General features: G+C 33.8%; 2 protein-coding genes across 2 annotated transcripts; one reads left to right on the forward strand and one right to left on the reverse strand.

The window, feature by feature from the left end:
* Positions 1-14,120: 14,120 nt before the first annotated feature.
* LOC143231785 (PP2C-like domain-containing protein CG9801) lies at positions 14,121-33,245 on the reverse strand. Its single transcript, XM_076466436.1, has 6 exons — positions 32,950-33,245; positions 28,553-28,821; positions 27,469-27,642; positions 21,686-21,867; positions 21,108-21,309; positions 14,121-16,808 (listed from the first exon to the last, which is right to left on the reverse strand). The coding sequence occupies exons 1-6, from the start codon at positions 33,087-33,089 to the stop codon at positions 16,105-16,107; spliced, it is 1,671 nt and encodes a 556-aa protein (XP_076322551.1). The 5' UTR covers positions 33,090-33,245; the 3' UTR covers positions 14,121-16,104.
* Positions 33,246-36,350: 3,105 nt separating this feature from the next.
* Positions 36,351-63,563, forward strand: LOC143233800 (RNA 3'-terminal phosphate cyclase-like). The gene is made up of 12 exons (XM_076470484.1): positions 36,351-36,404; positions 37,287-37,353; positions 39,163-39,187; positions 39,888-40,031; positions 40,321-40,444; positions 42,664-42,722; positions 45,776-45,920; positions 49,993-50,117; positions 51,045-51,103; positions 54,819-54,913; positions 60,499-60,603; positions 63,239-63,563. The coding sequence occupies exons 1-12, from the start codon at positions 36,351-36,353 to the stop codon at positions 63,323-63,325; spliced, it is 1,089 nt and encodes a 362-aa protein (XP_076326599.1). The 3' UTR covers positions 63,326-63,563.
* Positions 63,564-72,089: the final 8,526 nt, after the last annotated feature.

The raw sequence follows: 72,089 nt of genomic DNA on the forward strand, positions 1-72,089 counted from the left end.
TGGTAATATACTAATGAGGATGAAGTCTTCAGAGTGGTACACAAGTGCCTAAAGTTTGGAAACACTTCGTTACGTCAACGAGGGCGTCACGTAATCAGTTTGTTTTTTGCGCAAAAATACTAAAGAGCTTAACTCTACTGTACTCACTACGAGTGTCGAATTTTGTATTTAGGTTTATAAGCCACTGAGTTAGCACTGAGCCACTGGGTAGGGTACAAGGGTAGGTAGGTAGGGTAGTAGCACTGAGCCACTGGGAAGGGTACAAGGGTAGGTAGGTAAGGTAGCGGGTAGATAACTTTAAGAATGTTATTGGGTGTATGTAGTGCGTGGTTTTAATAACATATATTAAACATTAATAAAAAAGAAGGCTCGGTATGGCCAGGTGGGTTAAGGCGTGCGACTCGTAATAAGAGGGTCGCGGGTTCGAATCCCGTTGCACCAAAATGCTCGCCCTTTCAGGCGTGGGGGCTTTATAACGTATGGGTCAATCCCAATATTCGCTGGTAAAAGAGTAGCCTAGGAGTTGGCGGTGGGTGGTGATGACTAGCTGCCTTCCCTCTAGTCTTACACTGCTAAATTAGAGACGACTAGCGCAAATAGCCCTCGAGTAGCTTTGCGCGAAATTTAAAAAAAACAACAAAAAAATGAATAATGCAGAGTTTAAAATGTTATTTCGGAATATTAATTTTCGTCACTTTATGGATAGATCTCGTAGAATGTTCATCAAAGCTTGATAATTGTTGAGGGACGTTGTTGTTGAGGGACATTCCTAAATTTTGTATTATATTTAAAAATACAGAAAAACTACCACTAAAGTTACTTCCTCAATTACTTCCTGGTCCATCCCTGAACCAGCGATAAGTCTGAGAAAATATAATGTAAAATGTGAATTTTAATATTCGCGTTGGGAATATCTGTGGAACCTAAGTGTGTAGAGTTTTTACATATAAACTTTGGCTGGTGGTAGTCCGAAGTTGAAAATCTGGTTTCGATACTCGCGGTTGGCACAGCGCAGAGAGCTCATTCGATAGCTTTGTTCTCAATAATAATAAAAAAATCTTACGTATAACTACAGTTTTTTTTTGTCACAAATAAATCACGGATTTGGTATACAGCCAAGAACCGAACCCTAGCTTTACAAATAACGAAAGCTAAGAATCAAAATTTGAATCGATAAAATACAATATATGAACAATTTTCATGTGAGGCTGATAGTTGGGGAATTGACAATGAAGAAATTCGGTTGGTTGGTAGGAATAATGGCAGGATGCCTTCTGACGCTGTTACCATGGCAATGATCATCCCTTCGTGGCTGGGAAACAGATGGCAGGTACTTTGTCTTCCATTTGTCCCACAAACACTTTCCTTACTCATCAGAGCGAGTAACATTGTCACTCTTTGGGTCTATTCTGTTTTCGTGATTTTACAGATCGAACAACACTGCACAGCAGAAATTTTAAAAAGGTATTTATAATGTGTGATTCTAGTGATTATAAATCAACAGATGTCGCTTTAAGCCTGGAAAGAGTGGAAAAGTTCTTTCAGTTTAACCTTTTAGAGTTTATTTAGGGTAAAAATTATTTAAATCTGTGGGACAGCCTATTGTGTGATTAGACTAACTGTCATGTGATTAGTTGTTAGTATACAAAGAGGTTCGAGTGCAGTTTACGTAAACCTACTAGCACACTTTGTTTGCTATGCCTTTTGTTGCAGCATCAGAAACCTGTAACAATTAAACAATTTTCTTTATATATTTAATAATTGCCATCACGGGTGCTTTATATGCTATCAGTTACTTTTATAATGGTGACCAGGTGGGTTAAGGTGATCGACTCGTGATCTGAGTTGGTAAACTGTACAGTGTAGACTGGTGCACAGAAGTAGATTGGGAGAATGTACAATGTACACTGATGTACAGAAGTAGATTGGTAAACTGTACAGTGTAGACTGGTGCACAGAAGTAGATTGGTAAACTGTACATTGTAGACTGGTGTACAGAAAGAATTTGGAAGAATGTACAGTGTAGACAGGTGCACAGAAGTAGATTGGTGGACTGTACAGTGTAGACTGGTGTACAGAAATAGGTTGAGAGAATGTACTCTGTAGTCTGGTGAACAGAAGTAGATTTGTAGAATGTACAGTGTAGACTGGAGTAAAGAAATAGGTTGGTAAACTATACAGCGTACACAGGTGCACAGAGGTAGATTGGTAATCTGTACAGTGTAGACTGGTGTACAGAAATAGGTTGAGAGAATGTACTCTGTAGTCTGGTGAAGAGAAGTAGATTTGTAGAATGTACAGTGTAGACTGGAGTAAAGAAATAGGTTGGTAAACTATACAGCGTACACAGGTGCACAGAGGTAGATTGGTAATCTGTACAGTGTAGACTGGTGTACAGAAGTAGAATGGTAAATTGTACAGTGTAGAGAGGTGTACAGAAGTAATTTGGTAGAATGTACAGTGTAGACTGGTGAACAGAAGTAGATTGGTAAACAGTACAGTGTAGACTGGTGTACATAAGTAGATTGGTAGAATGTATAGTATAGACTGGTGTACAGAAGTAGATTGGTAGATGGTATAGTATAGACTGGTGTACAAAAGTAGATTGGTAGAATGTTCAGTGTAGACTGGAGTACAGAAATAGGTTGGAAGAAAGTACAATGTAGACTGGTGTACAGAAGTAGATTGGTAGAATGTACAGTGTAGACAGGTGAACAGAGGTAGATTGGTAAACTATCCAGTGTAGACTGGTGTACAGAAGTATATTGATGGACTGTGCAGTGTAGACTGATGTACACAAGTAGATTGGTGGACGAAACAGTGTAGACTGGTGTACACAAGTAGATTGGTGGACGAAACAGTGTAGACTGGTGTACAGAAGTAGATTGATGGACTGTGCAGTGTAGACTGGTGTACAGAAGTAGATTAGTAGACTGTTCAGTGTAGACTGGTGTACAGAAGTAGATTGGTGGGCTGTTCAGTGTAGACTGGTGTGCAGAAATAGATTAGTAGACTGTTCAGTGTAGACTGGAATACAGAAATAGATTGGTGGACTGTGCAATGTAGACTGGTGTACAGAAGTAGTTTGGTGGACTATACAGTGTAGATTGGTGTGCAGAAGTAGATTTTTAGAATGTATAGTGTAGACTGGTGTACAGAAGTAGATTGGTGGACTGTTCAGTGTAGACTGGTGTACAGAAGTAGATAGGTGGACTATACAGTGTAGATTGGTGTACAGAAGTAGATTGGTGGATTATACAGTGTAGATTGGTGTACAGAAGTAGATTTTTAGAATGTATAGTGTAGACTGGTGTACAGAAGTAGATTGGTGGACTGTTCAGTGTAGACTGGTGTACAGAAGTAGATTAGTAGACTGTTCAGTGTAGACTGGAATATAGAAATAGATTGGTGGACTGTGCAATGTAGACAGGTGTACAGAAGTAGTTTGGTGGACTATACAATGTAGATTGGTGTACAGAAGTAGATTGGTAAACTGTACAGTGTAGACTGGTGTATAGAAATAGATTGGTGGACTATACATTGTAGACTGGTGTACAGAAGTAAATTTTTAGAATGTATAGTGTAGACTGGTGTACAGAAGTAGATTGGTGGACTGTTCAGTGTAGACTGGTGTACAGAAGTATATTGATGGACTGTGCAGTGTAGACTGGTGTACAGAAGTAGATTAGTAGACTGTTCAGTGTAGACTGGAATACAGAAATAGATTGGTGGACTGTGCAATGTAGACTGGTGTACAGAAGTAGATTGGTGGACTGTTCAGTGTAGACTGGTGTACAGAAGTAGAATGGTATACTGTACAGTGTAGACTGGTGTACAGAAGTAGAATGGTATACTGTACAGTGTAGATAGGTGTACAGAAGTAGATTGGTGGACAATACAGTGTAGACTGGTGTACAGAAGTAGATTGGTGGAATGTACAGTGTAGTCTGGGGTACACAAATAGGTTTGGAGAATGTACATTGTAGTCTGGTGTGTAGAAGTGGATTGGTAGAATGTATAGTGTAGACTGGTGAACAGAGGTAGATTGGTAAACTGTACAGTGTAGACTGGTGTAGAGAAATATTTTTAAGAATGTACAGTGTAGAGAGGTTCACAGAAGTAGATTGGTAGAATGTATAGTATAGAGTGGTGTTCAGAAGTGGATCGGTGGACTGTAGAGTGCAGACTGGTGTACAGAAGTAGATTAGCAGACTGTGCAGTGTAAACTGGAATACAGAAAAAGATTGGTGGATTATACAGTGTAGACTGGTGTACAGAAAGAATTTGGAAGAATGTACAGTGTAGACAGGTGCACAGAAGTAGAATGGTATACTGTACAGTGTAGACTGGTGTACAGAAATAGGTTGAGAGAATGTACTCTGTAGTCTGGTGAAGAGAAGTAGATTTGTAGAATGTACAGTGTAGACTGGAGTAAAGAAATAGGTTGGTAAACTATACAGTGTACACAGGTGCACAGAGGTAGATTGGTAATCTGTACAGTGTAGACTGGTGTACAGAAGTAGAATGGTAAATTGTACAGTGTAGAGAGGTGTACAGAAGTAATTTGGTAGAATTTACAGTGCAGACTGGTGAACAGAAGTAGATTGGTAAACAGTACAGTGTAGACTGGTGTACATAAGTAGATTGGTAGAATGTATAGTATAGACTGGTGTACAGAAGTAGATTGGTAGAATGTACAGTGTAGACAGGTGAACAGAGGTAGATTGGTAAACTGTACAGTGTAGACTGGTGTACAGAAGTAGATTGGTGGACTGTTCAGTGTAGACTGGTGTACAGAAGTAGATTGGTACACTGTACAGTGTAGACTGGTGTACATTAGTAGATTGATGGACTGTGCAGTGTAGACTTCCTACTTGGTGAACTGTGACACTACAAAAGATTAACACATTCCTACTTGGTGAACTGTGACACTTCAAAAGATTAACATATTCCTACTTGGTGAACTGTGACACTACAAAAGATTAACTGTGATGTTAAAGGCTGTGAATTTTCTTGTGAATTTCAGAGTCTTTTCTTTGTAATGTCTTCCTGGTTCTTAAAGAATGAACTGTGTCATTAACCAATAACATCCATGTGGTAACCACACCTTCTGTAAGAGTGAACTGAATCATTAACCATTAACAATCAGGTGGTAACCACACCTTCTGTAAGAGTGAACTGAATCATTAACCATTAACAATCAGGTGGTAACCACACCTTCTGTAAGAGTGAACTGTATCATTAACCATTAACAATCAGGTGGTAACCACACCTTCTGTAAGAGTGAACTGAATCATTAACCATTAACAACCAGGTGGTAACCACACCTTCTGTAAGAGTGAACTGAATCATTAATCATTAACAATCAGGTGGTAACCACACCTTCTGTAAGAATGAACTATATCACAAACACATCTCAATCCATAAGCTGGCTAGTAAGAGAAAAATACTTGATACAAGAAAGAAGTGTCAACTTCTTAAAGATATTTAACAAACATAATATGAAATCCTTTCAACAAACTGAAAGAAGAGGTCTAGTTTCTCCTTAGTTATGTGGGTTTGTTCATCTCCTATAGCTAGATAGAAGAGGGCTAGTTTCTCCTTAGTTATGTGGGTTTGTTCATCTTCTATAGCTAGATAGAAGAGGGCTAGTTTCTCCTTAGTTATGTGGGCGTGTTCATCTCCTATAGCTAGATAGAAGAGGGCTAGTTTCTCCTTAGTTATGTGGGTTTCTTCATCTCTTACAGCTAGATAGAAGAGGGCTAGTTTCTCCTCAGTTATGTGGGTTTGTTCATCTTCTATAGCTAGAAAGAAGAGAGCTAGTTTCTCCTTAGTTATGTGGGCGTGTTCATCTTCTATAGCTAGAAAGAAGAGGTCTAGTTTGTCGCTAGTTATGTGGGTTTGTTCATCTTCTATAGCTAGAAAGAAAAGGACCAGTTTCTCGTTAGTTATGTGGGTTTGTTCATCTTCTATAGCTAGAAAGAAAAGGACCAGTTTCTCGTTAGTTATGTGGGTTTGTTCATCTTCTATAGCTAGATAGAAGAGGTCTAGTTTCTCGTTAGTTATGTGGGTGTGTTCATCTTCTATAGCTAGAAAGAAAAGGACCAGTTTCTCCTTAGTTATGTGGGTTTGTTCATCTTCTATAGCTAGAAAGAAAAGGACCAGTTTCTCGTTAGTTATGTGGGTTTGTTCATCTTCTATAGCTAGAAAGAAAAGGACCAGTTTCTCGTTAGTTATGTGGGTTTGTTCATCTTCTATAGCTAGAAAGAAAAGGACCAGTTTCTCGTTAGTTATGTGGGTTTGTTCATCTTCTATAGCTAGAAAGAAGAGGTCTAGTTTCTCCTTTGTTATGTGGGTTTGTTCATCTTCTATAGCTAGAAAGAAAAGGACCAGTTTCTCCTTAGTTATGTGGGTTTGTTCATCTTCTATAGCTAGAAAGAAAAGGACCAGTTTCTCGTTAGTTATGTGGGTTTGTTCATCTTCTATAGCTAGAAAGAAAAGGACCAGTTTCTCGTTAGTTATGTGGGTTTGTTCATCTTCTATAGCTAGAAAGAAAAGGACCAGTTTCTCGTTAGTTATGTGGGTTTGTTCATCTTCTATAGCTAGAAAGAAAAGGACCAGTTTCTCGTTAGTTATGTGGGTTTGTTCATCTTCTATAGCTAGAAAGAAAAGGACCAGTTTCTCGTTAGTTATGTGGGTTTGTTCATCTTCTATAGCTAGAAAGAAAAGGACCAGTTTCTCGTTAGTTATGTGGGTTTGTTCATCTTCTATAGCTAGAAAGAAAAGGTCCAGTTTCTCGTTAGTTATGTGGGTTTGTTCATCTTCTATAGCTAGAAAGAAGAGGTCTAGTTTCTCGTTAGTTATGTGGGTTTGTTCATCTTCTATAGCTAGAAAGAAAAGGACCAGTTTCTCGTTAGTTATGTGGGTTTGTTCATCTTCTATAGCTAGAAAGAAAAGGACCAGTTTCTCGTTAGTTATGTGGGTTTGTTCATCTTCTATAGCTAGAAAGAAAGGGACCAGTTTCTCGTTAGTTATGTGGGTTTGTTCATCTTCTATAGCTAGAAAGAAAAGGACCAGTTTCTCGTTAGTTATGTGGGTTTGTTCATCTTCTATAGCTAGAAAGAAGAGGACCAGTTTCTCCTTAGTTATGTGGGTTTGTTCATCTTCTATAGCTAGAAAGAAAAGGACCAGTTTCTCGTTAGTTATGTGGGTTTGTTCATCTTCTATAGCTAGAAAGAAAAGGACCAGTTTCTCGTTAGTTATGTGGGTTTGTTCATCTTCTATAGCTAGAAAGAAAAGGACCAGTTTCTCGTTAGTTATGTGGGTGTGTTCATCTTCTATAGCTAGAAAGAAAAGGACCAGTTTCTCGTTAGTTATGTGGGTTTGTTCATCTTCTATAGCTAGAAAGAAAAGGACCAGTTTCTCGTTAGTTATGTGGGTTTGTTCATCTTCTATAGCTAGAAAGAAAAGGACCAGTTTCTCGTTAGTTATGTGGGTTTGTTCATCTTCTATAGCTAGAAAGAAAAGGACCAGTTTCTCGTTAGTTATGTGGGTTTGTTCATCTTCTATAGCTAGAAAGAAAAGGTCCAGTTTCTCGTTAGTTATGTGGGTGTGTTCATCTTCTATAGCTAGAAAGAAAAGGTCCAGTTTCTCGTTAGTTATGTGGGTGTGTTCATCTTCTATAGCTAGAAAGAAAAGGACCAGTTTCTCGTTAGTTATGTGGGTGTGTTCATCTTCTATAGCTAGAAAGAAAAGGACCAGTTTCTCGTTAGTTATGTGGGTTTGTTCATCTTCTATAGCTAGAAAGAAGAGGTCTAGTTTCTCGTTAGTTATGTGGGTGTGTTCATCTTCTATAGCTAGAAAGAAAAGGACCAGTTTCTCGTTAGTTATGTGGGTTTGTTCATCTTCTATAGCTAGAAAGAAGAGGTCCAGTTTCTCGTTAGTTATGTGGGTTTGTTCATCTTCTATAGCTAGAAAGAAAAGGACCAGTTTCTCGTTAGTTATGTGGGTGTGTTCATCTTCTATAGCTAGAAAGAAAAGGATCAGTTTCTCGTTAGTTATGTGGGTTTGTTCATCTTCTATAGCTAGAAAGAAGAGGTCTAGTTTCTCGTTAGTTATGTGGGTTTGTTCATCTTCTATAGCTAGAAAGAAGAGGTCCAGTTTCTCGTTAGTTATGTGGGTTTGTTCATCTTCTATAGCTAGAAAGAAGAGGTCTAGTTTCTCGTTAGTTATGTGGGTTTGTTCATCTTCTATAGCTAGAAAGAAAAGGACCAGTTTCTCGTTAGTTATGTGGGTTTGTTCATCTTCTATAGCTAGAAAGAAGAGGTCCAGTTTCTCGTTAGTTATGTGGGTTTGTTCATCTTCTATAGCTAGAAAGAAAGGACCAGTTTCTCGTTAGTTATGTGGGTTTGTTCATCTTCTATAGCTAGAAAGAAGAGGTCTAGTTTCTCGTTAGTTATGTGGGTTTGTTCATCTTCTATAGCTAGAAAGAAGAGGTCTAGTTTCTCGTTAGTTATGTGGGTGTGTTCATCTTCTATAGCTAGAAAGAAAAGGACCAGTTTCTCGTTAGTTATGTGGGTTTGTTCATCTTCTATAGCTAGAAAGAAGAGGACCAGTTTCTCGTTAGTTATGTGGGTGTGTTCATCTTCTATAGCTAGAAAGAAAAGGACCAGTTTCTCGTTAGTTATGTGGGTTTGTTCATCTTCTATAGTTTGTTCAGTTATGTGGGTGTGTTCATCTCTATAGCTAGAAAGAAAAGGACCAGTTTCTCGTTAGTTATGTGGGTGTGTTCATCTTCTATAGCTAGAAAGAAGAGGATCAGTTTCTCGTTAGTTATGTGGGTTTGTTCATCTTCTATAGCTAGATAGAAGAGGGCTAGTTTCTCCTTAGTTATGTGGGTTTGTTCATCTTCTATAGCTAGAAAGAAGAGGTCCAGTTTCTTGTTAGTTATGTGGGTTTGTTCATCTTCTATAGCTAGAAAGAAGAGGTCTAGTTTCTCGTTAGTTATGTGGGTTTGTTCATCTTCTATAGCTAGAAAGAAAAGGACCAGTTTCTCGTTAGTTATGTGGGTTTGTTCATCTTCTATAGCTAGAAAGAAAAGGACCAGTTTCTCGTTAGTTATGTGGGTTTGTTCATCTTCTATAGCTAGAAAGAAGAGGTCTAGTTTCTCGTTAGTTATGTGGGTGTGTTCATCTTCTATAGCTAGATAGAAGAGGACTAGTTTCTCGTTAGTTATGTGGGTTTGTTCATCTTCTATAGCTAGAAAGAAAAGGTCCAGTTTCTCGTTAGTTATGTGGGTTTGTTCATCTTCTATAGCTAGAAAGAAAAGGACCAGTTTCTCGTTAGTTATGTGGGTTTGTTCATCTTCTATAGCTAGAAAGAAAAGGATCAGTTTCTCGTTAGTTATGTGGGTTTGTTCATCTTCTATAGCTAGAAAGAAAAGGACCAGTTTCTCGTTAGTTATGTGGGTGTGTTCATCTTCTATAGCGAGAAAGAAAAGGACCAGTTTCTCGTTAATTATGTGGGTTTGTTCATCTTCTATAGCTAGAAAGAAAAGGATCAGTTTCTCGTTAGTTATGTGGGTTTGTTCATCTTCTATAGCTAGAAAGAAAAGGATCAGTTTCTCGTTAGTTATGTGGGTTTGTTCATCTTCTATAGGTAAAAGAAAAGGACCAGTTTCTCGTTAGTTATGTGGGTTTGTTCATCTTCTATAGCTAGAAAGAAGAGGTCTAGTTTCTCGTTAGTTATGTGGGTGTGTTCATCTTCTATAGGTAAAAAGAAAAGGACCAGTTTCTCGTTAGTTATGTGGGTTTGTTCATCTTCTATAGCTAGAAAGAAGAGGTCTAGTTTCTCGTTAGTTATGTGGGTGTGTTCATCTTCTATAGCTAGAAAGAAGAGGACCAGTTTCTCGTTAGTTATGTGGGTTTGTTCATCTTCTATAGGTAAAAAGAAAAGGACCAGTTTCTCGTTAGTTATGTGGGTTTGTTCATCTTCTATAGCTAGAAAGAAGAGGTCTAGTTTCTCGTTAGTTATGTGGGTGTGTTCATCTTCTATAGGTAAAAAGAAAAGGACCAGTTTCTCCTTAGTTATGTGGGTTTGTTCATCTTCTATAGCTAGAAAGAAGAGGTCCAGTTTCTCGTTAGTTATGTGGGTTTGTTCATCTTCTATAGCTAGAAAGAAGAGGTCCAGTTTCTCGTTAGTTATGTGGGTTTGTTCATCTTCTATAGCTAGAAAGGTCTAGTTTCTCGTTAGTTGTTATGTGGGTTTGTTCATCTTCTATAGCTAGAAAGGTCTAGTTACTGTTCTACTTATGAGGGTTTTTTGGTTTTGGACAAGTAGAAAGTGCTTTTTTTTTTCTTCCCTAATTTTGAGTATGTGTGAAAATGGGATGTGTGGATATTATTGGTTAGCAATTAAACTTTAACCTTAAGTTCTTGTTATAAATCTTTTGTCTTGACAATCACTTCTATATCACTGTGTCATCTACGTGCCAGAAACAGGAAACCTATCTGATATTCAGATCCACTGAGTATTTCACTTTCAAAATGCTCCATAAAGATGTTGAGTAGAAATGGTTCCTCATGTCCATACCATATATTTGTGTAATATTGTTTTATACATTTCAACACATATTTCAAATAGTGAGATAAAAGTATTTTAGGTTCTCTATCCTACAGTTTTTTTGTTGTTGTTGGCAAAATCTGATAATGATGTGAAACAAAGTCAGGCTTAGTAATTAAGTATCCTTATTGTTTTAATATTCTTAAAGCTCCTATGAAACAATGTCAGGTTTAGTAATTAAATATCATTATTGTTTTAATTTTCTTAAGGCTGCTGTAAAACAAAGTCAGGTTTAGTAATTAAATACCCTTATTGTTTTAATTTTCTTAAGGCTGCTGTAAAACAAAGTCAGGTTTAGTAATTAAATACCCTTATTGTTTTAATTTTCTTAAGGCTGCTGTAAAACAAAGTCAGGTTTAGTAATTAAATATCATTATTATGTTTTAATTTTCTTAAGGCTGCTGTGAAACAGTCAGGTTTAGTAATTAAATACCCTTATTGTTTTAATTTTCTTAAGGCTGCTGTAAAACAAAGTCAGGTTTAGTAATTAAATACCCTTATTGTTTTAATTTTCTTAAGGCTGCTGTAAAACAAAGTCAGGTTTAGTAATTAAATACCCTTATTGTTTTAATTTTCTTAAGGCTGCTGTAAAACAAAGTCAGGTTTAGTAATTAAATATCATTATTATGTTTTAATTTTCTTAAGGCTGCTGTGAAACAAAGTCAGGTTTGGTAATTAAATATCCTTATTGTTTTAATTTTCTTAAGGCTGCTGTGAAACAAAAGGGAATTTGTGAAGTCTTAATTTCCATGGTAAAAGAATACAGAGGGTAAGAGAGTTAAAATAAACAGTCATCTTTAGCCAATACAAGAACATCTGCTATCTGGTGAACTCACAGTTTTTAATTTGATGTAACCTTTTCTATGTCTCTAAGGATATGTGACAAAAATTTAAAATGTCTCCACCTGGTTAGGAAGCTTTATGCCATACACTTTTTCTAAACAGTTGACCATGTTTTTGTTGTAGTTTTCTCACTTCAATTTCCTTAAACAAAAAGTGATATTTTGAAGAAGTGTTCTCTTTTGGCTGTAGAAGTGCAGTAGTAGCCTTTCAGTAGTTTATTTTTTCAATCTTCTTGTTAAAACTGATTTTTTTTAAACCAACAGCATCAATAAAACAATTATTCTGACGTAACATGAAGCACAGACCTCATACCTTAAAGCATAACATCCTAATAAAGCAGTCACCCAACATACAACACATTAGCCTACTTTTTACTATGGTTGTGAACCATACACTGTGTTTTATGAACAAAATTAACAACTCTTTTAGAAGCTGACTTGTTTTATTTAGTTTTTCTGTTCCCATGAGTACAAAAATCAACAAATAATCATAAAATAAAAACTGAGCAAAGTTCATATTAGAAATGAAAACATGAACTATAAATAATTAAATCAAAAACAAACAAAATGTTTGATATATAAATAACATCATACCAAGTAACATAAGTATAAAAATATGAAAAGCAAAATGAACAAACCACAAAAAAGTCTTCATCTGTATATAACAAGTTTTTACCTTTAAATATGTCTACTGAATCTACCCACATTCATTCTAAAACTACATACATGTACTGAACTGCTTCTATGTTCATACTTTCCAAGTAGTAAGTGATTTATATTAGTTTTATCCTAAAACTACATAAGCTGGACTTCATGCTTTCCATGACAACTGTTTTTGGACTAGTGTTAAATTTTTGTACAAACTTAATAATAAATTAAGTTTCAGTAAAGTAACTGAGTTAATTATAGAAATTTTTGTTTCTTACAGCATAAAGATAAGCAGAAAGTAGCCTTCTTACAGTATTATCATCATGGAAAACACAAGAACGAATATTTGATTAAATCCTAATTCTGTGTAGTTTTCAAAAGGTTCTTGAATGTAGTTCCTTCACGAAAATGGAGGAAATCATGATAAGTTATAGAAAACAATTTTCAATACAGAATATCTTGTTGTCTTATTGAAAGATTCCTATTTTACTGAGACAACTTTTAGTACAGAAACAAAACAAGACAACCATAGGATGTTAACATTATTTACTTTTAACCTTAAAAAGATGGTTTCATGTTTGTTTTAGAAAATGTTTGAAATGTTAGAAGAGAGAACATTTCAGATGTTTAGAGCTCTCCACCAGTTGTTTCAAAATAGGTTCACATCATACATTACTAGATTAGTAAGAATAGAAAAACTTTTGAAATAAAAAAACTGACTTCATTAGAGATTAACCACCTTTGAATTAACAAAATACAAAACGTGGCTGTTAAAAAAGTTTGAACTGAATTTAATGCAACAAAATTTATTAATTGGAACCAATTTCAACACTGCTGTGTTTCACTTAAATGCCATGTATACATGTTTTCCTTTCAATACAAGCTTATGGATACACTGTGCAGTCTCAAATATGTCTGCTATATTTAATTTCAACTTAATAAGACTCAGTGTTATTTTTGGTGTGCAGAAAACAAGTGTAAACAAAACATGAAAAACATCTAATTAAGTCAAACAGATACACCAGGAATGTGAAAGTCTGGAAAAATAATAACTTACACTTGACTGACTTACACTGAAAATGAGTCTTAAAAGAAACCTAACATATATATATATATAATTAAAATATGTTAATTAGCTTATAAAAACAAACAGTGAGATTGAGCTATGACCATTTCTAGTAATCCTGTACTCATAAAGTCCATGAAAACTGGAGATTAGCTTATAAAACAAACAGTGAGATTAAGCTATGACCATTTCTAGTAATCCTGTACTCAAAGTCCATGAAAAACTGGAGATTAGCTTATAAAAACAAATGCTAAGACAATTTATGGCAAACCTTTACTCATTAAAAATGGGATTCTTTTGTTTGAAAACAAAATATTAACATAAATTTTGTAGCACAAGCTCAACCATACTCAAGAAAACAAAACAATTACAAGAATTGTACAATATTCAAAACATCTACAGAATTCACATAAAATATGGGTAAGTGAAGCTTGATATTAGAAATAAACTACAGGTTAGTGAAGCTGGACATTAGAAATAATAATGTAAAGATTGGTTAATGTTAAGAAAAATTGTTAAAAAAAGTGGTACTGTTCTCTGTCGTACATTAAATAATGCTGAGTGGTACTGTTCTCTGTTAATGAAGCTGGATATTAGAAATAATAATGTAAAGATTGGTTAACGTTAAGAAAAATTGTTAAAAAAAGTGGTACTGTTCTCTGTCGTACATTAAATAATGCTGAGTGGTACTGTTCTCTGTCGTACATTAAATAATGCTGAGTGGTACTGTTCTCTGTTAATGACATTAAATAATGCCGAATAATGGTAAAGATTGTTCTCTGTTAATGAAGCTGGATATTAGAAATAATAATGTAAAGATTGGTTAACGTTAAGAAAAATTGTTAAAAAAAGTGGTACTGTTCTCTGTCGTACATTAAATAAAGGTAAGTGGTACTGTTCCCTGTCGTACATTAAATAAAGGTAAGTGGTACTGTTCCCTGTCGTACATTAAATAATGCTGAGTGGTACTGTTCTCTGTCGTACATTAAATAAAGGTAAGTGGTACTGTTCCCTGTCGTACATTAAATAAAGGTAAGTGGTACTGTTCCTGTCGTACATTAAATAAAGGTAAGTGGTACTGTTCCCTGTTGTACATTTAATAACAGTAAGTGGTACTGTTCTCCTTCATATATTTAATGTTTGTTAAACAAACATAAGTGCAAGAATGAATCTGGGTTATTTTAGTAAAGAAAACAACAAAAATGAAAGCCAGGTTCTGTCTGGGTGCATGAAACAACAGAAGTATAAACTTGTGAGTTAGAGTTCTCTTCTATTTCCATCACAAGACCTCTAGCATAATAAAAACTCTTGTTGAAAGACTGATATATATATGCATGTGTATGTAATAAACCATGGAAATTCTGTTGATAATTGAGGATCTAACTACAAGCATGGGAGACTGTCAAGTGACATATATATTCCTCACATGGACATTTAGTTAACTCAAAAATGGAAACAATGAAATTTTATATTGTCTCTTATAAGAGAAACATTATGTTAAAAAAATAATTTATAACACAGGGAAGGAATTGTGGGAAGTAATTAAAAACAAGATTGGAATCTTCGTGAATCTTTGCAAAAAAATATTTAATTTGAAATGGACATGAAATTAAGTTAATCCAACACCTCACTCTATCATAGACGAATTAGGCCTAACTCCTCTGTCTTTAGATGCAGAGTGAAACAGACTGGGAAGGTAAGTTAGCACAAACAAAGATGATTAACTGGTGGAAAGAATCAGCCTGGTAGTCAAGAACACCTTGGACATTATCAGATGTATACATAACAATACAAACTTACTGTTGACAAACATCACTTATTTAAACAACTAACTTTAAAGATATAATTGTTTACTTCCTTACATTGAAAGCTCCAACAATTTACATAATATGAATTGTTCCAAACTTACTTTAACTTAAGAATATTACATAATTGTTATGGCTTTAACGCATTTTACTAGTTGGTGAGGCATGATTGTAGTAGTTTTACTTATTACAAAATGATAGTATAAGACCTGGTATATTTTTAAATAATCACATTGTTGTTCTAGTCCCTTAACGATTTTTAATAATTACAAGAATATATAATAATAGTATTTTTATTATACCTGTTCTGTCAACAACTGATAAAACAAATACTGGAATACTGTTACTGTGCACTCTTCTAATTCTTAAAAATTATTAAAGTACTAGAAAAAAAGAATATAATACTTAAAAAACATACTAGGTCTAATACCAACATCTTATAACAAGATTTGATTATTCATTATAATAAATAAATCCATAATTTTTAAACAGAAGTTTAACAACTAGCATTATTTGTTAGATGGTTTACACAATGAAAATAACTGAAGAACAAACACAACTCTTTCACCAAGTAACTTAAAAGTTTGAAGACATTGAGATACAGTTATAAAATTTTGTATTTCACACTAGTTAACTACTTTACCTGCAGTCTCACCTTTCATTCAATTTACTAAGAGAATTAACACAGCAACAAATCCCTTTGACATCTACCACACTTGTCATTGTTATTCTGCTAATTTAAACTATGGTAAACAGTGTTTAGATGTCAGAGATTCATTTCAACAATTGTTTACTTAATATCTGTATAAGCACAGAGTGATAAGTGCTTACGTTTCTTACTGGAAGAATTAAATGTTTAACTATATTTACCTTGAAGGATTCTACAATATTATATAAAAGCAACATTGCATAGATACAAAACATAGAAAAAATCCATAAATAATTAAATCTCCCTAATATTACAAATATAAAGTAAAATATTAATATAAAGTTACCAAACATGCTGGGTCTACATGTTTGATAATTTATTACTAATGTTTCCTGTTCTGGTCCTAATTTTGAATGAAGTAACCAACATACACAACTGTAGACAATGGAATCAAAACATAAATTACTGAAGCGTCTATACTCTAGATTCATACTTTCCGAGATGTTCCAACTCTGTAGATGCAGTGACTTGAGAATACTTTGATGGCTGAATTCCGACCTTACAAGCAACTACTGTAGCATGGTCAAGCTTTCCAGGAACCATGGCTAACTTATCTCCAACCTTCCTGCGACGTCTTCGTTGTTCCAGTTGATTCAGAGCATCGGCACTATCCTTGTAAAGTTCAGGGTCCTCCAGAATCCTCCTTTTAGCCACCGTCAACTTGGTGGCAAAATCGAGCATCTGTTCACAAAGCTGGCGTGCAGTTTCACAAGGTCGATCACCTTTGTTCACTCCATTAGTTAGGAGGTCCTCCATACGAAGCAGCGTCAGCTCATGCCGCTGGTGAGCTTCAACCACTGGCAAAGCAAACTCTGCTGCTGAGATGGGTTTCTCGTTTCCATTACTGTTTGTTCTGTGGAGCAGGCGCTGCCTTTGGACGTCTTCTGAAGTACCGTCCACAGAAGGGATTCTTTCTGTTGTTTTAGGAAGAGCAAATTTCCCCACAACAGGGTCAAAGTTGTCCGATATTCCATCACTTGTTAAAAACACTATATCACCCGGCTCGACCGTGGTCATAGCAACAGTCAAGTTACTGAGTTCGGGGTTTTGTCCATCCACGGGACCAAGAGCTCCCAGAGCATCCCTCATGTCACGCATGGAATAAATGTCATGAGATCCTAAATATCCAATATTCAAATGTGGTTTAATATCTTACTCATAATACATATTTCACACACAGGGACTACTTACACTGTGTATACAGCTACTGACAACATCACTCACAGGGACTACTTGCATTCTGTACACAGCTACTGACAACATCACTCACAGGGACTACTTGCATTCTGTACACAGCTACTGACAGCATCACTCACAGGGACTATTTGCATTCTGTACACAGCTACTGACAGCATCACTCACAGGGACTATTTGCATTCTGTACACAGCTACTGACAACATCACTCACAGGGACTACTTGCATTCTGTACACAGCTACTGACAACATCACTCACAGGGACTACTTGCATTCTGTACACAGCTACTGACACTTCACACACAGGGACTACTTGCATTCTGTACACAGCTACTGACACTTCACACACAGGAACTACTTGCATTCTGTACACAGCTACTGACAACACCACTCACAGGGACTACTTGCATTCTGTACACAGCTACTGACAACATCACTCACAGGGACTACTTGCATTCTGTACACAGCTACTGACACTTTACACACAGGGACTACTTGCATTCTGTACACAGCTACTGACAACACTCACAGGGACTACTTGCATTCTGTACACAGCTACTGACAACATCACTCACAGGGACTACTTGCATTCTGTACACAGCTACTGACAACATCACTCACAGGGACTACTTGCATTCTGTACACACTGACACTACTGACACTTCACACACTACTGACACTTCACACAGGGACTACTTGCATTCTGTACACAGCTACTGACACTTCACACACAGGGACTACTTGCATTCTGTACACAGCTACTGACAACATCACACACAGGGACTACTTGCATTCTGTACACAGCTACTGACAACATCACTCACAGGGACTACTTGCATTCTGTACACAGCTACTGACAACATCACTCACAGGGACTACTTGCATTCTGTACACAGCTACTGACAACATCACTCACAGGGACTACTTGCATTCTGTACACAGCTACTGACAACATCACTCACAGGGACTACTTGCATTCTGTACACAGCTACTGACAACATCACTCACAGGGACTACTTGCATTCTGTACACAGCTACTGACAACATCACTCACAGGGACTACTTGCATTCTTGCAACATTCTGTACACAGCTACTGACAACATCACTCACAGGGACTACTTGCATTCTGTACACAGCTACTGACAACATCACTCACAGGGACTACTTGCATTCTGTACACAGCTACTGACAACATCACTCACAGGGACTACTTGCATTCTGTACACAGCTACTGACAACATCACTCACAGGGACTACTTGCATTCTGTACACAGCTACTGACAACATCACTCACAGGGACTACTTGCATTCTGTACACAGCTACTGACAACATCACTCACAGGGACTACTTGCATTCTGTACACAGCTACTGACAACATCACTCACAGGGACTACTTGCATTCTGTACACAGCTACTGACAACATCACTCACAGGGACTACTTGCATTCTGTACACAGCTACTGACAACATCACACACAGGGACTACTTGCATTCTGTATACAGCTACTGACAACTTCACACACAGGGACTACTTGCATTCTGTATACAGCTACTGACACTTCACACACAGGGACTACTTGCATTCTGTATACAGCTACTGACACTTCACACACAGGGACTACTTACATTCTGTATACAGCTACTGACAACAGATTCATATTGTTATAAACCTTTTAAGTTACATACAATTGTTGTAAAAATAATTTAAATATTTCTTTTTACTATTAAAAACACAATACTGCTAACACACACACACACACAGTACCACCATGTTTTATTTCTATTATAATACACCTACAATATGTACTCACATTTGTTTTCAGCTTGTTTAATACTTACATAGTGTACTTTGCTTCAGGTGTCTGTGATGTGCACACCATGTGCATGAAAACCTGATTTCTTTAATATGTACCACTGAACCACAAGACAAATTTAATAACCTTAAACTGTTTACAATAACGTACTTTTTAAGTACAAATTCAACATATTTAATAAACAATATCTCATCCTTTTTAACCATTTCACTGCAGCTGGGACATATATCCCCCACTGTCATTCAAAATTGCTGCACGAGAATAAAATGTTGATATGTGATTTCCCTCGTTATGTTTCACTCAGTCTAAGGTAACCAACATGTTTGAGTACAATGTACAAGTGCATGCTGATCGTGCCCTCATCACTATAGCAACAAATAGCAACCCTAACTACTATATAAATAGGCTTGACTCAGATTTAACTTAGAAGGTAGTAAAGTGAGTCAAGAAATGTTAAAATGTATGATGATGAAGTGAAAAGACAAGAAGATGCTATCTCTCCATCTAGTGATGACAATTAAAATGATTAACCTGCATCTAGCAGAGAAAGGTGTAAGCAAGACAAGAAGATGCTATTTCTCCATCTAGTGATGACAATTAAAATGATTAACCTGCATCTAGCAGAGAAAGGTGTAAGCAAGACAAGAAGATGCTATTTCTCCATCTAGTGATGACAATTAAAATGATTAACCTGCATCTAGCAGAGAAAGGTGTAAGCAAGACAAGAAGATGCTATTTCTCCATCTAGTGATGACAATTAAAATGATTAACCTGCATCTAGCAGAGAAAGGTGTAAGCAAGACAAGAAGATGCTATTTCTCCATCTAGTGATGACAATTAAAATGATTAACCTGCATCTAGCAGAGAAAGGTGTAAGCAAGACAAGAAGATGCTATTTCTCCATCTAGTGATGACAATTAAAATGATTAACCTGGATCTAGCAGAGAAAGGTGTAAGCAAGACAAGAAGATGCTATTTCTCCATCTAGTGATGACAATTAAAATGATTAACCTGGATCTAGCAGAGAAGGTGTAAGCAAGACAAGAAGATGCTATCTCTCCATCTAGTGATGACAATTAAAATGATTAACCTGGATCTAGCAGAGAAAGGTGTAAGCAAGACAAGAAGATGCTATTTCTCCATCTAGTGATGACAATTAAAATGATTAACCTGGATCTAGCAGAGAAAGGTGTAAGCAAGACAAGAAGATGCTATCTCTCCATCTAGTGATGACAATTAAAATGATTAACCTGGATCTAGCAGAGAAAGGTGTAAGCAAGACAAGAAGATGCTATCTCTCCATCTAGTGATGACAATTAAAATGATTAACCTGGATCTAGCAGAGAAAGTGTAAGCAAGACAAGAAGATGCTATCTCTCCATCTAGTGATGACAATTAAAATGATTAACCTGGATCTAGCAGAGAAAGGTGTAAGCAAGACAAGAAGATGCTATTTCTCCATCTAGTGATGACAATTAAAATGATTAACCTGGATCTAGCAGAGAAAGGTGTAAGCAAGACAAGAAGATGCTATCTCTCCATCTAGTGATGACAGTCAGGAAGATATAACCTGGACCCAGCAGAGGAAGGTGTAAACAGCAGTAACAACGGAAACGTTCTTCCTAATTACTGTGTAAGAGAGCAGGCTGACTGGGAAATATATACAGCCCAGCAAGTGAACAGGTTAAGTCTTTGAAACAAAACTTTAATACCTTTCTTAGTTTATTTCTCTCCTATAGTACAGAAAATATTATACACACCGCCTCACTTCTTTGAAAGTTAACGAAACATGTTGACAATGTTACTTGAAATATACTCACTTAATTTAGTCATTCTAGTTTGACCCGATGAAGAAAGATCTACCTTTAAATAGCATTCAGTCAGAAGACTTCATATTTTTGTATTTTATATTAAAATGCAAATAAATGTTAAATTTTGATTTATTCAACATGTAATAATAAATCTCAAAAGGAAAATGATAATATATGGTTAAACATTGTTCATTCAACATGTAATAATAAATCTCACAAAAGGAAAATGATAATATATGGTTAAACATTGTTCATTCAACATGTAATAATAAATCTCACAAAAGGAAAATAATAATATATGGTTAAACATTGTTCAGAGAGGAACGAAATGAGAAAAGATATATCTTCAATCACCCAGTAAGCTCTGTTTATTCTTTCTGGAAGCAGTAACATAGTGCAACCATGTGACCAACTTACAGTCATATGATTCACAGCTTCCACACTGTGTATTCACTTGTTGTATTCGATACACATTACATAGTGTTTACTAAAGAGCAACAGTTCCTAATGTTAGTTTTGACAGATGAACAATAAGCAACTTAAACAAAGATGAACTACTGGTTTTCTTAAAGGTTTCTACAACAAATCGTCTCACCTTGAGTGATTTCCCGTACTCCACATTTCCTGCTGTATACATATGCCAGACTGTCTCCTACATTACACGTACAAACAAGGAACTTGTTGGAATCTTTCATCTGACAAACGACAGCAGCACAAAGTGTTGTTAGCATCCCATCTTCCTGGAGAATCAGGTTGTGTGCCGCATGAAATGACCGCAGCAGAGAAATGAAAACGTCCTGTTTTGGAGACACATCTTTTTTTATGCTACTAATAAAAATTAATTCTTCGCTGAATGCAACATTCAGTAAAATGAAATTTAGCTTTCTGAACATCCTTGTGCACAATTTAACAAATTGTCAATCAAGTCCGCAGTGTGAGTATATTCCATATCCAGGGAAAACACAATATTAAAATAACGCCACAACACGAGACTTTCCACACAAAACTATTAGGTTTTTTTTTATTGACCACAAACCTAACTAGTATCAAACACTATTAATAATTCTTATTTATTTTCAATGCTACCATTTAAGACAAATACACTCAGATAAACCAATCTGATTTTTGATTAGAGAAATGAAAACATTAACAATGACAGGTTAAGTTCCTTACCAAGGTTGTTGTCACCACTCTTTCTTCCTGATAAAGTGCATTGTTAAGATAACTCATACACCCATGAACTGCACACCTTGCTGCCAGACAAGACTTCTCTCCCCAGTTCACACCATCAGCTAACACCAGAATACCACTGTTTTCTCTCAAGCACACTCCAAAAGCATCAGCTATTGGTTCACCTATGACATAGAAAAATAAAAATATTAAGTGTTTCTATCAAACTTAATACACAATGGAAGATCTTCCACAGTTCTATACATTTCAATATAACAGACAGTAAGATACACTGTCATTATTTACACTTCATTTTACTTCACTACCACATGTGAACAAGATTCTATACTTCCATTCTCCTAAAGAGATTCTTTATATGTGTTTGTTTATGAGTCACAACTGAGAAACTGAAAGCTAGATAGAATTTTAATAATTTGTGTTAAACCAGCATAGTTGTCAGTTTATTTGTGGTTAAATATGTAGTATGCAGGACTAAACACAATGATTTCCTGACTTTCAGATAGAGAACACAACACAGGACAAATAGTTAATACCTTGCATCACCACTTAAAAGATTTTAGTGCATGGGCCAGACCTTTACAGTAAATAATAATGTAAACTTCACTAGTATAGGATGTAGTCAGAGTTAATGCACCCTTGTCAGATGGAGGGTGTAGCAATCACCTTAAATGTACACCAGAAAAAGTGTTGTCAGTTCTGTATCTGAAATACTTTGCAGGCAACATACACGTTAACTTGGACAGCAACACATACCTTTTCACAAGACAAACACCTAAAATCCTATGTAAGAAGATGGCAGAGGGACTGGTATAGATTAAAAAACTGGACTATGCCACTCAGTGTAGGGGCCAACTGGTGATAGAACCAGCCAAACCATGGCAGATACTTAGTTTTGAGGAAAGGTATTTTACTTTCCCAACTGGAATGTTCAGGTACAGAAGTATACCCTTCACCCCACTCACAAATATACTGGTGATTCAAGGTATTAAATGTTTCAACAGTGAGTGGAAAGGTCAGTGGATGAATGTTACAAGAACTGGAAAATGCCAGATGGACGTTGAAGCTGGGCAAGGTCCAGAGCTGCTGCCTAGTGGTGAAATCACTGAATTAAAGACTACATCTTCTACCAATAAAAGTGATAGTGCAACAAAAACATCCTACAATGGTGCTAAATTATCATGGAATACAAAAGGCTTATTAACTGGCCTGCATATCTCATGGGGCTGGCAAACCATTGTAGATAAAGTAAACCATTAAAATAATAAAACCCTGAGATAATAAGCAAGAAGAATGAAGATTTCCTAGAAACCGAGTAGTGGATTAAACATGAGATCAACTTGGTGACCAAGTTATGAAGTAAGATACAGCGAGAATAACTCAAGATATAGAAACACATCAAACTGCTCACCAAGAAGCACCTACAAGTCAGAAGCAGTTTTGTTCAGGTCTCCTAGATTCTGACCAAACAACTGCCCATAGGGCGTTGATTCTGTTAATTGAATATCTGAGAGGAGAATACGTTCATAGCACACTCATAAACTTCCTCTCGAATATTAACAAAAGAAAAACAATTTGATAATATAGTTCATTACAACTTAATTATACACTAGAAAAACTTATCAGAAGTGACTCTGTAAGCCAAATTATTCAAAATGTTATTTGTGTAAACACAACATTACACAACAAAGAATGATTTTCATTCTGCCATTTTATTTCTGGATAAGAACAGACAACAAACTCAAGCAGCACTGCTTGATTGTTTATTACTTGTAATAAACATCCAAGGGCCACTACCCGATTGTTTATTACTTGCAATAAACAACAAAGTAACACTTTAACATAAACCTAAAGAGAACTGTATCCTTACATCTCACCACCATATTAAGAAACATAATATGTATATTGATATTAATAAACAACAAAGTACCACTTTAACATAAAACTAAAGAGAACTGTATCCTTACATCTCACCACCATATTAAGAAACATAATATATATATTGATATTAATAAACAACAAAGTACCACTTTAACATAAAACTAAAGAGAACTGTATCCTTACATCTCACCACCATATTAAGAAACAATATATATATTGATATTAATAAACAACAAAGTAACACTTTAACATAAAACTAAAGAGAACTGTATCCTTACATCTCACCACCATATTAAGAAACATAATATATATATTGATATTAATAAACAACAAAGTAACACTTTAACATAAAACTAAAGAGAACTGTATCCTTACATCTCACCACCATATTAAGAAACATAATATATATATTGATATTAATAAACAACAAAGTAACACTTTAACATAAAACTAAAGAGAACTGTATCCTTACATCTCACCACCATATTAAGAAACATAATATATATATTGATATTAATAAACAACAAAGTAACACTTTAACATAAAACTAAAGAGAACTGTATCCTTACATCTCACCACCATATTAAGAAACATAATATATATATTGATGTTAATAAACAACAAAGTACCACTTTAACATAAAACTAAAGAGAACTGTATCTTTACATCTCACCACCATATTAAGAAACATAATATATATATTGATGTTAATAAACAACAAAGTACCACTTTAACATAAAACTAAAGAGAACTGTATCCTTACATCTCACCACCATATTAAGAAACATAATATATATATTGATGTTAATAAACAACAAAGTAACACTTTAACATAAAACTAAAGAGAACTGTATCCTTACATCTCACCACCATATTAAGAAACATAATATATATATTGATATTAATAAACAACAAAGTACCACTTTAACATAAAACTAAAGAGAACTGTATCCTTACATCTCACCACCATATTAAGAAACATAATATATATATTGATGTTAATAAACAACAAAGTAACACTTTAACATAAAACTAAAGAGAACTGTATCCTTACATCTCACCACCATATTAAGAAACATAATATATATATTGATATTAATAAACAACAAAGTAACACTTTAACATAAAACTAAAGAGAACTGTATCCTTACATCTCACCACCATATTAAGAAACATAATATATATATTGATGTTAATAAACAACAAAGTAACACTTTAACATAAAACTAAAGAGAACTGTATCCTTACATCTCACCACCATATTAAGAAACATAATATATATATTGATATTAATAAACAACAAAGTAACACTTTAACATAAAACTAAAGAGAACTGTATCCTTACATCTCACCACCATATTAAGAAACATAATATATATATTGATATTAATAAACAACAAAGTAACACTTTAACATAAAACTAAAGAGAACTGTATCCTTACATCTCACCACCATATTAAGAAACATAATATATATATTGATATTAATAAACAACAAAGTAACACTTTAACATAAAACTAAAGAGAACTGTATCCTTACATCTCACCACCATATTAAGAAACATAATATATATATTGATATTAATAAACAACAAAGTAACACTTTAACATAAAACTAAAGAGAACTGTATCCTTACATCTCACCACCATATTAAGAAACATAATATATATATTGATGTTAATAAACAACAAAGTAACACTTTAACATAAAACTAAAGAGAACTGTATCCTTACATCTCACCACCATATTAAGAAACATAATATATATATTGATATTAATAAACAAACAAAGTACCACTTTAACATAAAACTAAAGAGAACTGTATCCTTACATCTCACCACCATATTAAGAAACATAATATATATATTGATATTAATAAACAACAAAGTAACACTTTAACATAAAACTAAAGAGAACTGTATCCTTACATCTCACCACCATATTAAGAAACATAATATATATATTGATATTAATAAACAACAAAGTAACACTTTAACATAAAACTAAAGAGAACTGTATCCTTACATCTCACCACCATATTAAGAAACAATATATATATTGATATTAATAAACAACAAAGTAACACTTTAACATAAAACTAAAGAGAACTGTATCCTTACATCTCACCACCATATTAAGAAACATAATATATATATTGTAGAATGAGCCCAACATGTTGATGTCAGGTAGACTGAGTTATGAGTAAACAAAGAACCAACTTCTGTGCAAGACCGAGAACAAAGGTACAGTAAAACGTTATTGTGTAAAACCTACAACAAAGGTGCAGTAAAACGTTATTGTGTAAAACCTACAACAAAGGTGCAGTAAAACGTTATTGTGTAAAACCTAGAACAAAGGTACAGTAAAACGTTATTGTGTAAAACCTACAACAAAGGTACAGTAAAACGTTATTGTGTAAAACCTACAACAAAGGTACAGTAAAACGTTATTGTGTAAAACCTACAACAAAGGTACAGTAAAATGTTATTGTGTAAAACCTACAACAAAGGTACAGTAAAATGTTATTGTGTAAAACCTAGAACAAAGGTACAGTAAAATGTTTTTGTGTAAAACCTAGAACAAAGGTACAGTAAAATGTTTTTGTGTAAAACCTAGAACAAAGGTACAGTAAAATGTTTTTGTGTAAAACCTAGAACAAAGGTACAGTAAAATGTTATTGTGTAAAACCTACAACAAAGGTACAGTAAAATGTTATTGTGTAAAACCTACAACAAAGGTACAGTAAAATGTTATTGTGTAAAACCTAGAACAAAGGTACAGTAAAATGTTTGTGTAAAACCTAGAACAAAGGTACAGTAAAATGTTTGTGTAAAACCTAGAACAAAGGTACAGTAAAATGTTTGTGTAAAACCTAGAACAAAGGTACAGTAAAATGTTTGTGTAAAACCTAGAACAAAGGTACAGTAAAATGTTTGTGTAAAACCTAGAACAAAGGTACAGTAAAATGTTATTGTGTAAAACCTACAACAAAGGTACAGTAAAATGTTTGTGTGAAACCTAGAACAAAGGTACAGTAAAATGTTTGTGTGAAACCTAGAACAAAGGTACAGTAAAATGTTTGTGTAAAACCTAGAACAAAGGTACAGTAAAATGTTTGTGTAAAACCTACAACAAAGGTACAGTAAAATGTTTGTGTAAAACCTAGAACAAAGGTACAGTAAAATGTTTGTGTAAAACCTAGAACAAAGGTACAGTAAAATGTTATTGTGTAAAACCTAGAACAAATGTACAGTAAAATGTTTTTGTGTAAAACCTAGAACAAAGGTACAGTAAAATGTTTTGTGTAAAACCTAGAACAAAGGTACAGTAAAATGTTTTTGTGTAAAACCTAGAACAAAGGTACAGTAAAATGTTTGTGTAAAACCTAGAACAAAGGTACAGTAAAATGTTATTGTGTAAAACCTACAACAAAGGTACAGTAAAATGTTTGTGTAAAACCTAGAACAAAGGTACAGTAAAATGTTATTGTGTAAAACCTAGAACAAAGGTACAGTAAAATGTTATTGTGTAAAACCTAGAACAAAGGTACAGTAAAATGTTATTGTGTAAAACCTAGAACAAAGGTACAGTAAAATGTTATTGTGTAAAACCTACAACAAAGGTTCAGTAAAATGTTTTTGTGTAAAACCTACACCAAAGTTCAGTAAAATGTTTTTTCTACCAAAATAAAACATCCTTTCTTGTCATCATACATTTTTTCTGTTTTCTTAGAAAACTAAATACATATTCTAGTTTTACTACGATGATGCTCTGCTATTAGTAGACAGTTTAGAGTAATCTGCATTGTCTCTTTCTGGCCTTTTGGAACTGAAAGAACATACAATTTTGCAACAATGGCCATAACTGTCAGATAAGGTTTTCACTACCTGCATTTTCCCTTGTCACTGGATGACACTCATATAGTGTCGTAGCAACACCATATGCATCATCAGATGGTCTGTTCCAGTTCTTTAGACCTGCTATTATCTTTTCGTCTTCTCCTTCGTCATGGTTCTGAGTTGAATCTTCTATGTTATTACCCTCCAAGTGTTTTCTATCTCCTATGTGTTTGGTGTGAAAATAGTAAGTTTCCTTAATTAAAATCAGCAATCCAAAATTAATATATGTAAGTGGAGAAATTGAAGTACCTTTATATAAATAGATAAAATTAAGTAATCCTTTATTTTAGAGAGAAGATAATAAAATTTGTTTTACAATTGCTTATTTCCATATAAAACTGATTTGAAATGACAAAGCTTTCACTGAATAAAACATATTTGATCACCAAGTGAAGTTAAATAAAAACTAACAAACTTTACAAGTTCCAAAGGTTTGGAAGAGTTTATTTATTTCACACCATAAAAATTGTTCACTTAATTAATGATATAAATACGACCTAGGTTACACATCCCAGGAGGCCTGACGAGACTTGGGTCAAAATCCTTGCCAGCAAGAGATATAGTTAATAGTATGTAGTTTATATAATCTTATATATTCTTTGTTTCAGCCATACATTTTAGAATATCTTATCAATGAAATAAGAGACAAAATTAGGCAGTAATGAAGTCCTTAAAATATCAGTGAATTGTTACAATGAACGAATACTCAGTATTACCATCTAGTAAATAATACAGTTGGATAATTAACTCGAAAAAGTAATCACGTAATGCAAATAGTAAGTAAATTGTTTTCAATCATTCCAACTATCCTGTATATTGTCAATATTATTAACTATTATTACTTGTAATTAATTCATTTGTTTTTTTCAGCTCAACCAAATAATGTTATTGAAATGATCTATGTAATTATAATATGTTCGTTAAACACAAAGCTTCAAAAACAACTCTCTCTTTTTGTTTATTAAAACACAATTTTTCACATTATGAGTTCATTTTTAACTGGTTCATAAAGGATTAATTAATTCTACAAATTGTTCAGTCAATATTAAATATTCCAGTTAAAGTTTGTCACCTTCTTTAAGCAGACCATTTGTTGCTATGTGCAACTTATCTGTGGATGAAGCCAACTCTTTAACGCCATCAAAAGTTTCTCTGTCAATGAAATCCACATCAGGTTCTGACAAATTGAAGGATCTCTGGGCTCTGTTCACCTTTGTTAGACCACCAAATGGACCAGTGAATGCAGCCACATCTACATCTGAAAGTCTACTGATTTCTTCTACTGGTAGATCATAACATGACTTGCCAAAGAAAATCTCTGGTTGCGGCCTTGAAAACTCCCTGAATAGAGTATTAACAGAAAAATAATTTTCAATTTACTTTAGCTTAAGTGGTATTAGAAACTAATTAAGATAATAAAGTTTAATAACTGAAACTAAATTCACAAATGTTTACCAAAACTTGTAAAAAATGTTAAAGCTGTACTACAATATGATACTAAACTACTGGTTGTTTCTAATAAAGATATACTGTATTATTACCTGTACATATGTATGTATGTACTTCACTCACACAAAACTTGTTAAAGCTGTATCACTAAGTGATACAAAACTACTGGATGTTTCTAATAAAGATGTACTGTGTTATTACCTGTACAGATGTATGTATGTACTTCACTCACACAAAACTTGTAAATGTTAAAGATGTACTACAATATGATACTAAACTACTGGTTGTTTCTAATAAAGATGCACTGTGTTATTACCTGTACATATGTATGTATGTACTTCACTCACACAAAACTTGTAAATGTTAAAGATGTACTACAATATGATACTAAACTACTGGTTGTTTCTAATAAAGATGTACTGTATTATTACCTGTACAGATGTATGTACTTCACTCACACAAAACTTGTAAATGTTAAAGATGTACTACAATATGATACTAAACTACTGGTTGTTTCTGATAAAGATGTACTGTATTATTACCTGTACATATGTATGTATGTATGTACTTCATTCACACAAAACTTGTAAATGTTAAAGCTGTACTACAATATGATACAAAACTACTGGTTGTTTCTGATAAAGATGTACTGTGTTATTACCTGTACAGATGTATGTATGTACTTCACTCACACAAAACTTGTAAATGTTAAAGATGTACTACAATATGATACTAAACTACTGGTTGTTTCTGATAAAGATATACTGTATTATTACCTGTACATCAAATGCAAAAAAACTTTGTAATCTTATTTCATATAACTGAGTTTATTTAGCCATTTTCAAAGCCTGCCTGGCAAATAATGTATGTAACAGGACTGTAAATATTCATGTTTTATTTTTAATCTGTTAGTTGTCAATAAGTCTATAATGTATATGCTAATTCTAGAGAACAATCTAAACCTATAACACCACAAGACTTCTTGATGTAAGAACACATACACATCTTGAATAGATACAAAAACTACAAGGAAGGTTACGTCCTTAAGCACTTTATAACTGCTGTTACAATACAACAAGAGTGTGTTAAATGTTTCATAACTTTAAGAATTAGTAGATAACAGAATAACAGGTATATCACTGTGACACAGAATAAACAACTGTATACTGTTTCAATTAGTAAACCAGTTACATAGGTGTCCCAGGTTTTATATAAAAATTTAAAACATCTATTCTTCGCATGTATGAAAATAATTTCCATGTCACTATCACTGCTAAATCCCTACAACTGACAGTGGACATCAGTCACCATATAATGTTTAGTGGTCATTGCAGAAAGCTCAGATGGATAACATGTTCTTTCTTTTGACTATAGTTAGCTGGATTGAGAAAGGTTAATTTAACTTCAAGCTATAGATATTAGTCAAGCTGGGTATGGGATCCATTCCCCATGGGATAAAAACTGTTTCATACAATAACATTTAGTTATTCAAGCTATAGATATTAGCCAAGCTGGGTATGGGATCCATTCCCCATGGGATAAAAACTGTTTCATAAAATAACATTTAGTTATTCAAGCTACAGATATTAGTCAAGCTGGGTATGGGATCCATTCCCCATGGGATAAAAACTGTTTCATAAAATAACATTTAGTTATTCAAGCTATAGATATTAGCCAAGCTGGGTATGGGATCCATTCTCCATGGGATAAAAACTGTTTCATACAATAACATTTAGTTATTCAAGCTATGGATATTAGCCAAGCTGGGTATGGGATCCATTCCCCATGGGATAAAAACTGTTTCACACAATAACATTTAGTTATGAACTTCTCTCAAGTATTTCAAACTGACATATTTCATGGGTAACAATCCTTCAAACAACATTCATGTAAAAATAGGCTAGAAGCCACTAGACATAAACCTGAAATTCTATTTCCACAGTTACTGTAGCTCATCAAAAACCATAAAAGCACAATAAGTTAAATCTTTAAGTTTTTCAATTAAAGGTAAACTCAGTGTTCGAAACCCATTAACTACAATAAGTTAGGACAAGTACTTATCTGTAAATAAAGATGAAGACCTTTTTGATATTCAACTTTCTACTATCACCTTCACAGTATATATTTTACTGCCTGAAGTAAAATCTTGGATAAAAAAAGTAATCCCATATGTTTAACATACATCATCTTTCAGATGCATACTTGGACAGTGTTGTTGTTTCAGTAAATAACAGTAACTGGAACTTGTAAAGGGTACATGCATATAGTGCTCAGTGTTAAAAAGTTCATGAATGCTAAGCCAATGACAGAATTCCTAAACTTAATTTTTTAATTTCATCAAATGAAAACTTCTATTTTAGTTTAAGCTTTAGTTTTATTAGCTTGAAGAATCAACTTTCTTACCCACATATTCACGTCTTCACTGTATAAAAGGTTATACTATAATGGCACTCTTGCTCACATGATACTCGAAAAACTTTATTATGCAATGTGCAACCCCCAATATCATGAAATTTTTATCCTGTGTACACATGTAGATTTGGAATAGGGGTTACAATTTTCCTGTTTTGCCTACATTTCCCATCAGAGAGAACTTCACCAAATTTGGTAAAGATTCAACAACAGGAGGTGAGGTAGTGGTAAAATACACCATAAAATTCATACATGTCTTCCCATGGAACCATCAAACCTCCATGCCAAATTTGGTGAAGATCCATCTAGAGGAGGTAAAGCAGTGTTACAAAATTAAAAACACAACATTAAACATTTGTAATGTATTTCACTATGAAACTACCAAATCTTCATGCTAAACAATGGGCTAAGATTTCAGGTATACAAAAGTTAGAAGTGCATTTAATTTACATACAAATATTAGAATACGGATCAACATAAAATATCCTTCCTAGAACCCGTTTCTAAAAAAAACCCACTAAAATATATTCTATAAGACAAATAACTGATTTTTAATATACTTAAAATAACTTGTTCCTTGATTTAAGTGTATTTGTGGTTGTGTTTTTAATGAAACCTGAACTGATGTTTTTCTATTCATTACTTTAGATTACTTGTGTTAAAAGAAGACATTTGATAAAACAGTGTTTTTAGTCCTCAAGTGAACCAGACAGTATCACTGATGATCCTGAATATGTAATTATTTCTACTTCTTGTAATACAGAATTGTACCACTTCAGTTGTTTTGTTGGTAGTTAAGTTCAAAGATACACAATGAACTAGCTATGCTGTACCCATTCAAAATACAGGTGTTGACATTATAATTATTCAGTCTAACCACAGGTTTGCTTGCATATATTTTTTTTACATTGACGTTTGTTATAAGTGAGCCAGAAAATAAATATGCAAGCAGTAGCACTCTTTATATTTTAGTATGGCACTAGTTTAGAAAAACTCAAGATTTCTTGACTTATATCAGTCTTATTTATTGTATTACTGTTGTGTTTAGGATACATAATTATAATAAAGTTCTAGTTAACTTGGTAACAGTATTCATATAAATATAATACTGTTTGTTCTCTGTCCCTGTATCAACTTTGGAGAGTGTGGATAGATCTTCACCAAAATTGGTATGGATGTTCATTAGGTCAATGGAGAGATACATACAAATTTTCAGTTTTAATTTTGTGTTTTAACGTTTTAAACAACGACTTAGCTCCCCTGTTGAATCTTCACCAAGTTTGACATTAAGGTTTGTTGGGTCTTTGCAGAGATGCATGCAAAGCTGCAGCTTCACATTTGTGTTTTGCGGTTTTTATGGGAACTTTTCATTTTTGACTATAATATATAAAGAAATCTTTTCATGTCCTAAGATAACCTGCTATTAGTCATGAACTTACATAACTTCCGTCTAGGAAAGGACGAGTACTCCAGTCTGTTTGTTTATGTCACTATACGGTGTTATTTATACATATGTTATATGGAATCCTGATATCAAATTTTAAGTTATTATTCAAATATTTATAATTAATCATGTTGTTACTCTGGCATTTGGAAAATCATACTTACCCATTCAAATACTTTTGAATAAAACAACCCGAAGTAGGCAAGGTACAACTTGCGTTTTCATCTGTTCTATTTTCACTTTCACTTCCTGCAGAAGATACTTGTTTTAAGAATTCTGCCACTTTTTCCCGCAAAGTTGGCATTGATTAAGTTAGGTGTTACTAATTAAAAACACAAATCAGAATTTCTGTTTTGCGACAAATTGATCTTACTTACTGCATTTATACTAGTTTCTACACAAGTAGGTAACGTTTCGTAACTGACAATGCAGAACATCCAAATTAAAAATAATAACAGCTATATTAACGCCACGTAGCGGTTTAGTTTTCGAAACAAAATTATTGAATTTTTGGCCGTTAGGGCAAGTAAAACTTTTAAAATGAGTTTTTCAGTAAAAAAATAAAAGCAAACTATCTTCTGCCCAAGTACTATTTTTAAATCATGCATCGATCTATTGACAGAAGAACGCAAGGTTTATCTTTGTTTTATGAAGAAGTAATTAATATCAGGAAAACAATTAGCCCTAAGTTTACACTTGTACACCGTTGTAACATGTAATCCTAAGTTCACACTTGTACGCTGTTGTAACATGTAGCCCTAAATTTACATTTGTGGATTGTTGTAATATTATCAAGTAACTAAACCTTATTCAAACAGTTCACTAAATGACAAGTATTCCACCAATAGAAAACAAAACACATAAATTCAATGCTCATTTATTCTTTTATTAAAAATATACTTTCGTCTCTAGATATCCTCTAATTTACTAGATTGTTAACGTCACATTCAAAGTATTGAAGATATTTTAGCTCTATTTTGGTGTCACATACTATCTATCTAATATCTAAATTAAAACGTTAGAAGTATAGCTTACATTTGTAAATTTTGAAGTACATTGAGCAATTCTAATAAAGATAAAACATTGCCTTAAACTGTCCATTCACTAAGTCTCTTTTGTAATTTTTCTTCCTAGGCCCATGGTAGGCACATCCATGGTAGGCAGATGGCACTTCCTCTCGTCCCTTTCATCATTCGTTGTTTTGTTATTGTCAATTATTAATGTGTATTAGACTTATATAAACTCTTGAATAATCGTATTAGTGAAATAAATGATGAAGTACCCATCGTCTTCCTCATTGGCTCAACACTAATTTTAAGGATGTATTATGCTAAAAAATGGGGTTTTATATCAAGGATTGGCAGAATTCAAATAGTTTGTTGTGCAACTTTGTGCTTAACAAAAAGGAAACCAGTGTTGGACTTTCATTAATACTACAAAGGTATACGAATATGATGTTTTTATAGCTGCAAACACAAAACATTCGTCTGATGTCTGGTGCACAGAGTATGACAGATCTAATATTTTACCTCGGAATTGATTTCAGTTGAAGGAAAGTATGGACGACTTCAGGTTATTAATGTTGAATGATAGTTGATGAACGTGAAGCCATATGAGTCAGTGCGTTTCAGACACTCACACTGTTACAAGCAGAGCAACACATTATAAACTTTGGTTAAGGATATTCAAGACTGACTAAGAAGGACTGAAAGTACCATTTGTGGACATATCCCACCAGTCAGAGCTGTTTCTTTGGCAGGTGAAATAAAGAGCACTAACAAGTGAAGAGCTCTGCGTTAAGCACAGCTGATGAATGAACTACAAGGAGCAGCTTGTTACTCTACTGTTTTGGATCAGGAACCGACTACTCATCAGAGGGTTGGAGTTCCCGAGTATGCATGCTGCATTGTATTGACAATATTGGACGTTTTGCAGTTTGTTTGTTTTTTGAATTTCGCACAAAGCTACTCGAGGGCTATCTGTGCTAGCTGTCCTTAATTTAGCAGTGTAAGACTAGAGGGAAGGCAGCTAGTCATCACCACCCACAGCCAACTCTTGGGCTACTCTTTTACCAACAAATAGTGGGATTGACCGTCACATTATAAGGCCCCCATGGCTGAAAGGGCGAGCATATTTGGTGCGACGGGAATGCGAACCCGCGACCCTCAGATTACGAGTCGCACGCCTTAACACGCTTGGCCATGCCGGGCCCAAATAAACGTTTTGCAGTTATATATAACCTGAGAACCTTTATTGGAAAGGCTCTGATCGCAACCACTGTCCCTTTCAGTAAGGCAAACCATATTTTACTCATTATTCAAAGGTGAGCCAAAAGAAGACCTATATAATTTCTTAAATCGTTTCAAATATGTAACTATCTGTAATAGTTGATCTCAGGAGTAGGCAGTCCAGTGCCTGTTCTTAGGCTTGTATCTATCAAACACTTAAATGAGACACAACTAAAAAGATTGGAGTACAGTCAGGGTCAACTTTCAAAGATGGTTTTACTTACTTTAAAACTGAGAGTGATCAATCGACTGGAGCTCTAGGCTCAAAATGTTGGAGTCTGGCAGCTTATGCAAATTATTTGAACTTTAAAGTCTATCTTTTGGTGACTTCTGTAGGTTGCAAAGACAACTTCATAGATAGATTCACCAATGAGCTTTCAGGTAAAATAAAAAGGCAAATGACAATAAATTGGTCGTGAATGGAGAGACAGATCTGTGGCTGTGTCTTGGAGATATTGCTCACAAAAAAAGTAGTAAATTTCAGAATTACTTGAACTCAAATACTACAACTTTAGTAACATGTGACAACATCAGTGCCAGGTGCAAACCATACTCAATATTTTACTGAAGATAAATTAAAAAAAAATCACTTATGACAATTTGTAATCTACTTTATTAATGTAGATATATTTGTCATGAGGGATTTAGGAGTAATAAATCAATTAAAAGATGTTTATTTATTTAAAATATTCTAAAAATCGTCTCGATTATTCCAAAAGGTTTGCTGGAAATTTAAAATAGAAGTGAGTTTAATAATCTAACACACGACTTCAACATATTATTGATACCAAATCAAAATTAAAATGTTTAAAGACATTTTTGAGCAAGCCAGACTTAAGATTACTTGCTTATATTTTGCTTGTTAAGTTCAGTTTTTTCCTTACTTTAAGAAAATATTTCGTTTGTTATAGTCACAGCTACACAACAAACTATCGGTGTTCTGTTAATCATAAGTAATCAAAAACGAAATTATTAGCTTTGTAAGTATTGATTTGGAAGAAGTAAATTGATAACATGAATTATCAATAATGTAAAATGTAAATACAGGATGATATTTCATTGAGATGTACTTATTTTAACTCAATAATGTCTTGATAATAGTTATGACTTCAAATATTTAAATCTTGATAGTTATTTCTTCTTCTAGTAGATGTCGCTCTCTTTCCCATCTTATAACATTATACCGTAAATATTGCTGCTTGAGGCTGGGTAATAGCAGAAGGGTAGTTGGTTTCGTTCGAACGGTTGTGGTAAACAAAGTATCAAGTTTTACCGCAATGGGAACACCAGCATCAGAAATTATTACTATTGATGGCGGTGTAATGGAAGGAGTAGGTTCATGATCGAAGAGTATCTTCAGCAGTTTTTAGTTCTAAAAGTTTATAAGTTATTAAGTGCATATTTGCAGTTATATCGTAATATTGTCTTCTATTTCAGTGACATAGCGACAAGTCTGAGGACTTGTATTTGTTATAACGCTAGAAACTGGGTTTAATACCGTTTGTGAGAATAACCCATTGTATATAGCTTTGTAATTAACTAAAAAACGAATTTGGATTCTACGATTTTAAGTACTGGTAGTAGTAGTCCAGTAGTTGTGAATTCTAGTTCTATAACTAAGTACAAATAGTTGCAAGTTGTAGTGTTTGCTATTAATAGTTGATACTGTAACTTGTAGTACATATATTGTCTCATAATTTTAATGGTACAAGAATTACACTCGTAATTTCCTAAAGGTGGTATGATAGAAGTTTCATTATGAAAGTGAGTAACTTATGTGAAGTTTGAATAGATTATTACATTATAAGTGGGTTTTACTAGAGTACTGGGAATAAATGTCATTACATGTGGGTGTGGTATGTCATTAGTAATATAGTTACAAAGAATAGTGAACATTTTTATTTAGATATTAAATCATCCAATGTTAAGTTTTATTTGATTAATTATATTGTATGGTATAGAAACATTAAAAGAACTTGCTATTTCATAAGTTATGACCAAGAGTATGTATCATTTCTTATAGAAATGCTTATATAAGTAATTTAATTGTATATATTTCTTAAGGGACTTGTTTAGATGAAAGTCCTAGGATAACATTAACCAGCTTTTTACATTATGCTTAAGATAATTTTAAATCTTTATGTAATGAATAATATAGAGAGACTAAAAATAAACTGCTTGTCTTGCTTTTTATTATTTAACATTTTTTGCAGGTTCACTCTAGATGTTTCCACGTCACAGAATGTCAGGGTGAAATAATTAATCCTACTAATTTAACAAGTTGGTTTTGATTTTAAAATGATATTAATAGGACAGTAATGGAAAACATTTTTCTAAAGTGTGTTAAAAGTAAACAAGTTGTTAAAGCAAGATGAGGGTTTTAAAAGTAAGGATAACAAACAGTATTATAAAAGATCTGACAGTTACTGATGTTATCTCTGTTTTCAAGGAGGTCATGAATTTACAGAAAATTATAGACTAGGTAATCTTATTTCTATGGTGAATAAACTTGTAGAGTTTAATAAAGGAAGCTTTACAAAATTATTTTGTGAAACATGATAGAAAACAAGTATGGATGAACCACAGTTTTTCCATTTCTTTTATTAAGGGTAAGTTATCTGGATGAAAGAGAGGGTAAGGTTTGCAATATATAGATTTTCAACAGTATTTGATAAAGTGTCACACAAAACAATTGCTATAAAAAATTATATCATATAAGTTGGAGAAAGCCTAATTCATCTGTAGGGTGGTTATGTAGGTTGAAAAAAAGTTAAGGATGGAATTCTGGTGAAGTGGACCTTTGTTTCTGATGGTGCCACAAGGGTCAGTGTTGGACTGATGACCGTATATTGATGATTAAACACTCGTGTTGTATTGAGGATGTTGAGTTAACACAGGATGACCTGGATCTCTTGGTCAGTTGTACAGGGTGCCTTGTGTTGTATTGAGGATGTTGAGTTAACACAGGATGACCTGGATCTGTTGTACAGGGTCCCTCGTGTTGTATTGAGTATATGTTGAGTTAACACAGGATGACCTGGATCTCTTGGTCAGTTGTACAGGGTGCCTTGTGTTGTATTGAGGATGTTGAGTTAACACAGGATGACCTGGATCTGTTGTACAGGGTCCCTGTGTTGTATCGAGTATATGTTGAGTTAACACAGGATGACCTGGATCTCTTGGTCAGTTGTACAGGGTGCCTTGTGTTGTATTGAGGATGTTGAGTTAACACAGGATGACCTGGATCTGTTGTACAGGGTCCCTCGTGGTGTATTGAGTATATGTTGAGTTAACACAGGATGACCTGGATCTCTTGGTCAGTTGTACAGGGTGCCTTGTGTTGTATTGAGGATGTTGAGTTAACACAGGATGACCTGGATCTGTTGTACAGGGTCCCTCGTGTTGTATCGAGTATATGTTGAGTTAACACAGGATTACCTGGATCTATTGTTCAGTTGTACAGGGTGTCTCGTGTTGTATCGAGGATGTTAATGCAGAAAGACCTGGATCAGTTGGTCAGTTGTACAGATATTTGGCAAATGACCTTTACTGGAAGGCATTGCATTTAGGTTATCCTAGTTTTGAGCACATATTTCATTAATTAGATATTAATGTTGATGGGAACTCAGTCAATGACAAATAATGTAAATGAAGAAATGAACGTAGGACAGTGAAAGGTAAGTCGTTGATGCCATGAGGACAGTGTTCTGTTGCTAGAGTATTACTTGGGAATCTTGGTTCCTCCGTCATTTCTTATAGTTGAAAATTGTTGTTTAATTTATACAACTTTAAGTTGATATAAGTGGAAGATAGTGTGCTGCAGGAATATAGGAGAAATGTCCAGCTTTGCTCTGTAAATAAAGATCTGTTTAACTAATGTTTCAGAAATTTACGTGGGTCAGTAGAAGGTTTACACACATAACAAATAGATTGAACTTCTGAGGTTGAAAGCTAGTTTTATTGAAAATGTTTTCATAGCAGTATAAATGTTTCTCAATTTATGTATTTTTATTTCTTAGGGTGGACAAATTTTGAGAATGGCAATGGCATTTAGTGCATTACTGAAGCCAATCGTGTTACCAACATAAGAGCAGCCGCATAACCCTGGCCTGAGGTAATTATTTCTACTCTTAATATTCAACGTTATGTCTGGGAATTAGAGAAATTCTGTGCTGAAAGTGGATTATTTCTTTTGTCTTCATTTAACTTGTATTAAATCTAAAACCTGACGATGACCAAGAAGTTCATAATGTTGCCTCCCTCTTAGTGCCTTCTCTACCCATATCAGCCGTTTTTAAATATATAATTTTCTCTTCAAGTGGGTTTTGTTGTCATCACAGAATATATTCATACAGTTTACCTTCATAACATATTTGTTACAATACTGTTTTTTATTTCTGTAGAGCCAACTAAAGTATTTAATGCATTACTTAACCCTTAAACATTGAGCTACAGAACTTGGAATGGGTGTTTGTGAAGAACATTGATTATAACATGGTCTGACTAGTAGGTATGTAGAATACAGATAAGTGATTAAGATATTTCTGACTGTTATGATCAATGGTAGTAGTTATGTGTGCATTTATGGAACATTCCAAGAATTGAATACTTTCTGTCAAAGTGGTTTGTTAATGTTTTGTTGATAAATTATTTAACAAAGTACCTTCAGTTCTGGTAGTACTATGTAACTGGGTGAGAAGTCTTACTGTGTTTACTTTAATGTATAAAATTCACATTTTCATTGTAATATTCAGATTATAAACATTATTGTTTTTTGATTGGAAGTAATGTGAAATAATAAATTATTCCAATAGACCTCAACATTTGACAGGATTACAACTTGTTCGTGATCTTTGTGGAGGACAGCTCAAGGGAGGTGAAATCGGGTCAACAGATATATCATTTTACCCCGGACCGGTGAAGTCGGGAGAGTTTGTAGCTAATACAGGCACAGCAGGGTACAAATATTTGTTTTGACATTATTGTTGATAAGTTATATTAAATTAAGGTTGTCACAGATTAATGTTAAACTTGAGTTAGACATTACTCTTATAATTTGTAAAATTAAACAAAGGTTAATATTAAACATGCATGTTATGTACCATGATAGTTGTCACTTTCTAAGACTAAGAGACTTCAAATTACTTCCTAGAGCTCTAAATATGCTGTTTTGAAGTCGTTAAGCTCTCCGAAGCATCTTCATGCTGTGTAAAAGTGAAATGAGATACCTGTTGTGACTTCTTTCAGGAGTATCTGCCTGGTATTGCAGATAGCTTTACCTTGTTTGGTGTTTAGTGTTGAGGCCTCAACTATTACAATCACAGGAGGTACTGACGTTGCTAGTGCTCCCCCGTTTGACCATTACCTACTGGTGAGTGTGTGTGAAGGTCTTGATTTTTGAGCTTGGTAAAAAAACTTAACACTTTCACCTATTTCTTTCCAATATGTTTAGGAGTGTGATGCTGCTATTTCAAGTGGCCTTTCCATGTCTTTTGTTCGGAAAGGGATCAAGTCGACTTTCCCTCGTGGTGGAACAAATGCTGAGATGGCTCCTCAGATAGACTACACACTTATGGTAGGTAAATCTTGTGGAAATGTCAAACGAGCAGTATGCTGGTCAAGAGGAGACAAAATAAGAAAGTGTAAAGTGTGTAGATTAAAAAATGAACTTTTTTCTACAAAAATTAAATGGATATCTGTGGAAGTTTTTTAAAAATTTCACTTTAGATCTGAGTTTGAATTGAAAGTTTTTATCAGTTAAGAAACACTCGTAATAGCTTGGATTATTTGTTAGGGTGCTTATGGTTTATTGTTGAAAAAACTAAAATAGTGTGCAGTTTAAGAGTGAGTGTGTGATAAGCGTAATAATCAAGTCCCTATGTTCTGTCACATGAGAGTAGCTAAAGCATTGGTGGTGGCTACTTTTGTCTGTCTTTCCTCTTTTCTCAGTTAAAAATTCAAAATAATAGATAAAAGTTAGAGGTTAGGTATTAGGAATGTGCTACCTCATACGATAGTAATTTAAAAAATTTTAAAAGTAAGTAGGATATTAAAAGATAGCCATTGAAACATGAAAATTAAAAATTTTATTGTGTCGTAAGGGTTAACAGCATTGAGAGAATATTCAAAGGTAACCATTTAAACGTGAAAAAATAAGACTTGTGCTTAACTGACACAAGAGATACTAATTCAAGGCTCTCATTATATTGTAAGGGTTAACAGCACTGAGAGTAGTTGTGCTGTAAGGGTTAACTGCACTGAGGGTAGTTGTGCTGTAAGGGTTAACTGCACTGAGGGTAGTTGTGCTGTAAGGGTTAACTGCACTGAGGGTAGTTGTGCTGTAAGGGTTAACTGCACTGAGGGTAGTTGTGCTGTAAGGGTTAACTGCACTGAGGGTAGTTGTGCTGTAAGGGTTAACTGCACTGAGAGTTTCAACCTAGTAAATTTCTTCTGTCTATCAATCTCTGCCCACCACTAGTACAGTGGTATGTCTCCAGACTTACAACACTAAAAGCAGGGGTTTGATTCCCCTCGGTGGGCTCAGCAGATAGCCCTATGTGGCTTTGCTATAAGAAAACATACACACTATCAATCTCTTATAGATTGAGCCAGGTCATGCTGGAAGGATCAGGTCACACACTATCAATCTCTTGTAGATTGAGCCATGTCACGCTGGAAGGATCAGGTCACACACTATCAATCTCTTGTAGATTGTGCCATGTCATGCTGGAAGGATCAGGTCACACACTATCAATCTCTTGTAGATTGAGCCATGTCACGCTGGAAGGATCAGGTCACACACTATCAATCTCTTGTAGATTGTGCCATGTCATGCTGGAAGGATCAGGTCACACACTATCAATCTCTCGTAGATTGAGCCATGTCATGCTGGAAGGATCATGTTGATCAATATGAAGGTCTTTGGTTATTAATGAAGTGTTTGTGGTTGCTAAACTGTTCTCTGTGAGTAATTTGGATTTGCTCAACTCGTTGAGGGTTACATGAATTGGTAACTTTAGCATGAACAGAATGTTACATTGTGCTGTTTACAGGATACTACACGACGTGTCACTGATGTTACCCTGTACCGTTTACAGTGATACCACATGATAATATACCAGTAATGATAAAAGATCAAGACACACAGTTGTGTGTTGTTTAGCCAAAACAAAACTGCAAATAAGTTATTTTGTTTTACCCACCATTGTGCCACAAGTTAAACAAGATTTGTGGCCTGGATGACTAATGTGTTCTAGGTCCCTAATGAATTAATATTACTTGTAGTATTCTTGTCGGTGCTATAAATGTAACATACTTGATCTTGTTATGGTTGTATCCCTATTAACACTTATTTTTGTATTAAATACTGTTTAATAGTGGTATAACATTAATATAAAACCAAAACGTTTAACATTAGCTCAAAAAGAATTTCAGGTTAATATCAGTATTATTTCTGTGCACAAATATAATGCCACATCTAGAATTATATGATGCATGAGTTTTAAAATATCCATATTTATTACTGATTTTGAAAACTGTCATTTTTTATTTTATTATTTTAGTACATTTTCAATATATTGTTTGTTTTAGGTTTTTAAACCTATTTTGGAGAAGTTTGGAGTGAAATTTGACTGTAATATTGTGAGAAGGTAAGTGAAAAGTTGATGTACAATATTAATAATGTTCATAAGAATGTAATGACTATTACTTTACAGTTAATGTACAATATTAATAATGGTCATAAGAATGTAATGATTATTACTCTACAGTTAATGTACAATATTAATAATGTTCATAAGAATGTAATGATTATTACTTTACAGTTAATGTACAATATTAATAATCTTCATAAGAATGTAATGATTATTACTTTAAAGTTAATGTACAATATTAATAATGTTCATAAGAATGTAATGATTATTACTTTACAGTTAATGTACAATATTAATAATGTTCATAAGAATGTAACGATTATTACTCTACAGTTAATGTACAATATTAATAATGTTCATAAGAATGTAATGATTATTACTTTACAGTTAATGTACAATATTAATAATGTTCATAAGAATGTAATGATTATTACTCTACAGTTAATGTACAATATTAACAATGTTCATAAGAATGTAATGATTATTACTTTACAGTTAATGTACAATATTAATAATGTTCATAAGAATGTAATGACTATTACTTTACAGTTAATGTACAATATTTATAACGTTCATAAGAATGTAATAATTACACTATGTAACACAAATTTTGTTCCTGGATAGTATGTGTTATTTCCTAATTGCTTATGTTGTAAAAGTACAGAAAATGGCCATTATTCCCTTCAAACTTTGCTTTTGTGATCTGGATAATGAAATTTAGAAATTAATCTATTTGCTATGTAAAAACGGGCAAATTTGCATATTTTCATTTACATAAGGTCTGAATAAAAGAACATATGAATTAAGATTTACATGTATTTATACTAAAGTTATACAAAAATGTTTAGAAGTGAGTAGTTTTTCAAGGTTTGTAACTGTAATGTATATCATTTTCACGCATCAGCCCCCGAATATAGTCTCCAATCGTATTTTGGTTATACGCTCCCAGGTCATAAAAACAAAGTTTGAAGAGAAAAGTAGGTCTTTTCCATTTACTTTAGGCCTAAGCAATTGGGAAATAACACTTTCTGCCCAGGAACAAGAAAAAGTAAAATTTTGTTTTATAGTGTAATAGCATCTCTGACTTACAAAGGAATAAATCCATGACATTAAAAAGTATTGTTTCAGCTTGATATTTAAAAATTAATTAGACACTATGATACATAGTATGTGAATGTATAGTTAACGATAACGTTAGAACATCAGAAGTGGAAGGTTAGGCTTGTTATAATTTACAGAATCGAGGGGCATGTTAAGGTTAGTGAAAACATTAAGGTTAGGTGATTTTTTTTTTTACAGCACCAAGATGAGAGGTTAAGGATTCTGTAGAACAGGGCATTATAATCATCCATCTCAGTCATCAACACTTGTTGAGAAATGAAATGCACATACCTGCATACCATAGTGATGTTATATGTAAATGGATAAGACTATGCTGTACTGTGTTGATGAATTATCTTCCACAACAGTCTGTGTAATAAAAGAAATGTTTAAATTTTTGTATTCTGTAGTGTGAACTGCATATATTGTGGTGGTAATATGAGGTCTGCAGATAAATATGAAATTATGGTTACATACTATGTTTGTTTTGAAAACAATAGTGTCATTATTAATCCAGGTTTTCTGCTTGATAGTTACATCAATGGATATAAATGTCATTATTAATCCAAGTTTTCTGCTTGATAATTACATCAATGGATATAAATGTCATTATTAATCCAAGTTTTCTGCTTGATAATTACATCAATGGATACAAATTTGTAAGGATTATGTAAAGACATTTACAACCGAGAAGTTGTTGGGGTTCGTGTTGACCCCAGGTGTGCTGATAATGGTTGAGTATTTGATAAGTTATGATATCAGGTAAATAGAATATATTAGTTTATTTTCTAAAGGACATTGATTAAGTCAATGACATCTAGGAAGGTCAAAATGTTTTTCCTTATCAATAAAAGTGTTAATACCCATACCAGCCATTCTGAGATACATTTTATTTCAAGTGGGTTTCTTGTCATCAAGAACAAGTTGTATTTGGGTCTATAGGTATATGATTTTTTAAGTTCACTAAAGTCTTACCTTATAGATTGGAATTTGCCATGAAAAGATAAATTTCTCATGCAAATACTTTGCAGAGGCTGATAAAATAATCAGGGGAACTTTCTTTCATTTGCTTAGACATATTATTGGGTGAAGTGGGTGTACTTAAGTGGTATTTTCAAAAATGGAAGAGGGGGTGGCGCCATCTTGGTTGATTCAGTAAAGATATTAATATCTCCAAAACCTGAACAGATAGGAGATTTTTATCTTATATTCTAGTTTGTCAATATCTGTAATTTGAGTATCTAACTCTTTAATAAACTATAGACTTTGTATTTGGACGTCACAAACATCCAGTTTGAACCAATGCTGCATTCAACATACCATGTGACACAAATATAATTATTTCAGATTTTTTGTATTTTTTAAAGAAATTAACTAATGTATAATACCAAACTTTGAATTATAATTTACAGTTTGATATCAGATGTATCACATACATTCTTAATTTAGTTGTTCAGTAAAGTGTGATCCTACAAATGCAGTGACTTGGTCTTTGACCTACATCAGTAGGGTTAACTTAGATTAATTGAGAATTTTGGAAATATTCCCAAAAACTGAATTGCTTCAAACCTAAATTCTTAACCCAAATTTTTTCTATAATAAGCAGTTAAGCCTGAAATGCTTCACACTGTAATGCTACGTGGAATTTAAACATCTCGTGTTGTAAAAAGGACTCAAGGTCAAACTCATTCATTCTGAAATAGGCTCAAGGTCAAACTGGATCATTCTCTGATATTGGCTCAAGGTTCTCTTTATGTCATTTGTACTTTCATTAGATGTTTCCAAAATTGAGGTTTATGAATACAGTATTTTGAATTTAGTTAAAAAACAAAATTTTTGCCTGTTCCACCAATATGATCGTACATGTTATGTGACCATTTTAAACTTGTACTGTGTAGTAGAGATAATTTTACACATTTTATGAAAGTACATTTGTCTCTGTTTTTTAGAGGTTATTACCCAAAGGGTGGAGGTCAAGTTCTTGTAAAGACATCTCCTGTGATGTCCTTTTTACAACCTGTGGATATCACTACAGCTGGCCAGGTCACCCGTTTCTCGGGCAGGTCTTTCGTTGCTGGTGTTATCCCAATAAAGGTATGTGAATGCAGCGGATCAGCATAGTATTTTAAATAGTAGGTGCTGCAAGATTGGTCAGCACACTCCAAGTAACAGTGGTAGTGATAGTATTTTAAATAGTAGGTGCTGCAAGATTGGTCAGCACACTCCAAGTAACAGTGGTAGTGATAGTATTTTAAATAGTAGGTGCTGCAAGATTGGTCAGCACACTCAAGTAACAGTGGTAGTGATAGTATTTTAAATAGTAGGTGCTGCAACATTGGTCAACACATTCCAAGTAACATAGGTAGTGATAGTATTTTAAATAGTAGGTGCTGCAAGATTGTTCAGCACACTCCAAGTAACAGTGGTAGTGATAGTATTTTATATAGTAGGTGCTGCAAGATTGATCAACACACTCCAAGTAACAGAGGTAGTGATAGTATTTTAAATAGTAGGTGCTGCAAGATTGATCAACACACTCCAAGTAACAGTGGTAGTGATAGTATTTTAAATAGTAGGTACTGCAAGATTGATCAACACACTCCAAGTAACAGTGGTAGTGATAGTATTTTAAATAGTAGGTGCTACAAGATTGATCAACACACTCCAAGTAACAGAGGTAATGATAGTATTTTAAATAGTAGGTGCTGCAAGATTGATCAACACACTCCAAGTAACAGTGGTAGTGATAGTATTTTAAATAGTAGGTGCTGGAAGATTGTTCAACACACTCCAAGTATCAGAGATAGTGATAGTATTTTATACAGTAGGTGCTGCAAGATTGATCAACACACTCCAAGTAACAGAGGTAGTGATAGTATTTTAAATAGTAGGTGCTGCAAGATTGATCAGCACACTCCAAGTAACAGTGGTAGTGATAGTATTTTAAATAGTAGGTGCTACAAGATTGATCAACACACTCCATGTAACAGAGGTAGTGATAGTATTTTAAATAGTAGGTCCTGCAAGACTGGTCAACACACTCCAAGTAACATACGTAGTGATAGTATTTTAAATAGTAGGTTCTGCAAGACTGGTCAACACACTCCAAGTAACAGAGGTAGTGATAGTTTTTTAAATAGTAGGTGCTGCAAGATTGATCAGCACATTCCAAGTAACAGAGGTAGTGATAGTATTTTATATAGTAGGTGCTGCAAGATTGATCAACACACTCCAAGTAACAGAGGTAGTGATAGTATTTTAAATAGTAGGTGCTGCGAGATTGATCAACAAACTCCAAGTAACAGAGGTAGTGATAGTATTTTATATAGTAGGTGCTGCGAGATTGGTCAACACATTCCAAGTAACAGAGGTAGTGATAGTATTTTAAATAGTAGGTGCTGCAAGATTGATCAACACTCTCTAAGTAACAGAGGTAGTGATAGTATTTTAAATAGTAGGTGCTGCAAGATTGATCAACAAACTCAAGTAACAGAGGTAGTGATAGTATTTTATATAGTAGGTGCTGCAGATTGGTCAACACATTCCAAGTAACAGAGGTAGTGATAGTATTTTAAATAGTAGGTGCTGCAAGATTGATCAACACTCTCCAAGTAACAGAGGTAGTGATAGTATTTTATATAGTAGGTGCTGCGAGATTGGTCAACACATTCCAAGTAACAGAGGTAGTGATAGTATTTTAAATAGTAGGTGCTGCAAGATTGATCAACACTCTCCAAGTAACAGTGGTAGTGATAGTATTTTAAATAGTAGGTGCTGCAAGATTGATCAACACATTCCAAGTAACAGTGGTAGTGATAGTATTTTAAATAGGTGCTGCAAGATTGATCAGCACACTCCAAGTTAGAGGCAGTGATAATATTTTAAGTAGTAGGTGCTGCAAGATTGATCAACACATTCCAAGTAACACAGGTAGTGATAGTATTTTAAATAGTAGGTGCTGCAAGATTGTACAGCACACTCCAAGTAACAGAGGTAGTGATAGTATTTTAAATAGTAGGTGCTGCAAGATTGATTAACACACTCCATGTAACAGAGGTAGTGATAGTATTTTAAATACTAGGTGCTGCAAGATTGATCAACACACTCCGAGTATCAGAGATAGTGATAGTATTTTATACAGTAGGTGCTGCAAGATTGATCAACACACTCCAAGTAACAGAGGTAGTGATAGTATTTTAAATAGTAGGTGCTGCAAGATTGATCAGCACACTCCAAGTAACAGTGGTAGTGATAGTATTTTAAATAGTAGGTGCTGCAAGATTGATCAACACACTCCAAGTTACAGAGGTAGTGATAATATTTTAAATAGTAGGTGCTGCAAGATTGATCAACACATTCCAAGTAACAGAGGTAGTGATAGTATTTTATATTGTAGGTACTGCAAGATTGATCAACACACTCCAAGTAACAGAGGTAGTGATAGTATTTTAAATAGTAGGTGCTGCAAGATTGGTCAGCACACTCCAAGTAACCGAGGTAATTATAGTGTTTTAAATAGTAGGTGCTGCACGATTGGTCAGCACACTCCAAGTAACAGAGGTAGTGATAGTATTTGAAAGAGTAGGTGCTGTAAGATTGATCAATACACTCCAAGTAACAGAGGTAGTGATAGTAATTTATATTGTAGGTACTGCAAGATTGTTCAGCACACTCGAAGTAACAGAGGTAGTGATAGTATTTTATATTGTAGGTACTGCAAGATTGATCAACACACTCCAAGTAACAGAGGTAGTGATAGTATTTTAAATAGTAGGTACTGCAAGATTGATCAACACACTCCAAGTAACAGAGGTAGTGATAGTATTTTAAATAGTAGGTGCTGCAAGATTGATCAGCACACTCCAAGTAACAGTGGTAGTGATAGTATTTTAAATAGTAGGTGCTACAAGATTGATCAACACACTCCAAGTAACAGTGGTAGTGATAGTATTTTAAATAGTAGGTGCTGCAACATTGGTCAACACATTCCAAGTAACAGAGGTAGTGATAGTATTTTAAATAGTAGGTGCTGCAAGATTGGTCAGCACACTCCAAGTAACCGAGGTAGTTATAGTGTTTTAAATAGTAGGTCCTGCAAGATTGGTCAACACATTCCAAGTAACAGTGGTAGTTATAGTATTTTAAATAGTAGGTGCTGCATGATTGATCAACACACTCCAAATAACAAAAATAATAATAATAGTTTGTGATAGTGAAACTTATAAAAATTAACTTAACTGTAAATTCTCTTTTTCCTTCATACATTTCATGTAATTTGTACACAGCAGCCTAAATCCAGATGCATAAAAATAACATTTCAACTGAAATGGACAGATTAACAGGAATGTGTTAAAAACATCTGCAGTTAACTTGATTTTTATAACAATGTTTAAGCCTTATAGTTTCCAACTTGATTTTTATAACAATGTTTAAGCCTTATAGTTTCCAGTATTTCTGTGGCTTTTGTCACATAGACTGCTAGTTTAGCACTTTGTAATTGTAACATGTCCTTCAGACATAAAAACAGTTATCTGTCAAATGAGGCAGTGATTTATAATCAATCTTAGAGTCATTTTTGTTTTGTTTTTAAGGTTATTTATGGTTGTTGTGTTTGACATCATTCATATATTATTATCTAAGAAATGCAGGTCACTTATGATCAGGTTTCCACATCTTCTGAGTCTGTAGGCTTGAACTGACAGACTGTTTTATTCAAGTTCTATGTAGAATGACTAGAATACTTGATTAATCTTATTACCAAGTACCTGTGTTTGAGTATGTTTGTTTTCTGTAAGTAAGGTTGCTCATGCTATGTTTGTTTTCTGTAAGTAAGGTTGCTCGTGCTATGTTTGTTTTCTGTAAGTAAGGTTGCTCGTGCTATGTTTGTTTCTGTAAGTAAGGTAGCTCATGCTATGTTTGTTTCTGTAAGTAAGGTAGCTCATGCTATGTTTGTTTCTGTAAGTAAGGTTGCTCGTGCTATGTTTGTTTTCTGTAAGTAAGGTAGCTCATGCTATGTTTGTTTCTGTAAGTAAGGTAGCTCATGCTATGTTTGTTTCTGTAAGTAAGGTAGCTCATGCTATGTTTGTTTCTGTAAGTAAGGTAGCTCATGCTATGTTTGTTTCTGTAAGTAAGGTAGCTCATGCTTTGTTTGTTTTCTATAAGTAAGGTAGCTCATGCTATGGCTGATAGTGCATCACGCATTATCCGACAAGTTTATCCTGGTGTTCCTTTCAAGATTGACAGGGTAAAAGAACCATCAGAGGTAGCAGTTGGAAATGGAAGTGGGATCATGTAAGTGTGAGCACTGTTAAAGAGTGATTAATTATTAGCTCAATTCAATAGTTTATGAAATAAACTTAATTTTAAAAATATTTGTAGATTTCACATATTGTTGTTTACATATACTTGTATTGTGACTAATGAGTTTATTGTTTTTATTACAGTATTATTTGTATAAGTTGCACTGTACTGACAGGACCCTAATTAGGGTTAATTTATTAGTTTTATATTGAAAATTAACAGTTTCATTATATTGATAGGACTCTAATAAAGGTAACATAATCAGTTTTAAATAAAGTCTGATTATACTATACCATCAGGACCCTAATTAGGGATAAAGTATCACTTACTCTTATATAAAAACCTTGTAATTCCAACATATTTTTTATTTCATTACAAATCTTTTTTCATTGTTATGTATATGCTATTTCAATCTGGCTGTGTTGGTTACTTGTCAGGATGTGTGGTCCATTGTTCAAGTTTGCATCAGTTAAACAGTAACCCACCAGTTGTACAGTTAAACAGTAAGACAGTAGTTGAACATCAGTTAAACAGTAACCCAACGGTTGTGCATTGGTTAAACAGTAAGACAGTAGTTGAACATCAGTTAAACAGTAACCCAACGGTTGTACAGTTAAACAGTAAGACAGTAGTTGAACATCAGTTAAACAGTAACCCAATGGTTGTACAGTTAAACAGTAAGACAGTAGTTGAACATCAGTTAAACAGTAACCCAAAGGTTGTGCATTGGTTAAACAGTAACCCCATATTTGGAAATAGAAGTGAATATGTGGTGAAGTTTACATAAATATTAATAATGTATGTGGCATGGTAAGTTTTAGTTTTGTAATGGTTAGATTTTTAATAGAAGTATTAATAGAAGTTGTTTACATACACTTGTAATAATTCTTTGTAAATATATGGACATCTGAATTTCAGAATAATGGCCGAGACCTCAACGGGCTGTCTGTTAGGAGGGTCGGCTCTCGGAAGGAAAGGTAAGGGACTTATTTTAATGATGTAAAATTATTTACACTAGGCCGTGTCTGTCAATAACATTTTAAATTTCAGGACTTACAACATATTGGACACATGGTAATTTGTACTGAAAATTAATAAAAGTTGTTGTGTGAGACTTGCAACATATTGGACACATGGTAATTTGTACTGAAGATTACTAAAAGTTGTTGTGTGAGACTTGCAACATATTGGACACATGGTAATTTGTACTGAAGATTACTAAAAGTTGTTGTGTGAGACTTGCAACATATTGGACACATGGTAATTTGTACTGAAAATTACTAAAAGTTGTGTGAGGCTTACAACATATTGGACACATGGTAATTTGTACTGAAAATTACTAAAAGTTGTGTGAGACTTACAACATATTGGACACATGGTAATTTGTACTGAAAATTACTAAAAGTTGTTGTGTGAGACTTACAACATATTGGACACATGGTAATTTGTACTGAAAATTAATAAAAGTTGTTGTGTGAGACTTACAACATATTGGACACATGGTAATTTGTACTGAAAATTACTAAAAGTTGTTGTGTGAGACTTGCAACATATTGGACACATGGTAATTTGTACTGAAGATTACTAAAAGTTGTTGTGTGAGACTTGCAACATATTGGACACATGGTAATTTGTACTGAAGATTACTAAAAGTTGTTGTGTGAGACTTGCAACATATTGGACACATGGTAATTTGTACTGAAGATTACTAAAAGTTGTTGTGTGAGACTTGCAACATATTGGACACATGGTAATTTGTACTGAAGATTACTAAAAGTTGTTGTGTGAGACTTGCAACATATTGGACACATGGTAATTTGTACTGAAGATTACTAAAAGTTGTTGTGTGAGACTTGCAACATATTGGACACATGGTAATTTGTACTGAAGATTACTAAAAGTTGTTGTGTGAGACTTGCAACATATTGGACACATGGTAATTTGTACTGAAGATTACTAAAAGTTGTTGTGTGAGACTTGCAACATATTGGACACATGGTAATTTGTACTGAAAATTAATAAAAGTTGTTGTGTGAGACTTGCAACATATTGGACACATGGTAATTTGTACTGAAAATTAATAAAAGTTGTTGTGTGAGACTTGCAACATATTGGACACATGGTAATTTGTACTGAAAATTAATAAAAGTTGTGTGAGACTTACAACATATTGGACACATGGTAATTTGTACTGAAAATTACTAAAAGTTGTTGTGTGAGACTTACAACATATTGGACACATGGTAATTTGTACTGAAAATTACTAAAAGTTGTTGTGTGAGACTTACAACATATTGGACACATGGTAATTTGTACTGAAAATTACTAAAAGTTGTGTGAGACTTACAACATATTGGACACATGGTAATTTGTACTGAAAATTACTAAAAGTTGTGTGAGACTTACAACATATTGGACACATGGTAATTTGTACTGAAAATTAATAAAAGTTGTTGTGTGAGACTTACAACATATTGGACACATGGTAATTTGTACTGAAAATTAATAAAAGTTGTTGTGTGAGACTTACAACATATTGGACACATGGTAATTTGTACTGAAAATTAATAAAAGTTGTTGTGTGAGACTTACAACATATTGGACACATGGTAATTTGTACTGAAAATTAATAAAAGTTGTGTGAGACTTGCAACATATTGGACACATGGTAATTTGTACTGAAAATTACTAAAAGTTGTTGTGTGAGACTTACAACATATTGGACACATGGTAATTTGTACTGAAAATTACTAAAAGTTGTTGTGTGAGACTTACAACATATTGGACACATGGTAATTTGTACTGAAAACTACTAAAAGTTGTTGTGTGAGACTTGCAACATATTGGACACATGGTAATTTGTACTGAAGATTACTAAAAGTTGTTGTGTGAGACTTGCAACATATTGGACACATGGTAATTTGTACTGAAGATTACTAAAAGTTGTTGTGTGAGACTTGCAACATATTGGACACATGGTAATTTGTACTGAAAATTACTAAAAGTTGTTGTGTGAGACTTGCAACATATTGGACACATGGTAATTTGTACTGAAGATTACTAAAAGTTGTTGTGTGAGACTTGCAACATATTGGACACATGGTAATTTGTACTGAAGATTACTAAAAGTTGTTGTGTGAGACTTGCAACATATTGGACACATGGTAATTTGTACTGAAAATTACTAAAAGTTGTTGTGTGAAATTCCTTTTCATACATTACAGAAAATGATTTTGATTTGTAAGTAGCTTATGTTCTATTTATTTGTCAGGATGCAAGACAGTTGTTGAAAAGTGATTTCATTAGTGAGCTGTTTACATTTTGTTTATTGGTCAAGACCCAAGTCATGTTTGTGAAGACAATTTACAAGGAACATATCTGATTTTTTATTGTGTGTCAAGATGTGTATAGATATTATTTCAGAAGACAGTGGTAGATGTCGCTGCTTTCCTTGAATGTCCATTCACAAGTTTCCTTTTAAAAACTGTTTGTTTTGTGATCCTCGTGGGTTGATTTGCTATTTTGAGATATGTTGTCAGTATTTTTCAACAAGTAATTTGAAGAAAATTGAATAGTCATATTAACATGAAAAATAAACCTTGAGTTAGTGTTGTGTTGATATAATGTTTGGTTAAACATTTTTAGTAAATTTAGTTTCAGAATCAGAAAACTATTACAATTCCACCCTTGTGAGAAAGTGAACATCTAAACTTAATTAAATAATAACAGTTGTTAGATATAGACTACCTTCAATGGATTCTGCACATAATGTTAAAATGACTTTGGATACATTAGTCAGCAAATTGTGAAAATCACAGCTGATACTGAGTCATGATAGAACAGAAAATATGAAAACTATACTTTGTTGTTGTTGTTTAGTATTTCAAAGAAAGTGCAACATTAACAACTATTTACCACTTTTGGGAAGTGTGTAACAACTGTTCCTGAGGCAAAATGTTCTCACAGTCATATATAAAAATGTGTTCAGATTATCGTATCTATTGTAGTTAATGGCATTGGAAAACAAAGAAATATGGATCAACTTGGGATACTAGTGCCGTTGTGTAAGAGACCTACAACAAATCGTACCCCATCCTAGTATGAAAAATGTTTTCTAATGCACATAAAGGTTGAAACTATCAATGTGGCCTAAGCATGAACATAGTCAAGAAGGATCCCAGTCTGGAAATGAGAGCAACAGAGTATGGGTTCCTAAAAGTAAGGCTTCCAGTCGGTCTTTTTTTTTCAACTGCCGCACATATCAGGGAGATGGAGAATGATGCAAGTATTTCTGCTGTTCCAAATAAAGACATATAAGCTAAGCTGTCTATGGATTTTTGCTTGATCAGACTGTTGAAACTAAAAATCTTCATATTTAAACACTAAATGGTCCATGAGTGGTAAGAGTAATATGCTTTGGACACAGCAGCTGTACTAAAAAGTCTTTCAATAGAGCTCTTACTTCAAGACTAGTGTCAGTATGGGAGGTTTTCAGATATAGCTTGACTGGTTATGGTTACTTGGATTACAATGATGTGGTGAGGGTCCATAATCCTTTTTATGTAATGTATTCAACTCTCTTTGGGAGACTTTACTAAATTCATGTGCATGCTGTTGTTTGAATATATTTTCTCGTGAATTATAGTGATAGTATATAACTATAAATCATTGTTTGTTTATAAATCTGTTTAGGAGAAAGTGCAGAGAAAGTAGGAGAGGCAGCAGCTAAGGAACTACTTGATGATATCACCAGTGGAGGCTGTGTAGATCACCACCTCCAGGACCAGGTACGACACTTAACAGTTAAGTGTGTGATAACCACAAAGTTCACATTTTGTATGTGTGTTAATTGGTTACTTTTTAAAGAATCATCTAACAAATCTACAGCTATTCATGAGTAGAAGGTTAAGGTATACAGTTTACTCTCCACATAAACACTGCAACACAATGTGTTAAATGTTATACAGTTTACTCTCCACATAAACACTGCAACACAATGTGTTAAGTGTTATACAGTTTACTCTGCACATAAACACTGCAACACAATATGTTAAGTGTATCTTCATAAAATGTTTAGTAAACATTACAATATCTTGTAAAGAAGAATCAGCTTTTATAACAAGGTACATTTTTTATTGAAGATTTATTTGTGAATGAACAAAAGCTCTACTGAGTTATTCTGAGTGAAGTGTGTCTACTGAGTTATTCTGAGTGAAGTGTGTCTACTGAGTTATTCTGAGTGAAGCGTGTCTACTGAGTTATTCTGAGTGAAGCATGTCTACTGAGTTATTCTGAGTGAAGCGTGTCTACTGAGTTATTCTGAGTGAAGCGTGTCTACTGAGTTATTCTGAGTGAAGCGTGTCTACTGAGTTATTCTGAGTGAAGCGTGTCTACTGAGTTATTCTGAGTGAAGCGTGTCTACTGAGTTATTCTGAGTGAAGCGTGTCTACTGAGTTATTCTGAGTGAAGCGTGTCTACTGAGTTATTCTGAGTGAAGCGTGTCTACTGAGTTATTCTGAGTGAAGCGTGTCTACTGAGTTATTCTGAGTGAAGCGTGTCTACTGAGTTATTCTGAGTGAAGCGTGTCTACTGAGTTATTCTGAGTGAAGCGTGTCTACTGAGTTATTCTGAGTGAAGCGTGTCTACTGAGTTATTCTGAGTGAAGCGTGTCTACTGAGTTATTCTGAGTGAAGCGTGTCTACTGAGTTATTCCGAGTGAAGCGTGTCTACTGAGTTATTCCGAGTGAAGCGTGTCTACTGAGTTATTCCGAGTGAAGCGTGTCTACTGAGTTATTCCGAGTGAAGCGTGTCTACTGAGTTATTCCAGTGAAGCGTGTCTACTGAGTTATTCCGGTGAAGCGTGTCTACTGAGTTATTCCGAGTGAAGCGTGTCTCACTGAGTTATTCCGGTGAAGCGTGTCTACTGAGTTATTCCGAGTGAAGCGTGTCTACTGAGTTATTCCGAGTGAAGCGTGTCTACTGAGTTATTCCGAGTGAAGCGTGTCTACTGAGTTATTCCGAGTGAAGCGTGTCTACTGAGTTATTCCGAGTGAAGCGTGTCTACTGAGTTATTCCGAGTGAAGCGTGTCTACTGAGTTATTCCGAGTGAAGCGTGTCTCCTGAGTTATTCCGAGTGAAGCGTGTCTCCTGAGTTATTCCGAGTGAAGCGTGTCTCCTGAGTTATTCCGAGTGAAGCGTGTCTCCTGAGTTATTCCGAGTGAAGCGTGTCTCCTGGGTTATTCCGAGTGAAGCGTGTCTCCTGGGTTATTCCGAGTGAAGCGTGTCTCCTGGGTTATTCCGAGTGAAGCGTGTCTCCTGGGTTATTCCGAGTGAAGCGTGTCTCCTGGGTTATTCTGAGTGAAGCGTGTCTCCTGGGTTATTCTGAGTGAAGCGTGTCTCCTGGGTTATTCAGTGAAGCGTGTCTCCTGGGTTATTCCGAGTGAAGCGTGTCTACTGAGTTATGAATGAAAAAAAACTTTTCACTCAGCTTTCATGTTTCATTTGCATAACCTCTTAACTGAGTGTTACGTTTTGTTTTCTTAAAATGTTATATGCTGTCTGTTTATTTTCAATATTTGTTGTGGAATCATCCTTGACAGTCTGAGGTTTGGAACAGTTTAAAACTGATTTTGTTCAGGAATCTAATGTTTCAGAAAATGTAACTTAATAACACAGCACGACAAAAACGTGATAATAGTAAACATTTATTAAATGTTTTGAAATCATCAAAATTCCAGCAGCTGTAATCTAGATATAAAGAACAAACAAACAATATTTGTAATTACAACAGAAATATGATATACATAAGTTAACAGTTTGAATATACCAATTATAACATCATCTGTAATCTAGATACACAGAACAAACAAACAATATTTGTAATTACAACAGAAATATGATATACATAAGTTAACAGTTTGAATATACCAATTATAACACGACAAAATAAAAAATTTGGCTCAAAAATTAAAAGTTAAAATAGGGCTAAATGAAGTGAAAGTTGTGTAATATTTATGTATAAATAATGTTTATTTTATAAGAAGTTCAGTATCATGCTTTGCTGTTGAAATAACTTTAAAGTTCAAGAGAGATCAAATGGTCCTGTTTCTGTATTGTACTGATGGATGGTGGAGTTGGAAAGTTTGTTACCTTTCTTTCAGTTTTCATAGGTATGCGTGTCTTCACATGCTTGTATTTTATTGTAACCTTTCTTTCAGTTTTCATAGGTATGCGTGTCTTCACATGCTTGTATTTTATTGTAACCTTTCAGTTTTTATAGGTATGCGCGTCTTCACATGCTTGTATTTTATTGTAACCTTTCTTTCAGTTTTCATAGGTATGCGTGTCTTCACATGCTTGTATTTTATTGTAACCTTCAGTTTTATAGGTATGCTGCCTTCACATGCTTGTATTTTATTGTAACCTTTCTTTCAGTTTTCATAGGTATGCGTGTCTTCACATGCTTGTATTTTATTGTAACCTTTCTTTCAGTTTTCATAGGTATGCGTGTCTTCACATGCTTGTATTTTATTGTAACCTTTCTTTCAGTTTTTATAGGTATGCGCGTCTTCACATGCTTGTATTTTAAGATGTCGTTTGGTTTCACCAATATAGGAGTCCTTATAATGTTTGAACAATGAGCAATCGGCAAAAGACATTTTAGTCTAAACTTGGGTTTAATAATAACTCAAGTCAGTTTGGGGTTAGTAGCAGTTACACAACTTTTTCAACTGTTGTGAGAAAAGGGAACTCTGTCTTCTAATATATGGTCATCTGGTGTATAAAGGAAGTTTGGGTATCTTGGGTGATATGATAAATACGTTAGTTAAGAATGTGGAAGTTATTTTCTATAAGAAATGCTTAGGGTAGCTGTTTTGAAAGATAGTGTTATCTGTGAAAGTATTTCCCTTGTGAAGGGCTAGATATGAAGAGGTCAGTTTGTAAGCTTTATTTAGTAGGTAGAGAATAAGACTGTTTGAAATGGAAGGATATAAAACTGTTAAACTGAGTGAAGTGACCAGTAAATGTGTTTTAAACTGAGTGAAGTGGACCAGTAAATGTGTTTTAAACTGAGTGCAGTGGACCAGTAAATGTGTTTTAAACTGAGTGCAGTGGACCAGTAAATGTGTTTTAAACTGAGTGCAGTGGACCAGTAAATGTGTTTTAAACTGAGTGCAGTGGACCAGTAAATGTGTTTTAAACTGAGTGCAGTGGACCAGTAAATGTGTTTTAAACTGAGTGCAGTGGACCAGTAAATGTGTTTTAAACTGAGTGCAGTGGGACCAGTAAATGTGTTTTAAACTGAGTGCAGTGGGACCAGTAAATGTGTTTTAAACTGAGTGCAGTGGGACCAGTAAATGTGTTTTAAACTGAGTGCAGTGGACCAGTAAATGTGTTTTAAACTGAGTGCAGTGGACCAGTAAATGTGTTTTAAACTGAGTGCAGTGGACCAGTAAATGTGTTTTAAACTGAGTGCAGTGGACCAGTAAATGTGTTTTAAACTGAGTGCAGTGGACCAGTAAATGTGTTTTAAACTGAGTGCAGTGGACCAGTAAATGTGTTTTAAACTGAGTGCAGTGGACCAGTAAATGTGTTTTAAACTGAGTGCAGTGGACCAGTAAATGTGTTTTAAACTGAGTGCAGTGGACCAGTAAATGTGTTTTAAACTGAGTGCAGTGGACCAGTAAATGTGTTTTAAACTGAGTGCAGTGGACCAGTAAATGTGTTTTAAACTGAGTGCAGTGGACCAGTAAATGTGTTTTAAACTGAGTGCAGTGGACCAGTAAATGTGTTTTAAACTGAGTGCAGTGGACCAGTAAATGTGTTTTAAACTGAGTGCAGTGGACCAGTAAATGTGTTTTAAACTGAGTGCAGTGGACCAGTAAATGTGTTTTAAACTGAGTGCAGTGGACCAGTAAATGTGTTTTAAACTGAGTGCAGTGGACCAGTAAATGTGTTTTAAACTGAGTGCAGTGGACCAGTAAATGTGTTTTAAACTGAGTGCAGTGGACCAGTAAATGTGTTTTAAACTGAGTGCAGTGGACCAGTAAATGTGTTTTAAACTGAGTGCAGTGGACCAGTAAATGTGTTTTAAACTGAGTGCAGTGGACCAGTAAATGTGTTTTAAACTGAGTGCAGTGGACCAGTAAATGTGTTTTAAACTGAGTGCAGTGGACCAGTAAATGTGTTTTAAACTGAGTGCAGTGGACCAGTAAATGTGTTTTAAACTGAGTGCAGTGGACCAGTAAATGTGTTTTAAACTGAGTGCAGTGGGACCAGTAAATGTGTTTTAAACTGAGTGCAGTGGACCAGTAAATGTGTTTTAAACTGAGTGCAGTGGACCAGTAAATGTGTTTTAAACTGAGTGCAGTGGACCAGTAAATGTGTTTTAAACTGAGTGCAGTGGACCAGTAAATGTGTTTTAAACTGAGTGCAGTGGACCAGTAAATGTGTTTTAAACTGAGTGCAGTGGACCAGTAAATGTGTTTTAAACTGAGTGCAGTGGACCAGTAAATGTGTTTTAAACTGAGTGCAGTGGACCAGTAAATGTGTTTTAAACTGAGTGCAGTGGACCAGTAAATGTGTTTTAAACTGAGTGCAGTGGACCAGTAAATGTGTTTTAAACTGAGTGCAGTGGACCAGTAAATGTGTTTTACAAAAGATAGAAGTTGAAAAATCAATAACTTCATGGTTGACAAGAACATCCAATTTCAAGAGTTGGCTGTTAGAGTAACAGTAAAGGATATGACCACAATGGTAGGAAACAAGGCCAGTATTATCAACATACCATCTGTAGGGAACAGGCTTAAAGCTTATAGGATCGTTCACAATACAGTTCTGTCAGTGGTGATAGAGAAAAACATTGGTAAGCTAGCTAGGACCCAGTGGGGAACCCATAGCAACATAAAGGATATTGTTAAAAAAGTCTTTATTAGAGTTCAAGCATCAATTTTATGTCAGATTTAGAAAGTTCATTAAGAATAATGAATAACTTATTATGTAGTTTTGTGGTCTCATACAAACTTAAATATGAAGGATATGGGAATGTAGGTTTGACAAATTTAGTGATATCTCAGCAAGCAAGTAAGATGTTCCAGCCTCTTGATATTTGTAGTATGTTTTTCTAATTGGTTGAATGTTCTGGAACCCTTGTAAGAGATGAGAAAAGATCTTGTATATGAAACACCACAGTGTTACCAAGTTATACCCCTGTTGTTACCAAGTTATAATCTTCATGGATTTAAGTGTTATTTAGTGTTTCAGATCATTCTTTATGGATTTTGTGTTATGTTTCAGCTTATAATATTCATGGCTTTAAGTGTTATTTAGTGCTTCAGATCACATTCTTTATGGATTTTGTGTTATGTTTCAGCTTATAATCTTCATGGCTTTGGCAAAGGGTAAATCCAGGATCAAAACTGGTCCAGTAACTTTACATACTGAAACTGCAATCCACGTGGTCCAGTTGTTAACAGAAGTAAGTTGTTGTTCAGTGAGAGTTATCAAATCACTAGTTAATGACAAAAGTAGGAGATAGTGATGTACTGTAGATATTGGTGCTTGTAGATTAGTTGATAGTTAATATGTACAGTTAGTTGATTGTAAGAAACATCAGTACTTGTACAGTTATGGTCAGGGCATCGTTTACTGCATGTGACACAAAGGTTTAGTGTTTTGTATCCAAAATTTATTAAACTACTTTATGTTGTGCCAATTAGAACAGAAAACCTTAGATAATAATAATAAATATTTTAATTGCATATAAATTCTTAGTTCTACACTATTTAAAAGAATCTCTAACATGACCACCTGGCTATGTTGTTCCAGGTTGTCGAGGCTCTAAACTCATAATCCAAGGGTATTGGGTTCAAATCCCTGTCACCCCAAACATGCTTGCATTTTCAGCCATGGGGCATTATAATGTACGATCAATCCCACTATTTTTTGGTAAAAGGGTAGCCCAAGAGTTGTCATTGGGTGGTGATGACTAGTTGCCTTCCCTTTAGTCTTACACTACTAAATTAGGGACGGCTAGCACAAATAGCCTTCAGTAGTTTTGCACAAAATTCAAAACAAACAATATTTTAACCTTTACAAATTACAAAATTAAGTGTAGGTTACTCACTGGATATATCTATATGTATGTATCTATATATGTAAAATAGTATTTGCTCAGGAAAACCATAATTTATAATACGTCTTTCAATTTAGTTTGGTTACAGAGCTATCACAGAAAATCAGACCCTTACTGTTACATCGTCCCTCTCAGGATGTGTTAATAATTCTCTCCTATGTTTAAATATGTATTAACTATAAGCAACAGACAGCCAAAGTTTTAATTTATCAAATGACCTATAGTATGTCATTGCTTTCTGAACAGACCCAACAGTTTCACTTGGAGTGTGACCTTTATTCCCATCTTAAAAATTAATGAGTTGTTTCAGGACATGTGTGACACTCTTGTTGCATAATTAGAAGCCAGAAACAGTGAATGTTGTGAAAGTTGTCTCTTCTTTGCATGTTATTAGTCAATGTTCTTTGTACTATTGTTTAATTTAATAAAATATTTATTGCAGTAGTAACATTAGTATAAAAAAAAGTTGAGTGTTACTGACACCTGACAGCAAAAATAAAATTGGCCAGGTGAGTACTTTATTTGTTGTTTTACATGGACATTATTTAATTATTATTATAAACTAAAATGTAAAGACCAGAAACTTTTTATGTTAAGTAAGGTAAATAATAATGTTAAAATAGTTTCACAAGGTATGCCTCACATGCATGTTTTAAGTAAACCCTGTCTTGTGTAACAACTTGGTCGGGCAACATAGGTGCAAGTTTAACAAGTAATTTCAAATTTTATGGTAGAAATATCAGTTTAGAAATGTTACAAAGGGCAATAAAGCAGTTAAATATAAACAGATGTATACTGTTGTGATGTATGATCTGTTTAAAATAAACAAGTATTGTTTCATGTTACATCTGAAGACATTATAGAAAGGAAAAAGAGGGTAATTTATATTTTTTTGGGTGGTCATGAGGGATAAAATACAAAGTTTTTCTGAAACAAAAAGTTAATATTTATTTAAGAGATTTTGAAATTATGCAAACAAAATATTCTTAATCTTAAATTTACTTTCCACTTTGACCAGTCATCACTGACACCATATATTTAAATAAAGTTTCAGGAAAAATATTTAATTAAAAATTGTGATTTTTGGTCTCCAAAATATTTTACACTTTACTGAAAGTGAGTTTTCCAAATTTCACGAAGATACGATAAGTGCTTCTATAATTATAGTATCGATGCCACCATGATACATAGTGGTTACTACAAGGTTCTGTAAAACATGGCTGTCTATCCTTATAGAGTTAATACATACAACGAACTGTAAGAGATATCACTTATCATACAGTTATGGCCTGTTATATGTGTAGTTAGGCAGTTAATACATACTGTAATAGATGTCGATACTTACATGTTAATGACATTAAAGTGTAAGACTCTTCCCACCATAGCTGCCTGAGTATATGTTTTATTGAAAGTTCAGTATTGGTATTTCATGGACTAATGTTGTAACAGTATTTGTGAATACAAGTTCATAGTATTAATTTATGAATATCTTATCAAAGCTACTTACATAGATTGGAGCTAATAATTATTGGTAATTAAATATATTGTTTTTTGCTTATAAGGATTAGAAAGCATTGTATCATCAGTTGGACACTTTTGCTGTTAACATTATTTTTGGCCATAATCCCAACATCTGTCTTGTTTTGGTCAGTTAGTAAACTAAGGCTATTCTTCAACTCATGTACTCAGTTTTTAATGCAAAATAATGTTTGAAAACATCAAAGATTTAATGGCAATGAACTTAAATATATTCAGCATCAATGATGTTAATAAAAGTGGTTTTAAAATAGAATATACCTAACCTACTGCTTAGGCCTAATTTGTTTTTATTTTTTGTTGTAGGTTATGATTTGATTCCAGAATAATAAATTAAAATTAACATAAAGTTAAGTTTCTTCATTATAAGTACTATCTTAAAAGTGCAAGTCACATGTAATTTTATGTATTGTGTAAAATATTCTCTCTTCATTCTTACAAGGCCAAGTTCAATGTAGTCAAAGATGAAGACCACAAGTCCTGTATCATTGAATGTCAAGGTGTTGGTCTACAACAAAGCAGTGAGTGACAAGATATTGAATGTTATTTCTTTTATCTTCTGATAAAAACCAAAAAATTACAATAAACTGTTTTCATGCCAGGTTGGTTCCCCTATCCTCCCTTTTCAATGTTTTGTGAAAATTAAAAACTTCCAAGGAGGAAGAAGTACATGATTCTACAGGTTATTCTCATGAACTTTGTTTTGTAAATGTAAGAGATATTTATGGAAATAAAACATTGTTTGAAGGCTTAATTTAATAAGAAAACTTTTCAGTATTTTTTGTTATAATGTAAGCGTATTTTGTCTGGAACTGTTTGAAGGTGAAATATAGTTTGTTTTTTTAATAGAAATCTTAAACATTGATTTGTTATTGTAACAATATTAACTTCTGATCACAGTAACCTGTGTACCTAAACATTGATTTGTTATGGTAACAATATTAACTTCTGATCACAGACACTTGTGTACCTAAACATTGATTTGTTATGGTAACAATATTAACTTCTGATCACAGTAACCTGTGTACCTAAACACTGATTTGTTATGGTAACAATATTAACTTCTGATCACAGTCACTTGTGTACCTAAACATTGATTTGTTATTGTAACAATATTAACTTCTGATCACAGACACTTGTGTACCTAAACATTGATTTGTTATGGTAACAATATTAACTTCTGATCACAGTAACCTGTGTACCTAAACATTGATTTGTTATTGTAACAATATTAACTTCTGATCACAGACACTTGTTTACCTAAACACTGATTTGTTATGGTAACAATATTAACTTCTGATCACAGTAACCTGTGTACCTAAACACTGATTTGTTATGGTAACAATATTAACTTCTGATCACAGTCACTTGTGTACCTAAACATTGATTTGTTATTGTAACAATATTAACTTCTGATAACAGACACTTGTGTACCTAAACACTGATTTGTTATGGTAACAATATTAACTTCTGATCACAGTAACCTGTGTACCTAAACACTGGTTTGTTATGGTAACAATATTAACTTCTGATCACAGTCACTTGTGTACCTAAACATTGATTTGTTATTGTAAAAATATTAACTTCTGATCACAGACACTTGTGTACCTAAACATTGATTTGTTATGGTAACAATATTAACTTCTGATCACAGTAACCTGTGTACCTAAACATTGATTTGTTATGGTAACAATATTAACTTCTGATCACAGTAACCTGTGTACCTAAACATTGATTTGTTATGGTAACAATATTAACTTCTGATCACAGTAACCTTTGTACCTAAACATTGATTTGTTACGGCAACAATATTAACTTCTGATCACAGTAACCTTTGTACCTAAACATTGATTTGTTACGGTAACAATATTAACTTCTGATCACAGTAACCTTTGTACCTAAACATTGATTTGTTACGGTAACAATATTAACTTCTGATCACAGACACTTGTGTACCTAAACATTGATTTGTTATGGTAACAATATTAACTTCTGATCACAGTCACTTGTGTACCTAAACATTGATTTGTTATTGTAACAATATTAACTTCTGATCACAGTCACTTGTGTACCTAAACATTGATTTGTTATTGTAACAATATTAACTTCTGATCACAGACACTTGTGTACCTAAACATTGATTTGTTATGGTAACAATATTAACTTCTGATCACAGTAACCTGTGTACCTAAACACTGATTTGTTATGGTAACAATATTAACTTCTGATCACAGTCACTTGTGTACCTAAACATTGATTTGTTATTGTAACAATATTAACTTCTGATCACAGACACTTGTGTACCTAAACATTGATTTGTTATGGTAACAATATTAACTTCTGATCACAGACACTTGTGTACCTAAACAATGATTTGTTATTGTAAAAATATTAACTTCTGATCACAGACACTTGTGTACCTAAACATTGATTTGTTATGGTAACAATATTAACTTCTGATCACAGTAACCTGTGTACCTAAACATTGATTTGTTATAGTAACAATATTAACTTCTGATCACAGTAACCTGTGTACCTAAAGATTGATTTGTTATGGTAAGAATATTTACTTCTGATCACAGTAACCTGTGTACCTAAACATTGATTTGTTATGGTAACAATATTAACTTCTGATCACAGACACTTGTGTACCTAAACATTGATTTGTTATTGCAACAATATTAACTTCTGATCACAGTCACTTGTGTACCTAAACATTGATTTGTTATTGCAACAATATTAACTTCTGATCACAGTCACTTGTGTACCTAAACATTGATTTGTTATTGTAACAATATTAACTTCTGATCAGTCACTTGTGTACCTAAACATTGATTTGTTATGGTAACAATATTAACTTCTGATCACAGACACTTGTGTACCTAAACATTGATTTGTTATTGTAAAAATATTAACTTCTGATCACAGACACTTGTGTACCTAAACATTGATTTGTTATTGTAACAATATTAACTTCTGATCACAGTAACCTGTGTACCTAAACATTGATTTGTTATGGTAACAATATTAACTTCTGATCACAGTAACCTGTGTACCTAAACATTGATTTGTTATGGTAACAATATTAACTTCTGATCACAGACACTTGTGTACCTAAACATTGATTTGTTATGGTAACAATATTAACTTCTGATCACAGTAACCTGTGTACCTAAACATTGATTTGTTATGGTAACAATATTAACTTCTGATCACAGTCACTTGTGTACCTAAACATTGTTTTGTTATTGTAACAATATTAACTTCTGATCACAGACACTTGTGTACCTAAACATTGATTTGTTATGGTAACAATATTAACTTCTGATCACAGACACTTGTGTACCTAAACATTGATTTGTTATTGTAACAATATTAACTTCTGATCACAGACACTTGTGTACCTAAACATTGATTTGTTATTGTAACAATATTAACTTCTGATCACAGTAACCTGTGTACCTAAACATTGATTTGTTATTGTAACAATATTAACTTCTGATCACAGACACTTGTTTACCTAAACACTGATTTGTTATGGTAACAATATTAACTTCTGATCACAGTAACCTGTGTACCTAAACACTGATTTGTTATGGTAACAATATTAACTTCTGATCACAGTCACTTGTGTACCTAAACATTGATTTGTTATTGTAACAATATTAACTTCTGATAACAGACACTTGTGTACCTAAACACTGATTTGTTATGGTAACAATATTAACTTCTGATCACAGTAACCTGTGTACCTAAACACTGGTTTGTTATGGTAACAATATTAACTTCTGATCACAGTCACTTGTGTACCTAAACATTGATTTGTTATTGTAAAAAATATTAACTTCTGATCACAGACACTTGTGTACCTAAACATTGATTTGTTATGGTAACAATATTAACTTCTGATCACAGTAACCTGTGTACCTAAACATTGATTTGTTATGGTAACAATATTAACTTCTGATCACAGTAACCTGTGTACCTAAACATTGATTTGTTATGGTAACAATATCAACTTCTGATCACAGTAACCTTTGTACCTAAACATTGATTTGTTACGGCAACAATATTAACTTCTGATCACAGTAACCTTTGTACCTAAACATTGATTTGTTACGGTAACAATATTAACTTCTGATCACAGTAACCTTTGTACCTAAACATTGATTTGTTACGGTAACAATATTAACTTCTGATCACAGACACTTGTGTACCTAAACATTGATTTGTTATGGTAACAATATTAACTTCTGATCACAGTCACTTGTGTACCTAAACATTGATTTGTTATTGTAACAATATTAACTTCTGATCACAGTCACTTGTGTACCTAAACATTGATTTGTTATTGTAACAATATTAACTTCTGATCACAGACACTTGTGTACCTAAACATTGATTTGTTATGGTAACAATATTAACTTCTGATCACAGTAACCTGTGTACCTAAACACTGATTTGTTATGGTAACAATATTAACTTCTGATCACAGTCACTTGTGTACCTAAACATTGATTTGTTATTGTAACAATATTAACTTCTGATCACAGACACTTGTGTACCTAAACATTGATTTGTTATTGTAACAATATTAACTTCTGATCACAGACACTTGTGTACCTAAACATTGATTTGTTATTGTAAAAATATTAACTTCTGATCACAGACACTTGTGTACCTAAACATTGATTTGTTATGGTAACAATATTAACTTCTGATCACAGTAACCTGTGTACCTAAACATTGATTTGTTATAGTAACAATATTAACTTCTGATCACAGTAACCTGTGTACCTAAAGATTGATTTGTTATGGTAAGAATATTTACTTCTGATCACAGTAACCTGTGTACCTAAACATTGATTTGTTATGGTAACAATATTAACTTCTGATCACAGACACTTGTGTACCTAAACATTGATTTGTTATTGCAACAATATTAACTTCTGATCACAGTCACTTGTGTACCTAAACATTGATTTGTTATTGTAAAAATATTAACTTCTGATCACAGACACTTGTGTACCTAAACATTGATTTGTTATGGTAACAATATTAACTTCTGATCACAGTAACCTGTGTACCCAAACATTGATTTGTTATGGTAACAATATTAACTTCTGATCACAGTAACCTGTGTACCTAAAGATTGATTTGTTATGGTAAGAATATTTACTTCTGATCACAGTAACCTGTGTACCTAAACATTGATTTGTTATGGTAACAATATTAACTTCTGATCACAGACACTTGTGTACCTAAACATTGATTTGTTATTGCAACAATATTAACTTCTGATCACAGTCACTTGTGTACCTAAACATTGATTTGTTATTGCAACAATATTAACTTCTGATCACAGTCACTTGTGTACCTAAACATTGATTTGTTATTGTAACAATATTAACTTCTGATCAGTCACTTGTGTACCTGAACATTGATTTGTTATTGTAACAATATTAACTTCTGATCACAGACACTTGTGTACCTAAACATTGATTTGTTATGGTAACAATATTAACTTCTGATCAGTCACTTGTGTACTTAAACACTTATTTGTTATAGTAAGAATATTAACTTCTGATCACAGTCACTTATGTACTTGGGAGTGAAACTAAAAGTCAAATTAACAGTTAGTGTAGCTAGTAAACTGTACATTTCTATTCATAGAGATTAGGATTCATTATTTCTTTAACTGGGTGTTAATGGCATATTCAGCCTGGTAATATCTTGCGACATATCATGCTTCAACATACATTTTAGTGCCTCTATTATATGTAATAATAAACTTTATGCTAATATATAAAAAGAGGTTAGATTATGAATTTTTGTCACACTTTCTTTCTGTATTAATGAGTAGTATCACAAAGTTCAAATATCTTTACTACACTAACTCAAAGGATAGGACATCAAACTATGCTTTATGGGGTTGTAACGTGTGGAGTGGTGTCCTTGGTGTTACAGGCTGTGGTGTGTTTACAGTGAATAATCCATCACACAAACACAACTGGAATGTGGTATTGATATTAAAGGTTGTGGTATTTTGGATATATTAATTTAGAGAACTAGTCATGGTAACAGTTTTTAACAAAGGAAAGAGTGATAATTAAATTCATGAAAAAAATAAGACAACTGTAACGGTTAATCGGTTAGGACTTTTTAACATAACTTATTAGAAGTGTTAGAGTAGAATATAGAAATCTACAAGAAACAAGCATGAGAGCTACGTGAACACTTACATACACATAGTGACATGTTATGAAGATTACCCTCTAGAAATCTACAAGAAACAAGCATGAGAGCTACGTGAACACTTACATACACATAGTGACATGTTATGTAGATTACCCTCTAGAAATCTACAAGAAACAAGCATGAGAGCTACGTGAATACTTACATACACATAGTGACATGTTATGAAGATTACCCTATAGAAATCTACAAGAAACAAGCATGAGAGCTACATGAACACTTACATACACATAGTGACATGTTATGAAGATTACCCTATAGAAATCTACAAGAAACAAGCATGAGAGCTACGTGAACACTTACATACACATAGTGACATGTTATGTAGATTACCCTCTACAAATCTACAAGAAACAAGCATGAGAGCTACGTGAACACTTACATACACATAGTGACATGTTATGAAGATTACCCTATAGAAATCTACAAGAAACAAGCATGAGAGCTACATGAACACTTACATACACATAGTGACATGTTATGAAGATTACCCTATAGAAATCTACAAGAAACAAGCATGAGAACTACGTGAACACTTACATACACATAGTGACATGTTATGTAGATTACCCTCTAGAAATCTACAAGAAACAAGCATGAGAGCTACGTGAACACTTACATACACATAGTGACATGTTATGTAGATTACCCTCTAGAAATCTACAAGAAACAAGCATGAGAGCTACGTGAACACTTACATACACATAGTGACATGTTATGAAGATTACCCTCTAGAAATCTACAAGAAACAAGCATGAGAGCTACGTGAACACTTACATACACATAGTGACATGTTATGAAGATTACCCTATAGAAATCTACAAGAAACAAGCATGAGAGCTACGTGAACACTTACATACACATGGTGACATGTTATGTAGATTACCCTCTAGAAATCTACAAGAAACAAGCATGAGAGCTACGTGAACACTTACATACACATAGTGACATGTTATGTAGATTACCCTCTACAAATCTACAAGAAACAAGCATGAGAGCTACGTGAACACTTACATACACATAGTGACATGTTATGAAGATTACCCTCTAGAAATCTACAAGAAACAAGCATGAGAGCTACATGAACACTTACATACACATAGTGACATGTTATGAAGATTACCGTCTAGAAATCTACAAGAAACAAGCATGAGAGCTACGTGAACACTTACATACACATAGTGACATGTGAAGAAGATTACCCTCTAGAAATCTACAAGAAACAAGCATGAGAGCTACGTGAACACTTACATACACATAGTGACATGTTATGTAGATTACCCTCTAGAAATCTACAAGAAACAAGCATGAGAGCTACGTGAACACTTACATACACATAGTGACATGTTATGTAGATTACCCTCTAGAAATCTACAAGAAACAAGCATGAGAGCTACGTGAACACTTACATACACATAGTGACATGTTATGTAGATTACCCTCTAGAAATCTACAAGAAACAAGCATGAGAACTACGTGAACACTTACATACACATAGTGACATGTTATGAAGATTACCCTCTAGAAATCTACAAGAAACAAGCATGAGAGCTACGTGAACACTTACATACACATAGTGACATGTTATGAAGATTACCCTCTAGAAATCTACAAGAAACAAGCATGAGAGCTACGTGAACACTTACATACACATAGTGACATGTTATGAAGATTACCCTCTAGAAATCTACCAGAAACAAGCATGAGAGCTACGTGAACACTTACATACACATAGTGACATGTTATGAAGATTACCCTCTAGAAATCTACCAGAAACAAGCATGAGAGCTACGTGAACACTTACATACACATAGTGACATGTTATGAAGATTACCCTCTAGAAATCTACAAGAAACAAGCATGAGAGCTACGTGAACACTTACATACACATAGTGACATGTTATGAAGATTACCCTCTAGAAATCTACAAGAAACAAGCATGAGAGCTACGTGAACACTTACATACACATAGTGACATGTTATGAAGATTACCCTCTAGAAATCTACCAGAAACAAGCATGAGAGCTACGTGAACACTTACATACACATAGTGACATGTTATGAAGATTACCCTCTAGAAATCTACCAGAAACAAGCATGAGAGCTACGTGAACACTTACATACACATAGTGACATGTTATGAAGATTACCCTCTAGAAATCTACCAGAAACAAGCATGAGAGCTACGTGAACACTTACATACACATAGTGACATGTTATGAAGATTACCCTCTAGAAATCTACAAGAAACAAGCATGAGAGCTACGTGAACACTTACATACACATAGTGACATGTTATGAAGATTACCCTCTAGAAATCTACAAGAAACAAGCATGAGAGCTACGTGAACACTTACATACACATAGTGACATGTTATGAAGATTACCCTCTAGAAATCTACAAGAAACAAGCATGAGAGCTACGTGAACACTTACATACACATAGTGACATGTTATGAAGATTACCCTCTAGAAATCTACAAGAAACAAGCATGAGAGCTACGTGAACACTTACATACACATAGTGACATGTTATGTAGATTACCCTCTAGAAATCTACAAGAAACAAGCATGAGAGCTACGTGAACACTTGCATACACATAGTGACATGTTATGAAGATTACCCTATAGAAATCTACAAGAAACAAGCATGAGAGCTACGTGAACACTTACATACACATAGTGACATGTTATGAAGATTACCCTATAGAAATCCAAAGTTTAGAATTGCTTGAAGTGATGCTACTCTGATTTTAATATTTATGTTACCAAAATTCACAGTTCTTACAATAAACATATGCTTCCTTCTTGTTAACAATAAACTATTAATTATTTCAGTGCTTCCAAGAAAAGTTTTTTTTCCCACAATCTTACAAGTTCACAATATATTACAGGAATGTTTTACATTTGAATGAAGCTAACAAGTGGCAAGATGTAGGTAGATTCAAGGTGTTTTCTGCAGGAAGTTTTTGAGGTGTGAAATTTTTATTAATATAGAAATCACTGAACCATGAGAACAGTAGAGCAATAAGTATATG

The sequence above is a fragment of the Tachypleus tridentatus genome, chromosome 1, assembly GCF_004210375.1.
Source record: "Tachypleus tridentatus isolate NWPU-2018 chromosome 1, ASM421037v1, whole genome shotgun sequence".
NCBI classification, from domain to species: domain Eukaryota; kingdom Metazoa; phylum Arthropoda; class Merostomata; order Xiphosura; family Limulidae; genus Tachypleus; species Tachypleus tridentatus.

Excerpts from the sequence above, each read along its gene's own strand:
- LOC143231785 (XM_076466436.1), bottom strand. The coding sequence starts at position 33,089 with ATGCCAACTTTGCGGGAAAAAGTGGCAGAATTCTTAAAACAAGTATCT. Across the intron at positions 21,868-27,468 it reads AGTGACAAGGGAAAATGCAG|GTGAACCAATAGCTGATGCT; the intron begins GTAGTGAAAACC and ends TCTATGTCATAG. Across the intron at positions 21,310-21,685 it reads GAGTGGTGACAACAACCTTG|GACGTTTTCATTTCTCTGCT; the intron begins GTAAGGAACTTA and ends TCTCCAAAACAG.
- LOC143233800 (XM_076470484.1), top strand. The coding sequence starts at position 36,351 with ATGGGAACACCAGCATCAGAAATTATTACTATTGATGGCGGTGTAATG. Across the intron at positions 37,354-39,162 it reads TAATCCTACTAATTTAACAA|AGCAGCCGCATAACCCTGGC; the intron begins GTTGGTTTTGAT and ends TACCAACATAAG. Across the intron at positions 50,118-51,044 it reads GGAAATGGAAGTGGGATCAT|AATAATGGCCGAGACCTCAA; the intron begins GTAAGTGTGAGC and ends TCTGAATTTCAG.